At 49.1% G+C, this 71,123-nt stretch overlaps 2 protein-coding genes and 1 non-coding gene across 3 annotated transcripts; all 3 read right to left on the bottom strand.

The window, feature by feature from the left end:
* Positions 1-29,887: 29,887 nt before the first annotated feature.
* On the bottom strand, positions 29,888-35,449 carry LOC118499955 (UL-16 binding protein 5-like). Its single transcript, XM_036022609.1, has 3 exons — positions 35,271-35,449; positions 32,188-32,937; positions 29,888-30,349 (listed from the first exon to the last, which is right to left on the bottom strand). The coding sequence occupies exons 1-3, from the start codon at positions 35,365-35,367 to the stop codon at positions 30,210-30,212; spliced, it is 987 nt and encodes a 328-aa protein (XP_035878502.1). The 5' UTR covers positions 35,368-35,449; the 3' UTR covers positions 29,888-30,209.
* Positions 35,450-47,186: 11,737 nt separating this feature from the next.
* On the bottom strand, positions 47,187-47,325 carry LOC114495746. Its single transcript, XR_003684426.1, has one exon. It is a non-coding gene; the product is annotated as a U4 spliceosomal RNA (small nuclear RNA).
* A 2,680-nt stretch (positions 47,326-50,005) lies between these two features.
* On the bottom strand, positions 50,006-62,939 carry ULBP2 (UL16 binding protein 2). Its single transcript, XM_036022608.1, has 4 exons — positions 62,800-62,939; positions 51,051-51,314; positions 50,564-50,815; positions 50,006-50,058 (listed from the first exon to the last, which is right to left on the bottom strand). The coding sequence occupies exons 1-4, from the start codon at positions 62,867-62,869 to the stop codon at positions 50,006-50,008; spliced, it is 639 nt and encodes a 212-aa protein (XP_035878501.1). The 5' UTR covers positions 62,870-62,939.
* Positions 62,940-71,123: the final 8,184 nt, after the last annotated feature.

The following is a 71,123-nucleotide window of genomic DNA, read 5'->3' as shown; positions in this document are numbered from 1 at the left end:
TAGACACGAAGCAAGAAGGTTTGATTGTACACCCCTCGTGGTTGTAAACTCTCTGTCTGTGGTGCTGCGAATGTCTGCCTACCTCCTGGTGCAGGGAGGGCCCATTTTCACATGGCAGGTTCCTATCCTCCTTTCTGTGGCACCAAGGAGGGTCAGAGTGTCCTTCTTGCACCAGCTGTTCCTTATGTAACTTTAATTGAAAATAATGAATTTGTCCAAGTGCCACTTTTGGGGGTGGCCTGCCTTGTACCCCATCACCACCATGCATTCTGAATAAGCTTCATGAACAAAGAGTCCTTCAGGCCTTCCCTTGAGCACAGTTGGTGGACGTTTTCTGGTTGTTCTGCCTCTTCATCCTCCATGTGTTCTGACATATGTATTTCTCTGAGTCTTTTAGTCCCTCCCTCTACTATCTGCCATGGAGGCTCCTAATATCCTGTTCCATGCAGTGTAGCCCGCCCTTTTCCCAAGACCCATCCTAGTAGCGGGTCACACCCACCCCCAGGATGGTCCTAAATCCTGTGACCTACAGTTGTCCCTCCCCTGCTCCATCATTGGATCCCCTTCCCAGCCCACCCCCACCATCCTCCAGCTTCCTCAGGAGCAGCCACCTTTGTATTCTGCCACCTGCCCATAGGTCACTGGGCGAGGTTGTGACAGTGCTCTGTCACCAAGACCACTTCTCCTGTAGGCAGCCTGGCACATCCCTGTAGTGCTTACAGACTGACTGATGCTGGGTGTTGGCCCGCTGGGCACAGAGAGGACATGTCTGGAGAGGGTGGTTCCCTGACAGGCAGAGGCCTGCTGGTCCTGCTCTAGCAGGGGAGGGGCACCAGCCGTCACCTGGTGATGGGCAGGGACAGGGCAGGGTCAGTTCTTGGTCTGGCAGCCCAGCATTCAGAAGGACGCTCTTGCTGCCATAGGGATGGGGCAGGGGTGCCTTGGGTCCTGTGTTTCCAGCACCAGCTGTCAGCTGAACTTTCCTTTGCAGGTGTGCACTCTCCCTGCTACAAGTTCATCATCACTCCTAAGCCCAGCCCTGGACAATCATGGTGTGAGGTTCAAGGACAGTTGATTAGAGACACATTTTTCAGTTACACCTGTAGCAGCCAGAAGGTTGAACCCATCGGTCCCCTGGGGATGAGGTTGAGTGCCACACAGGCCTGGAATCAACTGGTTGAACATTGGAAGGACCTGGTGGAAGAGCTCCGCAAGGCACTGCTGGACAATCAACAAAATGTTTATGCAGCTTTTCGTAAGTTTGCACGATCCAGGGTAGAAGTAGAGCAGTGTTGTAGAGGTAGGGAACAACTGTGTTTATGTGAATATTGGAAGTTTATCGTACCCAAGAGGCCCAGCAGCCAGGGTGGGACACACAGGAGAGAGCGGGACCTGGAGACAGGAGAGGAGCAGAGGGGTGGGTACCAGGTGGGGACAGAGGAACTGTCAAGACCCGAGGCTGACCTCTTTCCCGTGGGGGGTGGGGACAGATCCTCTCTCCCTGCAGGGCAGCATGATGTGTCAGCAGGAATCCAATGGACGCCCCAGTGCATTCTGGGAGTTTGGCTTCAATGGGCAGATGTGTCTCCACTTTGACTCTAAGGACAGACGCTGGACAGAGTTGAAGCCTGAATGTAGACCCTTAAAGCAGACACTGCACAGCGCCAGAGACCTCCTTCTCGGGATCTCAGCTGGAGACTGTGTGAACTGGGTTAAAGAGGCAGAAGCTCTGTCCATAAAAGGTAAGTGCAGAGGGGATACTTGTGAGTCTCTGGAAATGGCATTGGCACTGTGTGTGTGCCTGCGTGTTGTGTGTGGTTTGAGAAAGTGATCCGGGCACAGTGAGTTTTTCTTTTTGTTAAATAACCGCCACAGGCATGCCCCACGTCTCCCCTTTCTTTCCCCTCTCTCCTGCTCGCCTCCCCCCCACCACCGCACAGAGCCGTGGACACTCACTGTGGGTTTCCCGCGGACCCGGCCTTGCGAGCCTCATTCTCTCTTCGTCCTGTTCCTGGTGCTGTGCCCTCCTCTCGCATCACTTCTCTCTTCGTCTCTCCTGCTCTGTTTCTGCAAGTCCTTCATCCGCCTCAGATGTCAGCTTCTGTGAGGACTGCTCTACCGCCTTCCTCACGTGTCACCTCCTGGTCTGTCACAGCAGGAGGGACTGGGTATGCTGTGACCCTGCTTCCCCCATTAGCTGCAGGAGCCCAAGGGGACGGGGCCCATCTCCTCTCTTTGTTCCAACCCCAGGACCTGCCACAGTGGCTGCCACAGTAGAGGGGTGGAACCTGTCTGCATTGTAGGGTGACCTGGGGCAGCAGGGCTGAGGGGACATCTCCCCATAAATGGGGTCTGGACAAGGCTGACACTCTGGTGTTTCCCTTGCAGCTGCACCAAGCACAGCTGCAGCCTCAACCTCACCACCCACAGTTTCAGCCACACCAAGCACGGTCCCAGCCGCAGCTCCGTCCAAGGCCACAACCAATAGACCTATCAACTCAATCATCCCTGTGATCCTCACCTGCCTGATCATACTTTGGCTGAGTTCTGTTACAGTAACAGGTATGGGTGGCAGAACTCAGTGGAAACTGAGGGGCAGATGGCCTGCAGTGGGGACAGGGAGGGTGAATTCACACCATGCCCTTCTCTGAACCTTCCCCTGCTGGGAATGAGACCAGGATAATACGACTTAATACCCCTTGACAGCAGTCACATGGACAAGCTCAGCCCCCAGATCTGCTGTCTCCTCAGTGTGGGTGCCAGAGGGACAGGCAGGGGCCCACACCAAGGCCTAAGGCCCGCTGGTGCTGCAGGGTTTAGTGTTCAGTCCTGACTCAGAGTCTCTGTTGGGAGAGAGCGTTTGGGCCCAGGGTGGGTGGTGTGGGGACAGCAGGCACACAGGGCAGGCAGTGCTCACATTCAGGTGAGAGCAGCATGGTGGCTGCATGGGATGTGTCCAGGGGACAGGGACTGTCCAGTGGATTACGCGGAGGGGACCTGGGTCTAATCCCAGGAAGAGGGTGGAAGGACTTGCAGACACCAATCAAAAGCCTGGGGTCAGGACCGTGCTCCCAGAGAAACAGGCTGCAGAAGTTCCAGTAAGGAGTTGGGCCAACAGTAAGGACTCTGAGGAGACATATAGTAAGGTTAGAGGAGGCCACTTCTCCCTGCACCCCTGGGACTCCTGGCCGAACCCTGGTGTGATCCGCCAGCACCCTCCAGAGCCCAGACCCTGAGCCCCTGAGGGGCCCTGCCCTGAGCAGAGGTAACAGGGGAGACAGGTAGAAGTGACCATGAATGGATGGGGCAGGGCTGGGGCCATCATACTGAGAGCTACCTGTGCTGCTAGGTAGGAGGCTGGGAGAGAAGGGAAAGGAGGGATGTGTGTCTGCGACCCTCCCCAAGGCTGGGGAGTGAGGGAACAGGCCCTCCTGTCCAGCAGAGCTGCCACCAGTCAGTCCTTTAAGCCCTGCCATCCCAGGGAGCATCAGGACCCGAGTGAAGGGGGCAGACTCATTGATCACTCACTGTCGTCTCCAGCCCAGATGGTCTGTAGCAGGGCCTGGCGCTGGCTCTGTGACGTGCAAAAGGTGGGCAGAGGTTGGTGCAGGCTGCTGGCCCCAGGGCAGGGGTGGCAGGTTCAGGGGAATTCATGACCCTAGTGAGGGCAGGGCTCGGGATGGGGAGTGACTGGGGTGCTGTAGCCCCAGGAGAATGGCCCCAGGTTTTCTCAGCCACTGGGACCAACACTGGCTCTTTTCTGCAGGCTGATGGTGCTACCCAGAAGCCCCAGACAGTGCGGTCTACCTGTGCAATCCAGGATGAAGCTTTTCAAAACTCCCAGGTCCAGTGAGCACCATCAGATCTCTTGTCCATTGCATTCGCTACTGTCCTTTTAGGTCCTGGTTTTGGGGGGAGGGTTGTTTGTTTTGTTTGTTTATTTGTTTTGCCTTATATTGTATTCACCATATGGATATACCAGAACTCTTTACTCAAAATATGTTACTGCTCACTTGTGTATTTTCTAATTTTTGCTATTTACAAATAAACTGAAATTAACCTTTGAGTATATGTCCTTTAATGGGTATCATTTTCAATTTTCTTCAGTGAATATATAGGCATGGAAGGTCAGGCCTTATTCATCCTTTCTCAAACATAGTATGCCAGTTTCTTTTGGTGCTAAGAGGTGTGATTCCTACATCTAAAACTGAAAAGCTTCAATAAATGAATCACATCAAAGAGAACATTTTCCATCTTCTCCTTTGTTTGTGGGAGATCAGGTGCATCGCTGCCTGACAACTTTCTTCATGCAAATGACATTGCCTGAAAGCACTGAACTCAGGGCTTCTCTCCGTGTCCTTCGAAACAATCATGCCTTTCAACAAATAACAAAATCTGCCCTGGCTCTTGTGGCTCAGTGGGCTGAGCACTGGCCTGAGGACCCAAGGGTCGCTGCTTCAATTCCCAGTTAGGGTTGCAGGCCAGGTTCCCTGTGGGGCGTTGCACAAGAGGCAACCACACACTGATGTTTCTCTCCCTCTCTTTCCCTCTCCCTTCCCTGCTGTTGAAAAATAAATAAATATAATCTTTTAAAAAACATCATATTTATGAGTGTTTTTCCATCAGTACCTTAGATCCTTATAATTATATTTATATAAGCACCTCTATATTATTAACAACTTACTTCCTTCGCACTTTTGTTATAGAACCCAGAAGAGAATTCATAGCATTTTGCTGGTCCTCCATGTTGTGGAACAAATGTTACAAATGATTCTGCTGCATTTCTGGTGGAAACAGAGAATTTAAGTGTCACCCGTTTTTCTCCGTCCACCTGGCTTTTTGACAGCTAACAAATCATTATTTCTTTGTTTTCGTTTTCATTTATTTTTCAATTACAGTTTGCATTCAATATTCTGTGCTAGCGCAGGTGCCCAGCACAGGGTTAGACAGCCGTATACTCTACAGAGTGGTCCTCTTGCTATTTCCAGCACCCGCCCCCGGCCCCGTGCGTGGTTACTGCATTATTATTGACGTATTCCCTCTGTTGTAGCTGACACCCCTGTGGCTGATGTGGAGTTCCCAGTCCCTTCACCGTTCTCCCCCAGCTCTCCAACCTCCCTCCACTCTGGCACCCGTTGGTCTGTTCTCTGTATCTGTGAGTCTGTTTTCATTTTGTTTGTTCATTTATTTTGCTCTTAGATGCAACATGTAATTGAAATAATACAGTTTTTGTCTTTCTCTGTTTGACTGATTTCAATTAGCATAATACCCTGTAGGTGCATGCTTGCTGTCGGAAATGGCAAGGTTTCATCCTTGTAATGACCAAGTCGTATTCCATTTTATATACGTAACACCATTTTTAACGCACCCATCTACTGCTGGGCACTTGGGCTGCTTCCAAATCTTGGCTGTTGGAAGTAACCCTGCAGTGAACAGAGGGGTGTATAGGATCTTTCAAATTACTGTTGTGGCTTCCTCACATATACAGCCAGAGGTGGAATCACTGATTCATAAGACAGTTTCATTTTTCCTTTTTTTGAGGGGCATACACAGTGTTCTGCACGTGGCTGTACCAGCCTGCCCTCCCACCAACAGCGCACAAGTGTTCCTATTTCTCCACATGCTCTCTGACACTTGTCGTTTGTTGATTGATTGATGATAGCCAGTCTGGCAGGTGTGAGGTGGTACCTCGTTACGGTTTTAATTTACATTTCTGTGATGATCAGTGACATTGAGCATCTTTTCACAAGTCTTTTGGTCATGTGTCCTCTTTAGAGAAGTGTCTATTTAGGACCTCTGTCCAGTGTTTAACTGGGTGGTTTTGGTGTTTTTGGGGGGAGGGCGGTGGGGGTTGGTGTTAAGTTGTATGAGTTGTTCATAGACTTTGGGTACTAAACCCTTTTTGTATGTGTGTCTCGGGAACACTTCCTTCCATTCAGTAGGTCGTCTTTCACTTTGTTGAGTGTTTCCTTTATTGCACAAGAACCTCTTAGTTTTAGGTAGTCCCATTTATTCACCCTTCACTTGTTTTCCTTGCCCGTAGAGATATGTCAGGAAAAATATTGTTAAGAGATTGTATTGCCAACGTTTCCTCTTAAGAGTATTATGGTTTTGAGTCTTACATTTAAGTCTTTAATTCATTTTGATTTTATTCTTATGTGTGGTGTAGGAAGGGGATCTAATTTTATTTTTTGGCATGTACCTTCTCAATTTTCCTAACACCGTTTGTTGAGCAAACTGTCTTTACCCCCACTGTGTTTGTCCGATGTCAATGGACCCCACAGGCACGGGTCTATTTCTAGGCTCTCTGTTCTGTTTCATTGATCTACGTGTCTGTTTTTACGTCAGTTCCAGGCTGGTCTGATGACTATGGACTTGTAGTGCAGTTTGATATCAGGTAGCAGGATACCCCCAACTTTCTTCTTTCTCAAGATTGCTGTGGATATTCAGGGTTGTTTGTGGTCCTTAGAAATCTGGAACTAGAACTATTTGTTCTAGTTCTCGGAAAAATGTTTAATATGTCTTTTGAAAAATTCCTATGATATCTTCATGGGAATTGTGTTGAATGTATAAATTGCCATGGGTAGTATGGACATTTTAACCATGTTAATTCTTCCTGCCCGTGAACATGCTATATGCCTCCATAGATTGTATCTTCTTCAATTTCATTCTTTAGTGTCTTATAATTTGCCAACTACAAGTCTTTTACCATCACAGTTAGATTTATTCCTTGCTATTTTTAATGCAATTGTAAATGGGATTGTTTTCTGAGTTTCTATTTCGAATAGCTCACTATTGGCGTATAAATATACAACCAATTTCCACATATTTATTTTGTATCCTGATCTTTTATTGAATCCACTTATCAGTTTTAGTAGTTTTTTGATGGAATCTTTAGGGTTCCTTCTATTTAGTATGATACCATCTGCAAATAATGACAGTTTTACTTCTTCCTTTCCCATGTGGATGACTTTTATTTCTTACTCTTGTCTGATTGCTGTGGCTAGGACATCCAATATTATGAAGAATAAGAGTAGTGCAAGTAGACATCCCTGTCTTGTACCTGATCTTAGGGAAAACGCTTTTTCTTTTGCCTCATTCAGTTTGATTTTGGATGTGGGTTTGTCAAAAGTGGTTTCTATTGTGTTCAGGCATTTTCCCACTCTTTACTTTGCTGAGAGTTTTTATCATAGATGGGTGTTGGATTTTGTTAAATGTTTTTCTGTATCTATTGATATGATCATAGGATTTTTATTCTTCATTTTGTTTGTATGGCATATCATGTTAATTGATTTTTGAATATTGAATCATACTTGCATTGTGGGAATATATCCCACTTAATCACGGTATATGATCATTTTGATGTATCTCTAAATTGGTTTGCTAATATTTTGCTAGGGATTTTGCATTTATATTTATCAGAAATATTCACCTATAATTTTATTTCTTTGTAATATATTTCTTTGGTTTTCAAATCAGGATAATTTTGGCCTCATCAAATGAGTTAGGGAGTCTTCTTCCTCTTGAATTTTTAAAATAGTATAAGAAGGATAGGTGTTTGTTTTTCTGTGAATGTTTGCTAAAATTCACCAGTGAAGTCATTCATTTCAGGACTTTTGTTTGTTGGTACTTTTTTATTACTGCTTAGAGTTTGTTAGTTGTAATTGGCCTGTTCAGATTTTCTGTTTCTTCTTGCTTCAGTCTTAGAAAATTGTAAGTTTCTAGGAATTGATCCACTTTTTGCAGACTTTCTAATTTGTTGGCACATAGTTGTTCATAATGTTTTCTTTCAATCTTGTATTTCTGTGATGTCAGGTTTTACTTCTTCTTTATTTCATTTTTGGAGACAGCAGGAGGTTCTCCCTTTTTTTCCTGATGAGTCTTGTTGAAGGTTTATTAATTGCTTTGAACTGTTTGAAAAACCACTCTTGGTTTTACTCATCTTTTGACTTGTTTCTTTACACTCTGTTTTGTTTTTGCTCTGATCTTTATTATCTTCTTCCTTCTACTCACTATGGGCTTTGTTGTTTTTTTTCCTAGTTCGGTTAGGTGTCAGGTAAGATTATGTATTTGGGATTTTTCCTGTTTCTTCAGACAGGCCTGTCTGTATTGCTATGAATTTACCTCTTGAGATTGCTTTTGTTGCATCCCATAGATTTTTGGTTGTTGTGTTTCATTTTCATTTGTCTCAAAATATCTTTTCTTCTGGATCTTATTGTTAACCCATTCATTGTTTAATAACACATTATTTAGTCTTCATGTGTTCATGTGTTTTCAGTTTCTTTTTTGTAATTGATTTCTAATTTATCCCCTTGTGGCAGGAGAAGATGCGTGGTATGATTTCAATCTTCTTCCATGTGTACACAAAAAGAAGCTATATTCAGCTTCTTTGGGGTAAAATGCTCTGAAAATGTCGATTATATTCATCTGGTCTATTGTGTCATTATTGATTTTCTGCCTGGAAGATATATTCATTGATGTCAATGCAATGTCAAAGTCCCCTATTATGACTGTACTACAGTTGTTCTAACCTTTTACATCCATCAATATTTGCTTTATACATTTAGGTACTCCTAAATTGGGTGCATAAACATTTACAAGGTTTAAATGCTCTGACTGGCTTGATCCCTTTATCATTCTGTAATGGCATGCTTTTTCTCTTACTATAGCCTTTGTGTTAAAGTCTATTTTGTCTGGGATAAGCATTGTTACTCCAGCTTCTTTCTGCGTTAACATGAACTGTCTGCTTTCTCCCTTTACTTCCCGTCTGTGTGTGAGTCGTTCGATCTGAAGTGGGTCCCTTGTGGACAGCACATATGTGGGTCTTGTTTCCTTTCAAGGATCACTCTTAAGGCATGCCGTGCCAGTCTCAGACATCATCCGGATACTTTGGATACAAACAGATATTCTGGAAATTAAGTAGTGAGAATCGTTCTGATGTTGCCTATTCCCCCAACTCCAACTGTGACTTTTCCTGAGATCCTGCCCAACTCACCTCCTTCAGTGAGAAATAAGTTTTCACAACAGAAACATCTCCACTCCTCAGAGTTGTTTCATTTCCCCACGGATCAGCACTCTGAGTTTATAGTGAACAGCTACAAATAAGTAGTAATTCTAATTCTCTTAAATTTAGGCTATTGCATTGAGCCATTCTCAGGTGATGAATGAGCCTGTGAAAAGATTGAACATGACCCATTGTTAAGATGACACGAACAGCCCTGGCTGGCATAGCTCAGTGGATTGAGCGCAAGCTGTGAACCAAAGTGTCGCAGGTTCAATTCCCAGTCAGGGTACATGCCTGGTTTGCAGGCCATGGCCCCCAGCAACCGCACATTGATGTTTCTCTCTCCCTCTTTCTCCCTCCCTCCCCTGCCTAAAAAATAAATAAATAAAATCTTAAAAAAAACCAAACTCATCTTCCTTTAAAAAAATGACACGAATCATGGGAGACCCTGACACACATTGACAAAATTTCAGTACCTCCGTAAGTGGTGGAGGGGATGTGGGACACCAGGCATTCTCTTACATTGTTAGTAGAAGGACACTTGGATCACGCCTTTCACATAAACGAGGTCGTTCCACAAGGCATCCAACCATGTAATATGAACAACAGAGACATGTATGAAAAAGATATAAGACACAAGAAACATTGTACATAGGACAATGACATTTCAGTCCCCATCTAATGAGGCACCTTGGGACCTCACGCAGGTCTCCCAAATGCCATAGCTATGGCCCGTCATGTTTTCCTGATACTCATAAATGGTCTGGAATCTCTTCCCTTTCGAAGGTAAGATTTTAGTTTTGGGAAAAGCCAGAAATTGCAGGGCAATAACCCTGGGCTGTGGAGGGGGCTGAGTCACCCGGGCGGTTTGGTGTTTGCCAAAAACTGCATAAAACATGAGGCATGAGCAAGGGTGTTGTCGTTAAGAAGCTTCCAATCACCAGTTGCCTGTAACTACAGCCGCTGAGTCATCCACATAGTTTCTGTGGAAGTTATGTTCTGTTCCTACGTACTAGAGGCCAAATAGTCTGGACTGTCTAAACAACCAAATTCAAATGAAGTATTTTAAACCATATATACATTCCGGGACTACTGGTTGACATACCATAACATTAGCCACATATATCTAAGCCTCTCCACATACATTTAAAAATTACACAGATCGACGAAAGGACCAAATCAAAAACCATAATCGCTATCTTCATCATATGAAGGAAACGAAAAATACCTGAGTCCATCATTTCCTTGGAGTTTAAAGGAAGCAATCGGAACGACTGTTGAAACTTGGACGGGGTCTGAGGACCGGACGGCAGTGGCGAGCTGATGGGAAATCCAGTTTGGAGACGGCAGGGTGGGGACGCTGCACAGTGCCCTGGTTTGTCTGTCGGCGACACCCTCTGACATTGCACAGGGAGTCCGGGGACCTCGAGCAAAACGGGAACGTGGGTGTGACGGGTTCCTGTTGTGCGGCTCAGGAAGAGAAGTTCTCTGCACAGTATCACAGCTTCTGTATAGTGTATGCTTTTTTAATGTTTTTTTCTAGTTATTAAAATGGGAACTTAAGAACACATGCATTTCAGACTTTCCTGTAAGAGGGTAACTGGCTCTAACAAGCACAATGCACATCCCGCTGCTCCTTCAGAAGCAGGTCCTCCCCCCATGGACCCCTCTCACCCGTCTCTGCTCCAGCCGTGGTCAGCTTCTGCCTCCGCCACCTCATCAGCTCGGTCACCCAGGCCCTCTGGAGCCGCAAGCAGCCCAGGCCTGGAATGGGAGGTGTGTGGGTTCCCCATGACAGACCTGACCCTCACGGTAAGGCAGGAGCTTCCGGGGTGACCAGGTCAGAGAAAAGGGCTTAGCAGCCGTCCTTAGGCAGAGCGGCCCTCTATGTCCTGTGTGTGTGTGTGTGTGTGTGTGTGTACGCTCCCAGTAGCTTTTCTGCTAGCACTCAGGGCTGACAGAGAAGTTTCCCGCATGCCCTTCTCCGTCTTAGTTCACCTCTTGAAATCTCTTACCCGAGAGACTCCAGTCACACCTCTGGCTGGCCTGCTGTTTCTCACCCCTGCGCCCCTGGTTCTCTGCTCTGGCGCATGTTCTTCCAGTGGGGGTTCTGGTCAACCCGGCCAGAGCCTGTGGGCCGTGGAAGCCGGTACACATACCACCTCCTGTTAAGTCTTCCTTCTCTTCCTGCTCTAATTACAGTTCTGCAGAGAAACAGACAGCTCGGTGTGTAGTTATAGATGACAGATAGAGGGGCAGCTGGGTGAGTGGGTAGATAGACAGACAGACACACAGTTCTATTATAAAGCGTTTGCTCACGAGACTGCGGAGGCTGTCAACTCTAGAACCTGCCGTGTGGGCCGGCGTGCTGGAGCCCTACAGAGCTGCAGGTGCCCAGGATGTGTGAAGGCCGCTGCTGAAGACCCCCTCTTCTTGGAGGGGGTGGTGGTCAGTCTTACTGTTCTTCTCTGGCCGATTTGACAGGGCCTACCAACACGATGGGGGGCAACCTCCTTTCCTCAACGTTCCCCAACTTACTACACATCCTCAGGCTAAGCTCACCATCTCCTCTCCCCTCCCCTGGGTCCAACACCCCAGTCCTCAGCCAGAATGTCACACCTGCTGAGAGGGGCTTGTGGATGGGTGTGCCGCACACTTCATGCGGTCACGGGAAATACAATGTGTCCTTTGTCACTTTTGTAAAACAGCCTAACAGTCTAACACAAGCTAGTGCTCAATCACTCTGTGATAAACTGAATTACCTTGTGGGGCAGGGGATGAGGGAGGGTTCCCATCCTGTGTGGGCCTCACTATAGACTCCACCATCCACGGCAACTGCCCCTGACTCCATGGCTGCAACGCCACCTCCACTCAGCCCATCACTAGGGTCACTCTGGCCACCCCCAACAGGGAACCCCTACTGCAGCTTTGACTTAGTCCTTATGGGGACAGTGGGAGATGTGGGCAGAAATGAGAGGGGTGTTGAAGCCCAGGGGCTCCTGGCTGAGGGCAGGTCTTAGACTGGTGCGAGGACTGCAGGGCCCCGAGTCCCACCCTGTTCCCACCCAGTGAGCCTGTTCTCCACTGAATGAGCATTACAGACCAAGACTTCCTACTGTGCGTGTTCTCCATGCGAAGGCAATGAGCTCCCAGGGACAGTAAGTGCCCTCTGTCCTACGGCTGTGGGCACGTGGGGGAAACCTGTGCCAGGGGACGAGGCCTGGCTCTACCCAAGCCCAGAGACGTGGGGTAGTAGCAAAGACTATAAATTAACCGACATAAAGCAGGGGAATCAGACTCATTTTCACTGGGGGCCACATCAGCCTGGCGGTTGCCTTCAAAGGGCTGACTGTAATTTTAAGACTGTATAAATGTAACTGCTCCTTAACTGTTAAGGAGTTGAAATTACATTCGGCCCGTGAAGGCAACCTTGAGGCTGATGTGGCCCCGGGTGAAAACGAGTTTGACGCTCCTGGTGTGAAGGGTATGAAACACTGTGGAGCAATGTGCTAGAGTGTCTGAAAGAGGACCCTGTGTGGGGTGCACACTCAGGGGCTGGGCAGGACTCAGGCTCGGTTGGGGACGGATCTTGGTGGGTCCAAGTGTTGTGTGTGTGGGGAGACACTCCATGCAGAGTACTATGGGGCAGGAATTTGGGGTTGATCTTTGGGAGGAGGCAACCAGGAAGGGCCTAGTAGGCTCACCCACAAGGCTAGGTTAAGGGGTCAGTGACTGGCAGAACGGAGAAAGGCAAAAGGGTGACATTAGAGACCTGGCAGGAAGGCCAGGTGGGAGGACGGTGGGCCTCCCTGGACACCTGCGCATCCTTGGCTCACCCTGAACACAAGCGCCTAGTCCCAGCCTCACAGCAGTCCCCCCTGGAGCTGGTGGAATTAGCTCCTGGGCTGATTTTAGTGGCTGGGGCTACAGGGCACACGTTCAGAAACAGGAATCAGGTATCTGGATGACATTCTGGCTGATGTACCTGGGCCAGTCGCTTCACCTTTCCACGTCTCCACTTCACAGTTGTCACCCAGGAAACGCTGCCCGAGGGAATGAAAAGAGGTTACAGGGGCGATGGAGCACCCACCCTGAGCCTGCACAGGCTCAGCACAGCCTCAGCACAGCCTCAACACAGGCTGAGCCCTCAAGGCGGCCCTCCTGCTGGTGCTGCCTCGCCAGGCTCGTGGGCGGGGTCTCTCCTCAGGGGGGAGAGGGCCACTCACCGCAGACCTTGGCACCGCCCCTGTCACTGGGGGAGGGGGGAGGGGTCTCTGAATGTGTGGAAATAAAACCAGAGACGGGGACCCTCTGGAGAGAAGCCGGGAGTTAGTTTCTCAGACTCAAGAGGCCATGGTTTTGCTCTGGGTTCGGAGGATTAACCCCCGAGCAGCCCCGGTCCTTCAGGGCTGGCTGGTGCTCCGGGAACGAGGGAGTGGATCAGGAAGGAGTCAGGATGAAAAGGCAAAGCTAAAACCTCCATTGCAGATTAGGAAGCGTCAAGTGCCCTGTGACACATTACAGAGGCCTCCAGGGGGCGCTGCAGGTCCTTCGCAATGCTTGTCTCCGGTTACCAACGTGGAAAAAGCAATTCTGAATCCGTCCCCCACCAAAGTTACTCTAAAGAGGAGTTCCTTAGGTTAACAAAGGTGCTTGGGCTCCACTGCCATAGAAACGGCGAGAAAACGCGTCGTTGATGACAGGACAGCTAAAGAATGACTTCAGCCACTTTCGTTAAGAAGGAAGTGCTTTTAGAGCAAAATCATAAGTCTTTTTAAAAGAGAAGGGATGGCTGTGGAATCGGGAAAGGAGACGAAAAGGACAGGTGGCCAGGAGAACGGGGTGGGGGAAGAGGGGCACGAGGGGAGGGGTCTGAGATTTTCGGGAACACGGCCCCAAGCAGCACGTGGGGGCAGCGGTGGGGAGGCGCATCCCCTGAGGCTCACGCACAAGGACCACTCTCCAGATTCCGTCCCTCCTCGGCTGCAGGGACGTGACTCCGCGCCCCAGCTCCCTCGGTGACATCGGGCTCCACGATTCCCCTCCCGGTTCGTTCCCGCCTCAGCAGTGTCTCAGGAGCTGGTTGTCCCCTTCCAGGCAAAGCTAGGGACTAGGGACAAAAAAGGGCCACTGGGCCTAAAACGTGAAGCTGGGCCAGTGGGTGCGGGAGAGGGGTGGAGAGGGAGGGTTTGTGGCAGGGAATTCTGGGAAAACCCCATCCCCACCCTACAGTCCCCAGTCTGCCCTGGGGAAGTGGGACCTCAACCCCTGGTCTTGACTTGGACCCTGGATGTTCACAGAAGGTCACGACCCTAGACAACCGCATACCCCAAATCTGCTCACAGGACATTCCAACCACACTTTCCAACATCCCCACTGATTTCAACCCCTGACCTTCCCAGGAGCTTTGCCAGAGGATCCCACCCTGCAGCCCCAGGAGCTGACTTCAGCAGGCTCAGCCCAGCCACTCCCCTGCAGAGCTCTCTCCTCCCCCAGCTCAGCACCCTGGCTCGCTGTCCATGTCACCCAGTCCCACCAGCCCCAGTGCCTCCAAGGCCTTGCCACCTAGAAAGGGCCTGGACCCCTTCCCCCAGCTGCACCTCACCCCCTGCCTGAGACCAGCCCCATTAAAGTCTCTGCACCTGGGCCACAGAGGCTCAAGTACTAGGGACAGAAAGCAGTTTGGCCCTCAAGAAGTTGGCCCTCGGAGTGGTGGTCAATAGCGAACCTATCAGTCGACTATGGTCCCAACCATGTGTTCTACCTACTAGGGGACAGCAGTATATACGTCACAGATTTAGGCACGGTCTGCAACACTTTTTGTGGGCAAATAGGAAGTATTTTCATCTTTACGGAACTCTGTATGGCATTGCGTCAGCCCCGCACGTCCTCTGCTGAGCAGCACGAGCAGCCGAGGGAGCCAGCAGATGATCCTGGGGCGGGTCTGGACACTGTCCCATCGTGCCAGACCTGCGTTCAAGGTTACAGGGCGTCCCAACGGGAGTGCCGTGTGCCTTAGCCAGTGCTCTCCTGGGGAGCACCTGCGGTGTGTTCAGGAACCAGAAACCTGCCCTATTTTGCCTGCAGATTCTGGACAGAGTGACAGTGAGAGGGAGCGGGTCCCACAGGTAGGGGCCCTGCCCCCTCCTCTCTGTGGACTGGAGTCCTTGCTCCCACGAGGCCGTGAGAGAGACTGAGTGAAGGCACAGGAGTGAGTAGAGTCCTGGGGCTGCAGCACTTCTGGTGTCAAGGTCAGGCCCCTGCTCCTGCATCTCATTTGTTATCTATGACCCTGCTCATTTCAGTGCCAGAAAATCACTTCTGTCTTTTGGCCACTGGGACTCTGTGGCCCAAGGCCTCATGTGTTGACAAGCCCTGCTCTGGGTGGGCAGCTGTCATACACCACAGCCAGAGGCCTCTTCTCCATGAGGCCCCGGAACATATTAAGTGTGTGTTTTCCTGCTTTGGTGGCGTGGGCCTTGCTTCTGACCCTATGGCTCTGTGTGTGATTGTCCACTTAGGATGCCATGAAGCCCACGTAGCACCTTCTCCTGCAACAGATGCCTCCAGTGCCATAGTCCATGGGGCACAGGGCCCTGGTGGTGGTTGCAGCCACAATCATGCAGCCGTGTGTCATGTATGGCTGCCTTGGTGCCTGCGTAGTTGCAGGATTCGTAGGGTCTGCAAAGCCTGAGTATTTTACTGCATGTCCTCTCTGGAACGTCTTCAGACCCGGCTGTCATTGCGTGAGGGTAGGGCAGGGATCAGGCACCTGCATCCTCAGGGAGGCTGATGGTTGGGATTAATCTGTGACCTTTCATGCCAAATCCAATACTGTGTTAGCATTCTCCTTGGGAAAAAGGGAGAAAAAAAGGGAAGGAAATACTTGGTCTCCTCTACCATGGTAAGCCCTCACCCCATAGGTAGTTCACCAACAAAGATTTCCCACACTTAGTACACATCCTGGCAATGTGAAATGATCCCTCTGGGGTCTGTGGACCCAGAGACACTCCTAGGACCAGGTACAGGGACACGTGACTATTCATTACCTGCCCCGCCCCCTCGCACCACTTCAATAACAGACCAGCCCCGATGGCGCTTCAGACCCCAGGGATGATGTGATCACACACTAGGCCCAACCTGCCGAGGAAGTGCTGGGTTTTCTGTTCCCGGTAGGGTGGTCAATTCCTGTTCCCAAACTCCAAAGACCCATCCTAGTAGCAGATTAGAACTGCTGCTCAGGGTCATGCTGAATTCTGTGACCATAACTGTTACCTTGTGCTTCTCCACCACTGGGTTCTCTCTTCACCCTGCCACAGTCAGACAGGTTCCCCAGCAGTGGACCCCACACACTCTGCCTTGTTCTTTTAGCACCCAGGCGAGTCTCTGACAGTCCCCTGGCATCCAGGCCCTGTCCTCCCCTGGCTGGTCAGGCACATCCCTGCCCTGGTTACGGGCTGATTGATGCTGGGAACTGGCCTGGGGGGCAGAGGGGACATGTGAGGGGTGTGTGGATTCTTCTGTGAGTTTCTGCCAGGCAGAGGCCTCCTGGTCCTCCTCCAGCTCTAGCCCTCACTGGTGATGGGAGGACGGGGCAGGCTCAGGTCCTGGTCTGGCAGCCCAGCCCTCAGAGGGATGCCCCTGCTGTCACAGAGGCCCCCATGATGCCCCCATGGATGCCCCCATGTCACAGAGATGGGGGCGGGGTCTTGGGTCCTCCCCTCCCAACCCCAGCTGTCACCCGCATTTTCCTTTGCAGATGTTCCCTCTCTTGCTGCCACTTCACCTTCACTCCTGAGCCCAGTCCAGGGCAGCCATGGTGTGAGGGTCAAGGTCAGGTCAATGGGAACACAGTTTTTTTATTTATGACTGTGTTAGCGAGAAGTCAAACTCTCTAGAAGAGCAACGCAAAGGTCTGAGACAGGTATGCAGAACCTCTGAGAAACCTGGTGGAAGAGCTCGAAAAGAGGCTGCTAAATGTTAAACTAGAGACTTTCACAACCTTGTGAATTTGAAAGACTCAGGGCAGAAGTAGAACAGTTGTCTCAGTGTAGGGAGGCATGTGTTTATGTGATTACTGGACATTGATTCCACCCAGGGGGCCCAGCAGCCAGGGTAGGACACAGAGGGCACAGCAGGAGCAGGAGAGAGCAGGGGAGCAGAGGGCTGGGGACCGGGCGGGGGTCAGGATGTGTCAACCGGAGGCTGACCTGTCGCCCGTGCTGTGTCAGCAGGAACCCAGTGGATCTACCAGGCAGGAGAGTCCAAGCTTTTGGTGTCTCTAGGCCACAGTGGAAGAAGAAGAGTTATTTTGGGCCACACATTAAATACACAAACATAAGGAAAATGGAAAAATTCATAATGGTTTAAGTACATTTACAATTTTGTGTTGGTCCACATTCATAGCCATCCTGGACCACATTCGGCCCGTGGGCCTGTGTGTTGGACACCGCTGTCCCAGAGGATAGTGAAACGTTGGCCTCAATGGACAGATACCGAAGACTATTAAAGTGACGTGGGACAATAATGGCAGAGCTGTGACTGAGTTCCTCACAACGACCAAACGGAGACCGTAATGGCTGGCTGGAGCAAGTACCCGTGCCCCGGGAGAGAATGCTGGGGATGACACGTAACAGAGAAAAGCAGCAGATCTCCGGAAATGAGATGGACTGCCCTACAGTGTGTGGTGGGTGTGTCAGTGTGTGTGTATCTGTGTGAGTGTGAGGCCGATCCATCCGTTGTGAGTTCTTCATGGGAGGACAGCAGCCATCCTTTCTGACCCTGCCCACCTCCTGACATCACTTCCTCACTGCGCAGACCTTCGGCCCACTCACCATGCGCTTCCTGCTGGACCTGAGTGTGGGAGCATGATTGTTTCCAGATATTTTCTTTTTTCTCTCTCTCTCTTTTTTATGATGTTAAGTGTCTGGCCTGGTAGTGGAGGGGCCTGCCTTAGCGGTGACATGCTTCCCTCCTTTCACTTCATCTGCCCTCTGCAGGCAACCCGCCATGGGCCCTGCCTAATTCCCGAAATGTGGGTGGCAGCTGCCCTGCTCCCTCAACATAGAAACCAAAGAGTCTCGACTTCTCAGACACAACCCACAAGGAAGGATGTTTTCTTCTTACCGTTCCCTTCTCCAAGAACCATTTTCTTTCCTGTCTCACTGGGTCCATCTCTGAAAATCCATCAGTACAACCTCAAATGTCAGCTCCTGAGAGGACTTCTCCACCGCCACCTTCATGTGTCACCTCTCCTCCTGTCATAGCAGGATGGATCGGTGATATTGTAACCTTCCTTCCCCCATTAGAAGTATGAGATCCTAACCAAAGAGGCAAAAGACCTCTCTTTAGAAAACTACATAACACTCAGGAAAGAAATCAAGGAAGACACAAACAAATGGAAACATATACCATGTTCATGGATTGGAAGAATTAATATCATCAAAACGTCCATACTACCCAAAGCAATTTACACATTCAATGCAATTCCTATTAAAGTACCAATGGTGTATTTCACAGACATAGAACAAACACTTCAAAAATTTATATGGAATCATAAATGACCCCGAATAGCTGCTGCAATTTTGAGAAAGAAGAGTAAAGTAGGAGGGGTCACAATACCCGACACTAAACTATACTACAAGGCCGCTGTAATCAAAACAGCCTGGTACTGGCATAAAAACAGGCACATGGACCAATGGAACAGAACCGAGAGCCCAGAAATAAACCCAAGTCTCTATGGTCAATTAATATTTGACAAAGGAGGCAGCAACATAAAATGAAGTAAAAATAGCCTCTTCAACAAATGGTATTGGGAGAACTAGACAGCCACATGCAAAAAAAAATTAAACCTGAGCACCAACTTACACCTTATACAAAAATAAATTCAAGGTGGATAAAAGACTTAAATATAAAACATGACACCATTAAAGTCCTAGAGGAGAATGTAGGTAGGAAAATCTCAGATATTTCACGCAGAAACTTTTTTACTGACATGTCCCCTAGAGCAAGGGACATAAAGGAAAGAATAAACTAATGGGACCTCATCAAAATTAAAAGCTTCTGCACAGCTAAAGAAGACAGTATCAAAATTAAAAGAGAACCAACTGTATGGGAAAGCATATTTGCCAATGATACCTCAGACAAGGGTCTAATCTCCAAAATATATAAAGAACTTACACGACTGCACTCTAAGAAGACAAGGAATCCAATTAAAAAGTGGGCAAAGGACTTGAACAGACACTTCTCCAAGGAGGACATACAGAAAATCCAAAGATACATGAAACGATGTTCAATATCGCTAGCTATCAGAGAGATGCAAATTAAAACCACAATGAAATACCACTTCACACCAGTCAGAATGGCCATCATAAACAAAGCAACAAACAACAAGTGTTGGAGAGGTTGTGGGGAAAAGGGGTCCCTAGTGCACTGTTGGTGGGATTGCAGACTGGTACAACCACTGTGGAAAACAGTATGGAACTTCCTCAGAAAACTGAAAATGGATCTGCCTTTTGACCCTGCGATTCCACTGCTGGGACTATATCCTAAGAACCCTGAAACACCAATTCAAAAGAACCTATGCATCCCAATGTTCATAGCAGCACAATTTACAATAACTAGGTGCTGGAAGCAACCTAGATGCCCATCAGTAAATGAGTGGATCAAAAAACTATGGTGCATTTACACAATGGAACTCTATGCAGCAGAAAGAAAGAAGGAGCTCCTACCCTTTGCAACAGCATGGATACAACTGGAAAGCATTATGCTAAGTGAAATAAGCCAGGCAGTGAAAGATAAACACCATATGATCTCACCTTTAACAGGAACCTAAACGACAAAACAAAGAAACAAGCAAAATATAACCAAAGACACTGAAATAGAGGACAGGCTGACAGTGACCACAGGGGAGAGAAGAGGGAATTTCAGGGGACAATGGGAAGGGTTTACAGGAACAAATTTAAAGGACACATGGACAAAACTAAGGGGAGAGTGGTAATGGGAGGGAAGAGGGCAGGGGTGGGTGGGTGGGCTGGATTGGGAGTAAAAGGGAGAAAACTGTATTTGAACAATGATTAAAATAAAATTTTTTTAAAAAGGAAAAAAGAAGTATGAGATTGTTCAGGACAGCATCCAGCCCCTCTCTCCGTTCCGCCCCAGGGCCCATCACGAAGTACAGGGGTCGCTCCTGTCTGCATCACAGGATCACCGGGGGCAGCAGGGGCTGAGGAGGTGTCTGAGATCAGGGTCTGGACAAAGGCTTTCACTCTTGTGATTCCCTTTCAGCACCACCAACTGCAGTCCCAGGCACGGGTCAATCCAAGGCCAAGTCCATCATACCCAGTTCCTGGATCCCCTGTAATAGCCTAACTGGCTCAGTCTCACTGGTCCCCCTAGGCAGGGTGCTGTGGAGTAATGGGCACTGTGGGCAGGCCTGAGAGGGAAGCGAGGGGCCCATAGCCGGAGTGAGGACAGGAACGGTGAGTTCCCTGAGAATGCTGCCTCATTGCCTGACCACCTCAGCCTGGAGATGAGCTCAGGCGAGTAAGACGGTATTCGTCAGGGTTCCCCTAAGAACCAGCATCAGTAAGAGATACAGAGCCAGAGTACAGACAGAGATGGTGCTAGGGACAGATGGACACAGAGACACAGATACAGATACAGATACACATACACATACACATACAACAGATATAGATACAGACAGAGATAGAGACAGAGGCAGAGATAGGGATAAATACAGAGATAAACAGTTATAGAAAAACACTGTGAGGAACTAACAGTGCATCAGACACCCACCTGTGAACACAGGTACCTGGGTGGGTGCTGTGGCTCTAGCACCATGTGCTGAGGGACCCAGGAGGAGTCTCACTGACATGTGACTCTGATAATGGGGACACAGACCACTGCTCAGGGTGAGGAACCTCCCAGGGCCCCTCCCTGCAGCGGGAGAAGAAAACCCTGGACAGTGCTGAGCTGTGCACACACCCACGGAGGAGAGGATTTACAGAATCCACCTTCCCTGAGAGGGATTCCAGCATGCCAGTGAGGAACAAATGTGCCACTTTTGTCGCAGGCAAAGAAGACGTGAGGACTTTTCCAGAGCTTACCTGTCCCCTATCCCCCCAAAAATAACACACACACACACACACACACACACTGCTAAACTGCTATTCTTTCAGGGGGTTATGGAGGAGGTAGTGAGTGTCCTGGCTACCTCAGCTGTGCAGAATGCAGCTGGACAAAACTTTCTCTCCAGCACACCCAGGAGTCCTAGGGCTGTGCCTCCATGACCGAGGGCAGGAGGACATGGGGAAAAGTGGATGAATATGCAGCTCCAGGTGAGTGCACTTCAGTCCCAGCGGGAAGGACCACACCCAAAGACTTCCCTAGCAGGTCTGGGAGCACCCCCAATGCCTCAGTGCTGAAGCCACACACACACACACACACACACACACACACACACACACAGCACCTCTGGCCCCTGGGAGAATTTCCGTGTGTGCTGTGGGAGAGCCCCAGCAGACAGGAAGTGCACTCCAAAAACAGGTCCTGATTCCTGAGCAAGGGAGAAACCACGAACTTGAGATATATCACCACCTTCTGGAAAGCAAAATAGAAATTCCCATTGGCCAGCCTGGTGAATTCTAAACACAGGAAACAATATAAAAGTTTAACAATTGTTCCATGAGAGACAGCAAGAAGAGCAGAGCCCGTGTACCCACACAGAGACAGAGACAGACTCCGATAATAACCTCCCCTTCCAACAGAGCACCCCGACTGAAGGTATCTAGCCAAGACTTCAGGAGGTGTGTAACGCTTCATACACAAATGCAGTGACTCAAAGCTGCAAGGTACATGACAAAGCAAGGATACACGCCATTGCAAAAGGAAAATAATAATTCCCCCTACTCCAAGCTGAAAGGCACAGAAATTTGTGATCTAACTAATAAATAATTCAAACTGCTGTATGAAAAAAACACAGGGAGCTACAAAAGATTTTCAGAAATCTTGAAAAAATATGTGCTCAAAATGAGGGTTTTACCAAAGAGATAGAAATTGTAATAAAGAACAAAATAGAGATTCTGGAGCTACAGACTCAATGAATGGGTGGGAAGTGCAGGAGAGCACACCTGCACCAGAGCAGAGCGGATGGGAGAGAGAGGAAGTGAGACAGGGGACAGGAAATGCAGAATAACTCAGAGGGGAACAAAGAAAGAAAGAAGAAAAAAAATGGAGAAAGTGTACATGACCTGGGGAGAGAACTGGACATTCAAATACACGAAGCTAATAAATCACCCTGTTATCTCAGTGCAAAATAAAAAAACCTTCTCTAAGACATTAAAAGAAAACTGTCAAAATTCAAGAATACAAATAGAATTCTAGAAGCAGTATGTAAAAAAATTATCACCTACAAAGGAGCCCTCACTAGGCTATTAGCGATTTTCTCAGCAGAAACCCTAAAGGCCAGGGTACAACAAAATGGCTTTTTCTAATCATTGAAAGAAAAAAGTTGTCAACTGAGAAATCTCAATCTGACAAAGTTACCCTTCAGATACGGAGGAGAAATAAAGACTTTCCCAGAGAAACAGAAACTGAAGGAGTTCATCACCGGACCTGTATTGTCAGCAATGCTGGAAGGAGCTCTTCCATCTGAAAGAAAAAGACACTGCAGACCGACATGCAAACACACAAAGTGCACAGGACAGCAGGGAAGTCCATGCACAGTGAGACTTAGACAGCTCTGCATCTGTGATCAGATGGGGTGTTAGCCACTTAACTATAGCATAAAATGCAGAGAAAAGAGTATTAAAATAATTATAGCTGCAATAATGTATTAACACAATCTAAAATGAGGTCACTGAGGACATCAAAAACAGAAACTGAGACAGTAAAAGTGAGAAGATTTGTAGATGAAGTCAACTCACTATCCACTTGGAATGGACCGTGTTGCCAATGAAATGTTCACTGCAGCCTCTCGGCGACCACAGAGTGGGACCTAGGGCAGGGCTCACAGACGAAGGAGGGAGAGCAGAGATCCCAGCCCAGAACACCCGATGCACAAGGGCAGGCTGGCACAGAGGGAAAGGAACAGTAGGAAACAATAAGAGCATTAGTAAGTGGTCCCTATCAATGAATCTTAATGTAAGTGGATTGAAACCACAAAATAATAGGCACAGAGTTGCTGTCATCTCTAGACCTAACATCCCATCCAGACTGAGGAAGACCCGAAAACTTCTAGGGCACGAGGTCCAAGACCACGGCTTCAGGGGCTGGAGCTGCAGGGACCAGGGATACATGGGCAAGCACCAGAAGCATCCGGGAGGCCCAGCTGGTGCTGGTAACAGACATCACCACAGGCGTTTTCCCCAGAACAGTTTGTAAATCATACCCTCCAAAGCAATATTGAACATTGGTATGCTTCTCCCTATCTAACCCCTCCAGAGTTTGGCAACTCTAACTGAGTAAGTCTTATTTTTGTGGCAGTATGTTTGTTTGCATAAACCCAGTAAGAAACTCTTCTCTTTCTAGTAGCACCAGTTTGCAAATGTGGTTCTATTACCCAGGTCTGTGTCTGGAATGTCAGGATCTAAAGAGTCATGCCTGGACTCTGGATATCACCAGAAGCCTTAGGAATTGAGTGGCTTTCGGAGCCAATTGGACCCCTTGGAGAAACGGCCTGGTGACTTGATTTATCACATGGCTCATGGCAGTCTTTCTGGGTAAGGAGCAAAGGAACATCTTCCTGAAAGATGGCAAGGAACAAATCTCAAGACATCTTGGAGACCTCAAAAACTTGAGGAACCCACTCAAATTGATAGACATTTCAGGCAAAGCCAGATGGCAACTGTGTGGATTGGCTTCTGTGTTCTGAAGGGCTGACCTAAGCTCACTCTGAAGGTTCCCTGTAAAATTCCAGCAGAGCAAATTTGAAACAACCCATGTAATCAGTGACTATTCTTGTTGTGTTTGTGCAAATAATCAGGCCAAATTGACACCGGACTCACTGCAGTGTCTTTGATAAAGTGAGTGTGATTGTAGTGGGAGAAATTGTGTTTCAATGGAAACCCCAATGTCCAACTGTCACCCACAACCTGATTGAATCTGAGTTTCCCTAGTTTCCTTCCGAGCTAACCTTTCATTGTTCTCTTTCATCCTTTGACTTGGAGTCATCGAGAGCTTCTGATGCTGTGTCAGCCGCACAGAATGACCTGCTACTCTGCCTCTCCCTCTTCTGGGATTTTCAGTTCAATCTGGTCTTGTTTTTCCTTCCTAGGACCTACAGCAGCCTTTTTTCTATTCCTTTTTTTTTATTTTAATCATTCTTCAAGTACAGTTTTCTCCCCTTTTTTTCTATTCTTGTTTTTAGGCCGTGTCTCCTCAAATATCCCGTATCCTTCACTCCACAGAGCATCCCGGCTCTGAAGGATTGTCTCCACAAATGGCCTCCAGCCACAGCTCTTGCTTTCTGGGCTGTCCAGCTCCGCCTTCTTCTCCTTAATGACCCACACCTGGACCCACAGGCAGGGACAGCCCTGCACTCCCAGCCTTCCTGAAGCAGTTACAGAAGAAGAGACCTTCGTCCCTACTCCCCAAAACCAGAACCAGGCCAGGTCACTAAAAATACATTTATTTTAAAACAGGAGCAGGGGATGAAAGGACAAAACCAGCCCCATTTGCTATCATGGCACCATTTGCCTAGCTGGCCTGTGACCTTATTAAACACGATTGACACTTTACTCTTCTGAGTCTGTCCCAAGACTGGAAATTACTGGGAAGCAAGAACAGAACTGACTGCCTGCTACAGCCACAGGCAGAAGATAATATCAGAACAAACTGCAGCCCCCCGCCCGCCCCCGCCACAGCCAACAGCTCAGGGGCAGCACAAAAGCAACCCTCACCCTTTTTTAATCCCACTGTAATCCAAAAAAAGTTCAGAGCCTTCACCCTTCCATGCTGGTGTGTATCTCTGCACACCATGCCCCTCTCCTTTCTTGGAGAGTGAATACAAATTTTATTTTCTACAAAAAAATAAAGAAAAAGAACAAATGTCACCCGGGCCATGTGGGGGACGTGGTGTGAGGCATCAGCACAGAAAGAGGACCCAGAGCTTCTGCCCCGCTGCCTTCCCTGATGGAGCGCGGCCCTCGGTGCATGAGCAGACTCGGGGAAATGCTGCCAGAAACAAGCCTGGAGCTGCTCCTGTCACTCACGTGTGTGCTCGGGCTTCTAGAGGGTTCTAGGGGAAGGGAATGGCAACCGTGCTGGCTTTTCCAGCCCCAGGATCTCTTCAGTGGGTTTGGAGCTGGACTCAGAACTGAGCCGTGGGGAGCAGCTCCTGGGAGAGGCTGGGGGAGATGCTTCCAGGAACACCCCCACCCCCACCCCGAGTGTGTGTGGGCAGGTGAGGGGAGGAAGTAGGACTAAACTCTCCCAGCCCAGGCCTGGTCTCTGGGTTCAGGGGAAGGAATTGCTTAGAGTCTCTGGGCAAAGCTTCTGAGGAGCAAAACCCAGCTTAGACCCATGAGGCTCTGGAGGGTCCCACCTAGGAGGCCTGAGTGACCCCACCTGCCCCCAGTGGCACCAGCACACAGCTCCCGCACACAGAGCAGCTCATCCTCACGCCCCCCAGCAGCATTCCCCACCCGCACCTCACCCACACTGTCCCCCCTTTCCCTCTGGCAGCTCCACAGCCACTGACTCACAGGTCTTCCCCCAGCACACGTGTCCCCTCACGTCACACTGTCACCCCCACTCTCGTCTCCATGCACTCTGCCCAGCCATACAGGGAAGTTCCAATGTCTCCACTGTCCTCCCTGACACTGTCCCCTCCTGTCGTTCTCATGGTCACACCACCCAGCGGGAGTGCAGCGGTGCCTCTGCGGCTCTGACGTCCGTGTCCCTGAGGGCTCATGACAGGAGCACCTTCCCGTCGCCTACGGCCCCCTGCCGTCTGCTGTGCAGAAGTGTGCATTTTCAGTTGGGTTGTGTCTCACTATATTATTAAGTATAATGATAAGGATAATAAGAAGTATTATATATCCTGGTTACCCATCCAGAAAGAAAATGTTTTCTTTCTGCAAGTTGTCTTTTCCCTTTCTTGTTGGTGTTCTTTGAAAACACAAACATTTTAAATTTTGAAGAAGTCAAATTAACCTATTTCTTCTTTTGTCATGCTCTTGATATACTGAAGAAGGTTTTACCAAACAGGGTCATAAAGATTTACTCCTATGCTGTAATTCTTTCATAGTTTTATGTCCTATATGTATATACACGTGTGATCCACGTTGAGTTAATTTCTGAGTACGGTGTGAAGGATGGCAGAATATGCCATCCCCAAACAGGTTGCGTTCACATACTGACAATTTTGAGCTGTCGTCACAGGAAAAACAGGAGCAGCTGCGTGAGGCTTTCTCTGAACTCCCTGTACCCACCGAACAAAGGTCCTCCAGGAAATTCAGCTGGGATCTGTCCCCTCCCAGAAGTTCCTTCATCCAGGAGGGACCGACTCACTCATCACAGGAGAGGACGAGAAGCCAGCCTCACAGCCAGACAGACTTGGTCACACCCTCTCTTGGCTCAAAGCTGGTGTTCTAAGGGCCCACTCATCTTCCCTAAAACTCATTCCTCTGCCTGAAGAGTCCTACACCCCCTTCCCTGTTAAGATGATACTTCATCCTGAATTCCAAGCTGTCCCAGGAGTTACTCATTTTCCCAGACTATGCCCCATCTGTACGGGAGGCAAACAGGTAAATAAGCATCTGTTTTTGTTTCTCATGTTAACCTGTCTTTTATCACAGGGGCCTCAGCCAAGAGAACAGAAGGCCAGAGGGAAAAACAGATTTCCCCCCCTTACAGGTGTAGGAGAGTGTAGAACTTCACTCTTTGGCCTGTGCTCTCGATGACTTCTGAGTCAGTTCCTATGGATTCCTTTCTCTCTTGAGTATGGGCCCCATCCTTCCTTTTCAGCTGTCCAGAAATCTTTTGTTGCTGCTTGACCCTTGTGACCCTTGGGAACTGCCTTTGGCCCCTCAGCAGCAGGCCCAACCCAGAGGGAAGCTGCCTGAGGGCCCAACCCCCAGGGGTCCATGGAGGCCCGGCCTCCTGGAGTTCCTCACCACTGACACCTAGATCCAAACTGTCTTCTGCCTTCCTCCTGCTCCCCAGCGCCCTTGGCCACTGCGAATGCAGCCTAGTCTCAGGCTGCTTGGGTGGGGCAGTTAGGTCCTCCTCAGCCACCTTGCACCAGGGGTTAAGCCAGACCCCTGTGCCTGCAGCTCTGTGGACGGGATCCCCCTCCTTGTGACAGCTCCTCTGCACCCACCACACCACTGCCCCCCCCAGGTCCCGGTGTATTCATTCCTTGTGTTTCTGATGCTACCATACCACCCAACTGGGCCCTTTCTGGGCAGGGGCTCTTGTCTGACCCAGTCACACTTGCCAGTCGCGCTTGGACACTATTACCTGCTAGTTTACTTTGCACTTCAGGGCCCACTCTTACAATAGAGACAGACAGATCCTTGCTATTTGTTTAGGCAGCTAGAGGCTAAAGTCATATCTTACATCACTGCTCCTCCCTGAATCACAGGCAGAGTAAATTATTTCTCTCATCAGAAGGAATCTTAATTGGGGGCCCACACACAACCCCAGGAATGCAGCTCCAACCCCAAAGCTGCCGACTTTCCTCAACTGCTCCACTTCAACCGCTGACATCTGCCTGGTTCCACCTGGACAGAACACTGTGAGGACGATGACAACAGTGGAATAAAGAAATGAATGGTGTTTTTTTTACTTCCAGCCATGATGGAGACATAGGTAGATACACTATGCATCCTCCCACAATGAAAAGAAGAACAACAAATTCAAAAACAAAAAGCAACCAGAACTGCCAGAAAATTGAAGAGCATGGAAGTCTGACAACTAAGGAGTTAAAGAAGGAACATTCATGTAGACAGGTAGGAGCAGCAGACACAGGCAGCTGGATGGAGAGGACTCGAGGTAAGGTGGCAGCTGGTGGACTGGAGGCAGTGGCAGCTGGTGGAATGGGCAGTCCCACACTTGCGTGAGGATAAACCGGAGGAACAAAAAAAGGGAGAGAGACAGAACACGCAATCCAGGGTCCCAGCACAGGGAAATAAGGCCTCAGAATCTCTGACTGAAAAAACCTGTAGGGGTTGCAGTGGCAGGAGAAACTCCCAGCCTCACAGGAGAGCTCATTGGAGAGACCCACAGGGTCGTAGAACGTACACAAGCCCACCCACCTGGGAATCAGCACCACAAGGGCCCAATTTGCTTGTGAGTAGTGGGGGAAGTGACTGCAAACCAGCAGAGAGCAGAACAGCAGCACTGTTCCCTCTCAGACCCCTCCACCACATGCAGCATCACAACGCAGTGAGGTAGTCGCCCTGCCCTGGTGAACACCTAAGGCTCCACCCCTCACTATGTAACAGGTGTGCCGAGACAAAAGAAATATGGCCCAAATGAAAGAACATATCAAAACCCCAGAAAAAGTACAACTAAGCCACGAAGAGACAGGCAACCTATCAGATGCACAGTTCAAAACACTGGTAATGAGGATGCTCAAAGAATTGGTTGAATATGGTCGAAAGATAGAGGAAAGGGTGAAGGCTATGAAAGGTGAATTAAAGGAAAATGCACACGGAACCAACAGTGATGGGAAGGAAACTGGGACTCAAATCAATGATTTGGAGAAGGAAGAAATAAACATTCAACCAGAACAGAATGAAGAAACAAGAATTCAAAAAATGAGGAAAAGCTTAGGAACCTCTGGGACAACTTTAAACGTTCCAACATCCAATTCATAGGCGTATGAGAAGGGGAAGAGGAAGAGCAAGAAATGGAAAACTTACTAGAAAAAATAATGAAGAACTTCCCCAATCTGGCAAAGGAAATAGACTTCCAGGAAGTCCAAGAAGCTCAGAGAGCCCCAAAGAAGCATACACCAATGCACACCATAATTACATTACCCAAGATTAAAGATAAGGAGAGAATCTTACAAGCAGCAAGAGAAATGGAGACAGGAGTGCCTGTAAGACTATCAGCTGATTTGTCAAAAGAAACCTTGCAGGCAAAGAAGTATTCAAAGCCGTGAAAGGCAAGGACCTACATCCAGCAAAGCTATCATTTAGAAGGGAAGGGCAGATAAAGTGCTTCCCAGAAAAGGTCAAGTTTAAGGAGTTCATCATCACCCAGCCCTTATTATATGAAATGTTAAAGGGACTTATCTGAGAAAAAGGAAATGATCAAAACTATGAACAGTAAAATGACAACAAACTCACAATTATCAACAACTGAACCTAAACAAAAACAAAAACTAAGCAAACACCTAGAACAGGAACAGAATCACAGGGGGAGGGGAGAGAGTGGGGGAAAATGTACAGGGAATGAAAAGCATAAGTGGTAGGTACGAAATAGCAGGGGGAGGTTAAGAATAATATAGGAAATGGAGGAGCCAAAGAACCTGTATGTACGACCCATGGACATGAACTAAGGAGTCGGGGGAATGTGGGTGGAATGTGGTGCAGGGTAGAGGGGAATAAAGGGGGAAAATGAGACAACTATAATAGCATAATCAATAAAGTGTACTTTTTTAAAAAATGAATGTTTAGTGGTTGAGCAGAAAGACATGTTTGTTGTATTTATGCTCTAATTTAACATTGAATAATCCTGAGTAGATAACTATGAATTTGCCAAGACATTAACAAAAATTGAAGCCTATACTTTAAAATAAAATTTACACTTTTTTTGTTGAACTATAATATTCTAACAGTAAAGTATACAAATCTTAAATGGTCAATTTGATGTATTTTGTAAAAGAAAATCTACCTGCATAATCACCTGTTGTACCAACTCATAGGTCACACCCAATGTGTCCACTCTTTTGAGCTCTGTTTTCAGTGGTCAGTCTTCTCTGTGTTTGAAACTGATACAGTGAACCCACCATAGAGTACACGTTCCCTTGTGTATGACATTTTCTCTCCACATCTTATCTCTGAGTCATATGGGTTTTGTGTAGCAGTTTATTACTTATTTATTTTTATATAGTGTTCCATTTGTAAACATACCACACTTCATCCATTCTATTATCCCAGACACCATATGGCATGATAACATGTTAATAAGCAAATTAATTCTATGTCACTTCCATGGAGCAGAGGATGTGACTGTGGCATCCGCTGTACCATCACCATCTTCTGATGCCTCTAACGATCACAGTTCCTGGAGGCCTTCCGTTGAGCACCCGGGGATGACGGAAAGGCAGCCGACGAGAAGGGACACATGTGGAACTAGACCACACTCGCAGGAGCTTTGGAGCAGCATCTTCTGCCATCAGAAAACACACACATGACAGTCAGACCCAAGTCAGGCTAAGGACAGCTGGGGCAAGGGCTCAAGGGGCAAATGAACTGCCCTGCTCCCTCCACTGAAGCCCTGATTCTACAACACCGATGAGGAGCCCTGTGCAGAGAGGGGCCTGCATCCTGATCCTCTAGCACTGGGGAGGGATGCAGACAAACATCTTCCCCTCCCCCTCCTGCTCTCCTCGCCCTGGTCCCAGCACACCACTCTGAGTCCCACTGTCTCTGCCCTGCCCCATGCATTCCTGTTTCAGTCAGCTGACAGCATCCCACTCCACCAGCAGCTCAGCTCCACCCACCTCCCCAGTCACCTCTGCTCAGGGCAGGGCCCCTCAGGGGCTCAGGATCTGGGGTCTGGAGGAGACTGGCTGCCAGGTGATCACACCAGGGCTCAGCCAGGAGTCCCAGTGGTCCACAAAGAAGTGGCCCCTTCAAACCTCAACCTGAACAGTCCCTACTGTTCAACCACTGCCTTACCTGGTGTCCTGAAACCCCTTTCTCTGGGAACACAGTCCCGAACTCCACCCTTCTGAGCTGTGTCTGCAAGCCCTTCCACCCTCTTCCTGGGATTAGACCCAGGCCCCCTCCTTTAGCCCCCTGGACAGTCCCCGGCCCCTGGACACATCCCATGCAGCCACCATGCTGCTCTCACCTGAATGTGAGCACTGCCCTGCCCTGTGTGCCTGCTGTCCCCACACCACCCACCCTGGGCCCAAACGCTCTCTCCCAACAGAGACTCTGAGTCAGGACTGAATCAGTAAATATTTGCATCATCAGTGGCCTTAGGCCTTGGTGTGGGCCCCTGCCTGTCCTTCTGACACCAAGAGTGAGGAGGCAGCAGATCTCGGGGCTGAGCTTGTCCAAGTGACTGCTGTCAAGTGGTACTTATTCTTATTCTCCTGGTCTCATTCCCAGGAGGGGAAGGTTCAGGGAGGGGCAGAGGAAGGAGTAGGAATTCACCTTCCCTGTCCTCATTGCAGGCCATCTGCCCTCACTTCCCAGTCAGTTCTGCCCTCTGTACCTGTTACTGTAAGGACCCAGCCTAGGATGCCAAGTGGGATTAATACAAAAATTGGAGTGAGGATCCAGACCATGTGTTGTGCGTGATGGTCATGGACTTGGTTGGGGATGGGACTGGGGCTTTAGCTGGGGCCGTGGCTGGTGCAGCTGAGATAGAAACACCAGAGTGTGAGCCTCGTCTAGACCCCATTTATGAGGAGAAGCCCCTTGCTGCCCTAGGTGACCCTATGATGTAGACAGGTTCCACCCATCTATACATGGCAGCCACTGTGGCAGGTCCTGGGGTTGGAACAAAGAGAGGAGATGGGACCTGTCCCCTTGGCCTCCTGCAGCTAATGGGGGAAGCAGGGTCACAGCATACCCAGTCCCTCCTGCTGTGACAGGAGAGGAGGTGACACATGAGGAAGGCAGTAGACAGTCCTCACACAAGCTGACATCTGAGGTGGGATGAAGGACTTGCAGAAACAGAGCAGGGGAGACGAAGAGAGAGAAGTGATGCGAGAGGAGGGCACAGCGCCAGGAACAGGACGAAGAGAGAACGAGGCCCGCAAGGCCGGGGTCCACGGGGAAACCCACAGTGAGTGTCCACGGCTCTGTGCGGTGGAGGGGAGGGGGGAGGACATGAGCAGGAGAGGGGAAAGGGGGACGTGGGACATGCCTGCAGCTGTTATTTAAAGAAAACAACCCACTGTGGCCGGATCACTTTCTCAAACCACACACAACACACAGAAACACAGACACAGTGTCAATGCCATTCCAAGTTTGTCCCGTCTGCACAGTTACCTTTTGTGTCCAGAACTGTGCTCTGATGAAGCAACTTCGCACAATCTCCACGTGAGATCCCAACAAGGAGATTGGTCAGATCTCTGTCACTGTCCAGTGTCTCCTTTAATGATCTACATCCAGGATGCAACTCTGTCCAGCGTCTGTTCTTCACCTCAAAGTGGAGACATCTCTGCCCATTGACCCCAAACTCCCAGAATGCACTGGGGCGTCCATTGGATTCCTGCTGACACTTCATGCTGCCCTGCAGGGAGAGAGGATCTGTCCCCACGCCCATGGGAAAGAGGTCAGCCTCAGGTCTTGACAGTTCCTCTGTTCCCACCTGGTACCCAGCCCTCTGCTCCCCTCCTGTCTGCTGGTCCTGAACTGTCTTCTGTGTCCTACCCTGGCTGCTGGGCCTCTTGGGTAGGATAAAATTCCAATATTGACATAAACACAACTGTCCCCTACCCCTACAACACTGTTCTACTTCTCCCCTGGATCGTGCAAACTTACGATAGTTTCTGTAAATATTTTGTTGATTGTCCAGCAGTGCCTTGCGGAGCTCTTCCACCAGGTCCTTCCAATGTTCAACCCATTGATCCCAGGCCTCTGTGGCACTCAGCATCACCCCCAGGGGACCGATGGGTTTGGCCTTCAGACTTCTACAGGTATATTTTAAAAATAGGATCTCATTGATCTTGCCTCGAACCACACACCATGATGGTCCACTGGCAGAGACACTGAATATAGAGCAAATAGAGGGCGCATCTGTGAAGGAGAAAATGCAGGGGAAAGTTGGGGTTGAAAGAAAAGTGACCATGAGCATCTGCCCCATCTCTGTGCCAACAAGTGACTCCCCCTGACACCTGGGCTGGCAGACCGAGCACTGACCCTGGCAGGCGCCTCTCTGCACCAGGTGAGGGCGAGCTCCCCTCCCTTGCTTGAGGGAAACCAGGAGGCCTCTGCCTGGCAGAAGCCACACCAGAAACCACACATCTCCAGACATGTCCCCTCTGCCCGCCAGGCCAGTACCCATCATCACTCAGCCCACAACCAATCCAGGGATATGACAGGCAGCCTTGGAGGAAAAATCTAGAAGCCAGACGATTGTGAGGAACTAGCCAGGGCCCTGCAGGGACATGTAGGGGGTGGTCCTGACAAAGCTGGGTGACAGTGGGGTGGGGGACATGGACAGATCCCAACATTGGAGAAGGGAGAGTGCACCACTAGGGATCATGGTTTAGCACAGCCCTGGGCAATGGTGCCCACCTGCTGCTGGGATGGGTCCTGCAAGGTTGGCAGAAGGCGTGGCTACCGTGCCTGGAGCAGAACGGCCAGAACTTCCGAGGCAGGTAGTACAGGAAGGGGGCAGATGGCTCAGAGGAATGAATATCGCAGGGGGAGATATAATATGAAAAGGCAGAAAAGAATCAATCAACCTTGCTCCATGGGAAAGCCAGAAGCTAACTCTCGTTTATTGAGCCTTGGAGGGGAGCATGGATGAGAAGAGCGCCAGAATTCTCAGAAAGATCAATGATGACTTTTGCCGAAGGTCAGGAGTGGTGGTAAGGGTCCCTGTTCCCCAAAATGTCTGCCAGCAGTAATGGGGGTGGCAAATGTCGAGATAACAAATCACAGGTACAGGTGCTCTGGGTCACTAGCAAAGGAGGCAAGATGGTCAAATGATTGGGAAGGTCAGAAATGGAGACATGACTCAACCACGGAGCAGTGGCTAAGACTCAGAGCACAGGGTGATCTGTGATGCAAAATGCATGGACAGCCAGCCTGGATACTTACAGATGGGTTTGAATAATTACAACAAACAGAGACAAGACATAAGGATGGATGAGGAGGAGGCTGAAATGGCCTCCCAACAAAAGAACCAATCCTTCCGCCAGTTTCCAGAGCTGAGCCACTTCTCAGACCCTGGACTCATTACTAGACAGAGAGGCAGGGCTGCAATGAGAGGGGCCCTCCCAGCACCTCAGGGAGTGCCAGTGCGAACTCCTTCCCAAAGACCCACAGGCCCTGCACCGGGGTGGGTGTGCACTGGGAGGAGGGGCTTCTCACACATTCCCATTTGCTCTGGTCGTGGGTGGGCATAATTTACTGGGTCTACAGTGAGGCACGGGGGTGGGGAATAAACAGACACCTGCCCCGGGTCCTGCCCACGGAGGGGTTGCTGGTCCACAGACCCACACAGTGACCATTTCACATTTCCCAGGTTTGCAACAGGAATGAAAAGTCTTTGTGGCTGTGGAACTATTTGGGGACCGGATGCTCCCATAGTAGAGAAATTTAAGTACAATATCCTCAATCTGTCTCTCCCTTCCTGTAAACAGAATGTCAAAACAGTATTTTATCCTGGATAAAGTGAAACGGACGAGCACCAGCATCAAACCCTCAAGAACAAAACTAGATGAGCTGGGCAGGGGGCGGACTCCGCAGGAAAGTGGCGGGAGGGACCTGGGCTGCAGGCAGACCGGCCGGGCCGCGGAGGTCCAGGCTCAGGGCAGCGACTCGCCAAGGGAGGCGGCTGGCGAAGCGGCCGGGCTGCAGGTGTGCGCACCTGCCGGCAGAGCCCACGGGGAAGTTCAGGGGGCAGGGCAGGGGGGCAGGAAGGAGGGGTTTTGCCCGGGAAAGTCCTGAGAGCACAGTATCTCGGCGTGCCCTTGTCTGGGGGTCGCGACACTGAGGAAGCGCCACAGGCAGGGGCTCCCAGGCCCCAGGAGAACGACCGGAACCGGGGCAGGAGAGCGGCCTGGGGACGATCCGTGTCCTTCAGCGGCCTTCCTTGCTGCGCCCCCTTCCCTCCTCCATCCTCCCCCGGAGAACGCGCCCCACCTCACCGCCCCCTCGCCCCCTCCTTCCCGCCCTCTTCCAGCCTGAAGGACACTACCTGGCCCGCCGGCCACCCGAAATGAGTCCTCGCACGGGACTAAGGAGGCGGGGCGTCACCACTGTCCTGAAGGTTCTGGAACTGCCCTGGGTCCTTCGTCTCGTCCACGAACTTAGTGCCCCCCCCCCCGGCCCCATTACTCCCCCCTCCCTTGCCCCCCTTCCGCCCCTGAACCACCCAGGGGTTTACATCCCAAACTCACTCTTCAGATTGCCAACAGAATCCTCTGCCCCGGGACAGCCCGGCAGCAGCATCAGGACCAGCAGGGCGAGACCGAACTGTGACCCGGTGGGCTCCATGGCGCGCAGGGTCCGAGCGCCAGGCTGCTGCAGCTTCGGGGAGAGACGCCTGCACCGAGCGCCCGGGACAGTGTCCGCGAGATGTCGTCCCCCTCCCTCCGCCTTTTCCAGAGTGCGGGTCGTTTACGTGCTGGGAGCGAGGGGGACAGTAGACCACCCAAGTGAAGAAGTGTTGCCCGAGGAAGGAGGAGAGAGTGGAGGGAGAGTGGGAGGTCCGGGAGCACCTGCTGGGAAACTTACAGAGGCCCTGGCCCCGCCCGCCCCCGCGGGCAGCCGCACCCGCTCCGGTTTGACAGGCGGTAGCACCACTCACAGGTGCGCTGGCGCCCGCGCTCCCCAGCTCCAGGCCCCGAAACACACACTCTCTCTCTCCTTCTCTCAAACTCACACACACACATCTATCACACTCACACACACACACACACACACACACTCCCAGCTCACTTTCTTCCCCCATTCACCTGCACCAGCCCAGGTGAGAAGAAAGGCAGATGCCTCCTTAACTAACCCTACAAGCCCTGTTGACACCCCAGAGAACCAACCCTCACCCCACACACTCCCAACACACCATCTCCCGCCCCAGCACTCCTCCTCCGCACCCCCACAAGTCCACAGCTGGAAAAATAGGAACAAGCGCCCCCTGGCACCCCCGCTGTGGTCAGAACAGGGGGTGCTCCCGCAGCGTCTCCACCCACAGGCACCAACAAACAGCCACAGGCCCCTACCCTGCTCACAAGACTTTAGCTCACAAACCCTCCATCATCCCCAGGGCTCCCCACCCTTGAACTAACCAGCGCCCCCTGCGGCAGCTCCCTGAACCTGCAGCCCCAGGCACTGGTTTCAGCACCTCTGACCCCAGGGACTGACTGCTCCTCACCCAGCTCACCCAGGGTTAGGAAAGTATGACCTGGGAAGGCTGGGAAGGAAGAGCCCTCTCTCTTTCCCCTGTGGTCCCAAACCCACACCTTCCACCTGCTGAGGAGGCAGCAGCATATAATGGTCATAGATTCAGGCAGGAGGCTGCAACCTGTTTCTAGAGAAAGGACAGATAGTAATGTTATTTATGATCATCGCAGGGCACGTCCTGTCTGTCTCTGCCTGCACCACACACCTCCACATTTACGGTGCCATAGCAGCCAAGACAACTTACAAACGGATGGGGAACCAGATATGGTCACTGCACTGTCAATGCTTTGCTGCCCCAATACTAGGCGTATATATGGTGTCACAGATATGGGTGACCTGTCCAACCTGTGCACTGTTCATTGAAGACCCAGAACTGTTTGCTGCCCTGTGTCCTCTGGATGGAGTGACTGTGAGAGGGCCTGAGTCCTGCAGCAACAGGCCACTGCTCCCCTGTGCTCTGCAGACTGAATTCCTGGTCCCAGGCGGCCCTTGAGACACTGCAGGAAGTCACAGGTGTAACCTGAGGGCAATGCTGTTGCTACATTTCTGGTGTCAAGATCAGGGACACCTGTCTCTGCATCTTTTATGTCCCTGTGACTCTGATCATTTCAAAGCCCAAAGAATCCGATGACTCTTATCACAGCTGGGCCTGTCTGACCTAATGACACTGCTGACAGACAACTCCCAGAGTCCATAGCCAGAGCCGTTGTCCCTACCAGACCCCAGTGCTGCACCGGGAGCCTCTTTTAATGGTGGGCATTTCCCTGCTGCAAGTGACATGGCCTTACCTCTGTGCACTGGGGGACTGTGCTGTGACTCTCCAGTAGGAATGCCATGAAGTCCCCATAGCACCTTGTCCTACCACAGATACCTCTAGTGCCATTGGTCTGCTGGGTCCTATGGCCCAACCACATCGGGTAGTGTCTGTCACAGCTTTCATGCCTCAACATCAGAACTGAGTCGTTGCAACAGACTCTGGTCTGCAAAGCCTGAAATAGTTCATAGATGCCCACCTATACACAGTCTTCACAGCAGGCTGTCAATTAAATGGAGCTAGGAAGGGAAACATGCCGCCTTCCTTAGAAGTTTTAAGGTTGGTACTTTGTTGTTTCATTGAGAACTACATACTGTTTAAACAATGCATTTGGAGCAATGAGGGGAAAATGTAAGAAGGTGATCATTGAACTTGCCTGCTGTGTAGCCCTCAGGCCACAAGTAATTCACTAACAAAAAGACTTTCTATTCCTGTCACAAATCTGGGGAATGTGAAATGACTACAATGTGGATTGCTGAACCCAATGACGCCTCCGTGTGCAGGACCTGGGACAGGAGTCCATTTATTAAGTGACCTTACCCTCATGCATCACATAATTTTTTAAATATATTTCATTGATTATGCTATTATGGTTCCATATTTTTCTGCCTTCTATACCCCTCTGCCCTGCACCCCACTCCCACCAACATTCCCCCACCTTAGTTCATGTCCATGGGTCATACCTATGAATTCTTTGGCTTCTCTATTTCCCATATTATTCTTAACCTCCCCTTGTCTATTTTCTACCTACTAATTATGCTTCTTATTCCCTGTACCTTTCTACTCCTTATCCCTCCCCCTAATATCCCTCCATCTCATCTCCATTTCTGTGGTTCTGTTCCTCTTCTAGTTGTCTGCTAGTTTGTTTTAGTTTTTTTAAGTTCAGTTGTTGATAGTTGTGACTTTGTTGTCATTTTACTGTTCATAGTTGTCATTTTCTTCTTTGTCTTAGATAAGTCCCTTTAACATTTCATATAATAATGGTTTGGTGATGATGAATTCTTTTAACTTGGCCTTATCCTGGAAGCACTTTATCTGACCTTCCATTCTAAATGAAGGCTTTGCTGCATAGAGTAATCTTGGATGTAGGTCCTTGCCTTTCATGGCTTCGAATACTTCTTTCTAGACCCTTCTTGCTTATAAGATTTCTCTTTTTTTTAATGAAGCCAGCTGATCAGCAAATTTTTAAATTTCTTTTTTAAAAAGATTTTATTTATTTATTTTTAGAGAGGGAAGAAGGGAGTAAGAGAGAGAGAGAGAGAAACATCAATGTGCAGTTGCTGGGGGCCGTGGCCTACAACCCAGGCATGTACCCTGACTGGGAATCCAACCTGCGACACTTTGGTTCACAGCCCGCACTCAATCCACTGAGCTACGCCAGCCAGGGCCATTAAAAGTAATCTTGAGAACATAGTGAAGAGAGTGAGGATCTGTGAAAGAAAAACGCTGGTGAGGACTGGGGTTGGAAGAAAAGAACCCAAGACACGCCCTCCCCCCTCTCTGTGACAGCGAGGCAATCCCCCTGCTGGCTGGGCTGGCGGAGCAAGGGCCCACCCTGCCTGGCCTCTCCCTTCACCAGGTGAAGGCGGGGCCCCTCCCTTTGCTTGAGGAGGAGCAGGAGGCCTCTGCCTGGCAGGAAACCACCCCTCCCCAGATAGGTCCTGTCTGTGTCCACGAGGCCAACACCCAGCATCGGTCAGTCCATAAGCAGTGCAGGGATGTGCCCGGTGGATATGGGAGAAAGCCCAGATGCCAGAGGATTGTCAGGAGCTAGCCAGGGCCCTGCAGGGACATGTAGGGGGCTGCTCCTGACGAAGGTGGGTGACAGTGGGGTGGGGATGTGGACAGGTCCCAACGATGGAGAAAGGAAAGTGCACCACTGGGGGGCTGTGATTCAGCACAGCCCTGGGCGATGGTGCCCACCTGCCGCTGGGACGGGTCTTGTGAGCTTGGAAAAGGGCGTGGCTACCGTGCTTGGAGCAGAACGGCCAGAACTTCTGGGCAGGTAGCGGAGGAAGGGGTCCGATGCCTCACAGAAGTGAATATCGCAGGGGGAGGTATAGTGTGAAAAGGCAGGAAGGAGTCCAATCAACCTTGCTCCACGGGAAAGTCAGAAGCTACTCTTGTTTTTCAAGCCTATGAGGAGACAGGGCTGGATGAGAAGAGCGCCAGAAACCTGAAAGATGACTTTTGCTGAAGGTCAGGATGGTGGTAGGAGTCGGTGTGCCCCAAAATGTCCGCCAGCAGTCACGGGGGTGGCAAACGCCGGCATAACAGACCGCAGGTACAGGTGCTCAGTGTTAGAAGCAAAGGAGGTAAGACGGTCGGAGGGTTAGGAAGGCTGGAAATGCAGACAGGGCAGCGTCGCCACCCAGCGGGAATGTGGTCGCACTGCATGGCACACCATCCGGGTCTGCGAGCTTAATGCCCCCCATTCTCTCCACCTTCCCTCCCACCCCCTCCCCAATCACCCCATTGAAGCTTCACTTACACCCGGAACTCACCGCCGTGAGCCCAGAGACAGAGCGGCGCCCGGGGGCGTCCGGCTGTACCCCCAGGACAGGAGGAGAAGACTGACCTTACAGCCGGCGGACCCCACGCAGAGCAGTAGTACCAGCGCGACGCGGCTCTGGTGGGAGGCGTGGCCGCCTGGAAAAAAATGTAAAGGAGCGCCCCTTCCCCTGCCTTTCTGGGGTTGGTTATCACTGCTGTTACACGGAGCGAGGTGCAAAGGAACTACTAGAGCGAAGGGCCCTGCCAGCGGATGAGCCGGTGCAGGGGAAGAAAAGCAGAAAAGAACCAGCACGCAGGTGCGTGTGCGTGCGCGCTGACCCACCGGGCCCGCCCCTCCGCCCCGCGCCGGGTCCCCGCAGCTCCGCCGGGCGCGCCCTACTGCACGCAGACAGGCTCACACACGCTCTCGCTCGCTCGAGGCACTTTCTCTCCCACCCTCACCCACCCCGGGGCAGGGGAGGGGAGAGAGAAGCTGGCTTCACGCCCACCTCTCCTCCCCAGGGCCCTCCCCGCCCCTCTTCGACCAGCAAATAAGCAGGGTCCACGCGGGAAGTCGGTCCACGGCTGGACAGAACCTACAACACCAGCCTCCCGCCCCCGCCCCCCCACACATAGACACACACACTAACAACCCATTTTCTACGTGCGAGTTGATTTTCCCCAGATCACAGGGCACTTGACGCTTCCTAATCTGCAATGGAGGTTTTAGCTTTGCCTTTTCATCCTGACTCCTTCCTGATCCACTCCCTCGTTCCCGGAGCACCAGCCAGCCCTGAAGGACCGGGGCTGCTCGGGGGTTAATCATCCGAACCCAGAGCAAAACCATGGCCTCTTGAGTCGGAGAAACTAACTCCCGGCTTCTCTCCAGAGGGTCCCCGTCTCTGGTTTTATTTCCACACATTCAGAGACCCCTCCCCGCTCCGCCAGTGACAGGGGCGATGCCAAGGTCTGCGGTGAGTGGCCGTCTCCCCCTTGAGGAGAGACCCCAGCCCTCGAGCCTGGGGAGGCAGCACCAGCAGGAGAGCCGCCCTGAGGGCTCAGTCTGTGCAGGCTCAGGGTGGGTGCATGATCGCCCCTGTAACCTCTTTTCATTCCCTCGGGCAGTGTTTCCTGGGTGACAACTGTGAAGTGGAGGCTTGGAAAGGTGAAGCGATTGGCACAGGTACATCAGCCAGAATGTCATCCAGATAGATAGGGGATTCCTGTTTCTGGACGTGTGCCCTGTAGCCCCAGCCACTAAAATCAGCCCAGGAGCTAATTCCACCAGCTCCTGGGAGGCTGCTGTGAGGCTGGGACTAGGGGCTTGTGTGCAGGGTGAGCCAAGTCTGTGCAGGTGTCCAGGGAGGCCCACCGTCCTCCCACCTGGCCTTTCTGCCAGGTCTCTAATGTCACCCTTTTGTCCTCCTCTGTTCTCCCAGTCACTGACTCCTTAGCCCAGCCTCTCAGGTTGAGCCCACCAGGCCCTTCCTGGTTGCCTCCTCCCAGGGGTTAAACCCAGATTCCTGCCCTGGAGCCCACGGAGTCTCTCCCACACACAGATCCCCTGGACTCAGCTAGTACTAACCCCAGTAAAGCCTGGTCCTGCCCATCCCTGTGTGTCTCTAGTCTCCCGACCACACAACACAGGCCCCTCCTGCAAAATGAATCTAGGGATTCTGTCTAGGACCTTGTACATCTTTTACCTGTTGGCTCACAGTTTGTTACTATCCCGTGTCCCTCAGCTTAAACAGAGATGGGGCGGGTATGGGCCTCCTCCACTTGCCCACAGCCTTAGGATAATGGGGACTTATTCTCACGCACAGAATGTGTGGAATAGGAAGTCGTGGTCTATGTTGCTTCTGTAACGGAGAGAAGGCTGGGTGGTGGGAGGCAGGGTCAACTCAGGGGGTCTATGGTCCTCACACCAGCTAAGACCTCCCCTCAGGCGGGAGCTGCTGGACTTCCTCCCCCCTCCCATTTCTGCTCACATCTCCCACTGTCCCCATAAGGACCAAGTCAAAGCTGCACTAGGGACTCCCTGTTGGGGGTGGCCACAGTGACCCTAGTGATGGGCTGAGTGGAGGTGGCATTGCAGCCATGGAGTCAGGGGTGGTTGCCGTGGATAGTGGTGACTATAGTGAGGCCCACACAGGAGGGGAGCCCTCCCTCAGCCCCTGCCCCCCAAGGTAATTCAGTTTATCACAGAATGATTGAGCCTTAGCTTGTGTTGGGCAATTAGGCTGTTTTACAAAAGTGACAAAGGACACATTGCATTTCCTGTGACCACATGAAGTGTGCGGCACACCCATCCACGAGCCCCTCTCAGCAGGTGTGACATTCTGGCTGAGGACTGGGGTGGTGGGACCAGGGGAGGGGAGAGGAGATGGTGAGCTTAGCCTGAGGATGTATAGAAAGTTGGGGAACGTTGAGTAAAGGAGGTTGCCCCCCGTCGTGTTGGTAGGCCCTGTCAAATCGGCCAAAGAAGAACAGTAAGACTGACCACTGCCCCCTCCAAGAAGAGGGGGTCTCCAGCAGCGGCCTTCACACGTCCTGGGCACCTGCAGCTCTGCAGGGCTCCAGCACGCCGGCCTGCACAGCAGGTTCTAGAGTTGACAGCCTCCACAGTCACGTGAGCAAATACTTTACAATAAATTCATTTATCTGTCCACCCATCTGTTCACATCATCATGGACTGTGAGCAGAAAGCATAGGATCACGATGTTGAGGAGCAGAGGACAGGCCAGTAGTTTGTTTTAGGGTGTTGCAGAAGAGATTTCAAGAGGTGAAACGGGAGACTGAGGATTATACACGCGCACACACCTGACTTGCAGGGTTGCTCTGTCTCAGAGGAGCTGCTAAGCCCTTTTCTCTGACTTGGTTACATGAAGGCTCCTGCCTCACAGTGAGGGGCAGGATCTATAACGATGAATCTGTGCATCTCCCATTCCAGAGCTGGGCTGCTTGCGTCTCAGGAAGGCCTGGGCTGACCATGCCCACCAGTTGGAGGAGGGAGGAGCTGACCAAGGCTGGAGCACAGAAGGGAGAGAGGGGAACAAGGGGCGAGGTACCGCCTTTGAAGGAGCAGCGGGATCTATGTTGTATCTGTGGACCTCGTTACCTTCTGACATCAAATCCTGAACACCACGTTTTCCTGCCATTCCAGTCTGCAGTAACTATGAAACCTCCCGAAAGAAGCACGCACTAATACACACACTGTGATACTGTGCAGAGCTTCTCTTCCTGAGCCCATGACAGGGACCTGTCACTCTGATGTCCTCATTTTCCACAACATCCTCTGACTCCATACAGATTAGCGTATATCTCCCACCAACCAGGACACTGTCCGCTGTCACCTCCATGCAGTCTCCAAGCTAGATTCCTCACCTCAGACCCCATCCAAGTTTCAACAGTTCTGATAATTAGCTCTAGAATTTAAGGAAATGATGGGTTCAGGTATTTTTCATTTCCTTGATATAGTAAAGATGTAAATTATGGATTTTGTCCTTTTTGTTGATCTATTATATTTAAGGGTATGTGGAGGGATTTAGATTTATGCAGCTAATGTTATTGTATATCAGCCAGTAGTTTTCAAGTGTCTATAAGGAAGGTTTAAAAGTATTTCATTAGGCATTTTGGTTGTTTCACTTTTGATAGTTCAAATTATTCTGCCTCAAGTGGGGAGAAACAGAAATCTTTAAACAACACTGAAAAAATGAAAAAATGTACCCTACTACAGTAGGCTGTCTTACAGTTCATTTTCTGCTGTGACACAAAGCACTAGAATCAACAACCACGTACCTGCACGCTTTCTGGTCCACATGGGCCAGCCTGGAGCTACATAAAGAACTTCGGTGCCGCAGGATGAACCCTCGAGCACTGTCGGGATGTGGTGACATCTGTGTGAAAGGGATGACTCAGGCATCCCCCTGCTAATAGTGTAAAAGGACGCCTGGTGTGCCACTCCCTGTCCACCACTTACAGAGACTGAAATTTTGTCAACATCATGGTGTGTCAGGGTCTCCCATTGTTCATGGTATCTGGACAACTTGGGTCAAGTTCAATCTTCTCACAGGCTCATTCACCACCTGTGAATAGGTTAACGCAATAGCCCAAATTTATGAGACTTAGATTTGTCCTTATTTATTTGTAGGAGTTCATTACACATTCTGAATACTGATCCTTTGTCCATGGGGAAATACAACTTTGAGAAGCAAAGACATTTCTTGTTTTTATGTTAATTATATCTAAATTTTATTTTTTATTTTTTAAATGTTATTTTAATCATTGTTCAAATACAGTTTCCTCCCTTTTACTCCCAATCCACCACCCCTCCCAACCCTCCCCACTTCCCTCCCATTACCACCCTCCCCCTAGTTTTTGACCATGTGTCCTTCAAGTTTGTTCCCGTGAACCATTCCCAGTGTTCCCTGAAATTCCCTCTTCTCTCCCCTGTGGTCACTGTCAGCCTGTCCTCTATTTCAGTGTCTTTGGTTATATTTTGCTTGTTTCTTTGTTTTGTTGTTTAGGTCCCTGTTAAAGGTGAGATCATATGGTATTTGTCTTTCACTGCCTGGCTTGTTTCGCTTAGCATAATGTTTTCCAGCTCCATCCACGCTGTTGCGAAGGGTAGGAGCTCCTTCTTTCTTTCTGCTGCATAGAATTCCATTGTGTAAATGTACCATAGTTTTTTGATCCATTCATTTACTGATGAGCATCTTGGTTGAGAAGCAAAGACATTTCTGATGCGAAGACTTACTTCTCACTGGAGGAGGTGAGACAGGGAGAGGGAGCACAGGCAAGTCATTGTGGAGGGTGAGGGAGGGGTGAAATCAGAAGGATTATCACTGCTCAAGTCCCAGAATATTTGTTTGCATCCAGAGCATCAGAATGATGTTAGAGGCCAATGCAAGACACCTGTGAACCCACGAGTGGCTCTTAATTTCTGTTTCCACAGAAATCTATCAAAACCACTAGTAACAGTTACCTTACAATGTGGAAGAACAGTGAAATGCTACGAATTCTCTACTGGGTTATAAAATTCCAACCTCAAAAAATAGAAAATGGAACTGCCTTATGACCCAATAATTCCACCTCTAGGAACATATTCGAAGAACTCTGAAACACTGACTGAAGGGAATATATGTGGCCCTAAGTTCGCGGCAGTGTCATTTATAATAGTCAAGATCTGGAAGCGGCCCAAGTGCCCATCAGTAGATGAGTGCATAAAAACACGGTGGTACATCTACGCAACGGAATACTACTTGGCCATTAAAAAAAAGAAGGAATTCTTACCTTTGTCAACATTGTGGATGGACCTGGAGAGTATTATGCTAAGTGAAATAAGTTAGTGAGAGAAAGACAAATATCATGTTTTCAGTTACTGCGGAATCTAACGGACAAAATAAGCTAACAAACCAAATATAAACAGACTCATAAATACAGAGACAGACTGACAGTTGTCAGAGGGGAAAGGCTTTTGGGGGCAGGGGGAAAAGGAGAAGGGACTGAGCAAAAAAAAAAAAAAAAAACCCTCATAGACAGAAATTCCCCCTCCCCACCCCCCACCCCACCCAGCTATTCTCAGGGACATTTCAGATCTTTCTCATTGGCATGTGTTGTTTTTGGCTCTAATAATATAAAAAATTCTTTAAAAATAATATAAGATTCAAAAGTAATTTTTAAAATAATATAAGTGTGTTTACTTAAATATCATCAGTGTAATAAGGTACTAGTGGAAACAGTTGTTAATATGACTTTGTTATTTCTAAGATTTTTAATATACTTTATTGATTATGCTACTACAGTTGCCCCATTTTTTCTCCCCTTCACTCCCCTCCACCCTGCACCTCCGCCTCCCACCAGCATTCCCCCACTTTAGTCCAGGTTCATGGGTCATACGTAAAAGTTCTTTGGTTTCTCCATTTCATGGGGCTTTTCCCATTTCATGGGAAATGGAGAAGCCAAAGAACTCATTAACCTCCCCCTATTTTGTAACTACCATTTAAGCTTCTTATTCCCTGTACCATTTCCCCCATTCTCCCCCTCCTCCTCCCCACTGATAGCCCTCCATGTGATCTCCATTTCTGTGATTCTGTTCCTGTTCTAGTTGTTTGCTTAGTTTTTTTGTTGTTGGGGTTTTTTTTAAGGTTCAGTTGTTGATAGTTGTGGGTTTGTTGTCATTTTACTGTTCATAGTTTTGATCTTCTTTTTCCTAGATAAATCCCTTTAGCATTTCATTTGATAAGGGCTTGGTGATAATGAACTTCTTTAATTTGACCTTATCTGGGAAGCACTTTATCTGCCCTCCCATTCTAAATGATAGCTTTGCTGCACAAAGTAATCTTGGATGTAGGTCCTTGCCTTTCATGAATTTGAATACTTCTTTCCAGACCCTTCTTGCCTGTAGGGTTTCTTTTGAGAAATCAGCTGATAGTCTTTTGGGAACTCCTTTGTATGTAACTATCTCCTTTTCTCTTGCTGCTTTTAAGATCTCTACTTATCTTTGATTTTGGGTAACTCAATTATGATGTGTCTTGGTGTGTTCCTCCTTGGGTCCAACTTTTTTGGGATCCTCTGAGCTTCCTGGATTTCCTAAAGCTGTATTTCCTTTGCCAGATTGAAGAAGTTTTCCTTCATTATTTGTTCAAATCAGTTTTCAACTCCTTGCTCTTCTTCTTCTCCTTCTGGCACCCCTATGATTCAGATGTTGGAACATTTAAAGGTGTCCCGAAGGTTCCTAAGACCCTCTTCATTATTTTGAGTTCTTGTTTCTTCATTCTGTTCTGGTTGAATGTTTATTTCTTCCTTCTGGTCCAAATCGTTGATAGGAATCCCAGTTTCCTTCCCGTCACTGTTGGTTCCCTGTACATTTTCCTTTATTTGACTTTTCATAGCCTTCACTTCTTCCTCTATTTTGCGAACAAACTCAACCATTTCTGCAAGCATCCTGATAGGTTGGCTATCTCTTCATCTGATAGGTTGGCTATCTCTTCATTGCTTAGTTCTATTTTTGGAGCTTTGATCTGTTTTCATTAGAGCCATATTTTTTTTAATCTCAGCGCTAAGTGGTGGATCCTTGGATATTTGCCAGGGCAGGGCAACCCATGTGGCTGTGTTGTGGTGCTGTGTGTCAGGGAGAGGTCTGAGAGGGAACAATGCTGCTTGCTTGGCTCTTGGCCAACTTTCAGTCACTTCCCCTGCTACCCACAAACAAATTGGGCCCTTCTGGTGCTGATTCCTGGGTAGGTGGATTTGTGTATGTTCTAGGACCCTGTGGGTCTTTTCAACAAACTCTCCTGTGAGACTGGGAGTTTCTCCTGCCACTGCAATCCCCATAGGTTTTCACACTCAGAGGTTTTGAGGCTTTATTTCCCCACACTGGAACCCTGGGCTGTGCTGTCTGTCTCACTTCCCAGTTGTTCCTCCCAGTTTATCCCGCACACAAATGTGGGACCACCCAGTCCTCCAACCACCCCGAATGCCTATCTCCACCCCTCCTACCAGTCTGGATGAATGTTTCTTCTTTAACTCCTTGGTTGTCAGACTTCCATACAGTTCTATTTTCTAGAAGTTCTGGTTATTTTTTTGTTTTTAAATTTGTTGTTGTCCTTCTTTTGGTTGTGCAAGGAAGCAAAGTGTATCTGCCTATACCTCCATCTTGGCCAGAGAGATTCTGTTATTTTCATTAGCAATAATCACGCCTTGGATAAACCTCACTGGCTACGATATTGCCACTGGGTAAAGATTTTGGTATTTCAAAATGCATGGTTGTTTTTGAGGACACCGAAATAAGCCCTGAGTTCTGTACCTTTTGGCAATATCATTGGCATGAACAAAGTTACATGCAGAGATGTATTCGATCTTCCACAAAGGAGAAGACGGAAAATGTTCTCCTTGTTGAGTTTTTTTTTTTTTAACCCTTACACAAGAACTCTTTTTCATTGCTTTTAGACAAAGAAGGGGGAGACAGAGAGAGTGAGAGAGAAACACCCATGTAACAGAGAAACATTACTGGGCTGCCACTCCTAGGCTCCCTGACCGGGGATTGAACTCACAGCCCAAGCCGAGCCCTGACTAGAGCTGAATGCTCATCCTTTCAGTGTACAGGACGATGCTCCAAGCAGCTGAGCCAAACAGGCCATGGCTTTTTTGTTGAGATTTCTTACTGAAGCTATTGAAGTTTAAATGCTGGAATTCCATCTCTTAGCACCAGAGAAAGTAGCACAATGTGGTTTTTTTTTTAGGCATCAAAGAAGATAATGAACAAATAAAGGACACGAGACAGGATTTTTTATCTCATTTTGATCATAGGTAGTTTCTAGACATGGAAGTTTTGGCCCCTGGTGGTGTAAAAGTTAACCTCAGGTCTTCCAAAGGCAGCCAGCCAAGAGGGAGAGTCACTGAGGTAGACCACACTATCGGGGGCTTCTGGGTGACACGGACTCCAGCTCATAGGGTCCACCACATTGTGGATGAGGCACAAGAAATTCACACAATCTACCGAGTCCTGTGGAGGAAAAGGGACAGCATGGCTTTTCTCTCAAGAGGAGAAAAAGCCTCAACCCTTGCGGTGACCAGCCTTTATTTCTTTTCTCGGTACATTACATGATGGTCCTCATTTACTATGCACAGGTTTGCTTTAGGTGGTTACCTTTTACAGAAAACAAAGGAGATGATGCGGCTAATCACATCACAGGAAAAGGATAGTTGCAAATGCAAAGGGGAAAGTGGTTGAACTGGTTACACTCCATACTTGGTAGGTTTAGCATGGATTTTGGATTTTAGGAAGTTACAGTAAGCACTTGCTGTCTCAATTCAGAGTGAGGGAGTTTCAGCAAAACAAGTCTCAAAGTGGCCTAGGTACATTGCAGACCTTATTCCCCACGGGAGAACCTATCCGTGGGCGAGGGTCCAGTGCATCTCAGAGTGGAAGCTGAGCCAGCGCCACACAGAATGGTCTCCTATATCTGGGTAGCATCGTCAGCCTGCAGAAAAGAGCCAGTGTTGGTTCCCCTGCCTGAGAAAACCTGGGGCCATTCTCCTGGGGCTACAGCACCCCAGTCACTCCCCATCCCGAGCCCTGCCCTCACTAGGGTCATGAATTCCCCTGAACCTGCCACCCCTGCCCTGGGGCCAGCAGCCTGCACCGGCCTCTGCCCACCTTTTGCATGTCACAGCGTCGGCGCCAGGCCCTGCTACAGACCATCTGGGCGGGAGACGACAGTGAGTGATGAATCAGTCTGCCCCCTTCACTCGGGTCCTGATTCTCCCTGGGATGGCAGGGCCTAAAGGACTGACTGGTGGCAGCTCTGCTGGACAGGAGGGCCTGTTCCCTCACTCCCTTGGGGAGGGTCACAGACAACCATCCCTCCTTTCCCTTCTCTCCCAGCCTCCTTACCTAGCAGCACAGGTAGCTCTCAGTATGATGGCCCCAGCCCTGCCCCATCCATTCATGGTCAGTTCTACCTGTCTCCCCTGTTACCTCTGATCAGGGCAGGGCCCCTCAGGGGCTCAGGATTGGGCTCTGGAGGGTGCTGGCTGATCACACCAGCGTTCAGCCAGGAATCCCAGGGGTGCAAGGAGAAGTGGCCTCCTCTAACCTTACTATATGTCTCCTCAGAGTCCTTACTGTTGGCCCAACTCCTTACTGGCACTTCTGCAGCCTGTTTCTCTGGGAGCACGGTTCTGAACCCCAGGCTTTCGATTTGTGTCTGTAAGTCCTTCCACCCTCTTCCTGGGATTAGACCCAGGTCCCCTCCGCATAGTCCCCTGGACACATCCCATGCAGCCACCATGCTGCTCTCACCTGAATGTGAGCACTGCCCTGCCCTGTGTGCCTGCTGTCCCCACACCACCCGCCCTGGGCCCAAACGCTCTCTCCCAACAGAGACTCTGAGTCAGGACTGAACACTAAACCCCTGCAGCACCAGCGGGCCTTAGGCCTTGGTGTGGGCCCCTGCCTGTCCCTCTGGCACCCACAGTGAGGAGACACCAGATCTGGGGGCTGAGCTTGTCCATGTGACTGCAGTCAAGGGGTTTTAACTCGTATTATCCTAGTCTCATTCCCAGGAGGGAAAGGTTCAGGGAGGGGCATGGTGTGAATTCACCCTCCCTGTCTTCACTGCAGGCCATCTGCCCCTCACGTCCCACTCAGTTCTGGCACCTGTACCTGTTACTGTAACAGAACACAGCAAATATGGTCAGGCAAGCGAGGATCACAGGGATGATTGAGGTGACAGGTCTGTTGGTCATGGCCTTGGACAGAGCTGCACCTGGAGCCTCGGTTGGTGTGGCTGAAATTGTGGGTGGCGTGGCTGGACCTGGGGCCGTGTCTGGTGCAGCTGCAAGGGAAACAGCAGAGTGTCAGCCTTGTCCAGACCCCATTTATGAGGAGACGCCCCCTCAGCCCTGATGACCCAGGTGACCCTACGATGCAGACAGGTTCCACCCCTCTACTGTGGCAGCCACTGTGGCAGGTCCTGGGGTTGGAACAAACAGAGGAGATGGGTCCTGTCCCCTTGGGCTCCTGCAGCTAATGGGGGAAGCAGGGTCACAACATACCCAGTCCCTCCTGCTGTGACAGACCAGGAGGTGACACGTGAGGAAGGCGGTAGAGCAGTCCTCACAGAAGCTGACATCTGAGGTGGATGAAGGATTTGCAGAAACAGTGCAGGGGAGACGGAGAGAGAAGTGATGCGAGAGGAGGGCACAGCGCCAGGAACAGGACGAAGACAGAAGGAGGCCCGCCCGGCCGGGTCCCAGGGAAACCCACAGTGAGTGTCCACGGCTCTGTGAGGTGGCGGGGCAGGGCGAGCAGGAGAAGGGAAAGAAAGAGGAGACGTGGGACATGCCTGTGGCTGTTATTTAACGAAAAGAAAAACCCACTGTGGCCGGATCACTTTCTCAAACCACACACAACACGCAGGCACACACACAGTGCCAATGCCATTTCCAGAGACCTACAAGTATCCCCTCTGCACTTACCTTTTATGCCCAGAGCTTCTGCCTCTTTAACCCAGTTCACACAGTCTCCAGCTGAGATCCCGAAAAGGAGGTATCTGGCGCTGTGCAGTGTCTGCTTTAAGGGTCTACATTCAGGCTTCAACTCTGTCCAGCGTCTGTCCTTAGAGTCAAAGTGGAGACACATCTGCCCATTGAAGCCAAACTCCCAGAATGCACTGGGGCGTCCATTGGATTTCTGCTGACACTTCATGCTGCCCTGCAGGGAGAGAGGATCTGTCCCCAACCCCCATGGGAAAGAGGTCAGCCTCGGGTCGTGACAGTTCCTCTGTCCCCACCTGGTACCCAGCCCTCTGCTCCCCTCCTGTCTCCAGGTCCCGCTCTCTCCTGTGTGTCCCACCCTGCCTGCTGGGCCTCTTGGGTACGATAAACTTCCAATATTCACATAAACACAGTTGTCCCCTACCCCTGCAACACTGCTCTACTTCTACCCTGGATCGTGCAAACTTACGATAGTTTCTGGAAATATTTTGTTGATTGTCCAGCAGTGCCTTGCGGAGCTCTTCCACCAGGTCCTTCCAATGTTCAACCAGTTGATTCCAGGCCTGTGTGGCACTCAACCTCATCCCCAGGGGACCGATGGGTTCAACCTTCTGGCTGCTACAGGTGTAACTGAAAAATGTGTCTCTAATCAACTGTCCTTGAACCTCACACCATGATTGTCCAGGGCTGGGCTTAGGAGTGATGATGAACTTGTAGCAGGGAGAGGGCACACCTGCAAAGGAAAATTCAGCTGACAGCTGGTGCTGGAAACACAGGACCCAAGGCACCCCTGCCCCATCCCTATGGCAGCAAGAGCCTCCCTCTGAATGCTGGGCTGCCAGACCGAGAACTGACCCTGCCCAGTCCCTGCCATCAGCAGGTGAAGGCTGGTGCCCCTCCCCTGCTGGAGCAGGACCAGCAGGCCTCTGCCTGTCAGGGAACCACCGTCTCCAGACATGTGCTCTCTGTGCCCAGCGGGCCAACACCCAGCATCAGTCAGTCCGTAAGCACTACAGGGATGTGCCAGGCTGCCTACAGGAGAAGTGGTTTTGGTGACAGAGGGCTGTCACAACCTAGCCCAGTGACCTATGGGCAGGTGGCAGAATACAAAGGCAGCTGCTCCTGAGGAAGCTGGAGGATGGTGGGAGTGGGCTGGGCAGGGGATCCAATGATGGAGAAGGGGAGGACAACTGTAGGTCACAGGATTTAGGACCATCCTGGGGGTGGGTGTGACCCACTACTAGGTTGGGTCTTGGGAAAAGGGCGGGCTACACTGCATGGAATGGGATATTAGGAGGCTCCATGGCAGATAGTAGAGGGAGGGACTAAAAGACTCAGAGAAATACATATGTCAGAACGGGTGGAGGATGAAGAGGCAGAACAACCAGAAAATGTGCACCAACTGTGCTCAAGGGAAGGCCTGAAGGACTCTTTGTTCATGAAGCTTATTCAGAATGCATGGTGGTGACGGGGTACAAGGCAGGCCACCCCCAAAAGTGGCATTTGGACATATTGATTACTTTGAACTAAAGTTATATAAGAAACAACTGGTGCAAGAAGGACACTCTGACCCTCCTTGGTCCCACAGAAAGGAGGATAGGAACCTGTCATGTGAAAATGGGCCCTCCCTGCACCAGGAGGTAGGCAGACATTCGCAGCACCACAGACAGAGAGTTTACAACCACGAGGGGTGTACAATCAAACCTTCTTGCTTCGTGTCTAATTCGCTCTTCCAAGCCCAGATGGCTTTCCCAATTCTCTACCAATTTATTGTTCCTTGTTTGAAATGTATAAAGTCTGCCTACTTAGGGCACTTCAAAGGCTCTATATTTCTATAACTTCTCATACTATCTTATTAAAATGTGCTTTTCACCTATTAATCTGTCTGCTATTAATTTAGCTATTGAAGCAGTCAGAAGAACCCAGAAGGCGAGAGATAACATTTTCCATCCCCAGTAGTGAGAAGGGCAACAGCATCACCAAGAATCTCAGTGCTGACTATCTCTGATGGCAAGGATGAGGAAGTGGAGACGATATTGCAGAAATGGGCTCCCAGTGCTAATGGAGATGAAACATCCCGACGAAATACATGTGAGGCATAGGCGCTCAACTGCAACGAGCAGGCAGGCTGCTAGTACTGAAATGGCAGAAAGGTAGGGATGCCAGCCATGGGCCTGGCCCACAGAAACCTGTCCCTTTGGCTCATAGAATGTAGTCATCCTAGGGGAAAATGAAGGACACTGAACCCAGAGGGTGCTGGACTTCAATAAAAAACCCGAACTAACCGAAAACACAAGAAGGATGATTAGGAGGCTAAAAGTAGTGAGCCAAGAAGAGGCCGGATCCTTGGCCGAGTGTTAAGAGCTGAGCCACTTCTCAACTTCTCTGACCTGGACCCCATCCCTAGAAGAAGAGGCCTGGTTCCAACCAGGAAGGACCTGCAAGTTGACAGAAAGTGCAATGACTCCTTCCAGCCTTCCCCAAAGCACCATATGGCCCTTAACTCAAGTAAGTGCACACTGGAAAACAGGAGCTACCAGACACTCATATTGGACTCACTATGTGAGTGGATGTCATCCCAGAGATCAGGTATATCACCGGGGCACTGTGACTACAGTGGTGCATGGGGCGGGGGCCCAGGTAATGAACAGACACGTGTACACTGGGGTCATTTGGTTCAGCAACCAACACTGTGGTCATAGCACATTGCCTGGACATATCGCAGAACAGAAAACCATTGTGTTAGGGAATTACTTGTAGGATGAGGGCCTCACAGTAGGAACATTCTAGTACAAACTTGTGAAACTGGAGGAAAGAAATGATTCCTCCAAATAGATTGTTAAAAAGGTTATCTTACCCTAGAGGAAATGACAGAGAATAGTACAAATCATAAGATGTCTCTAACATTGCAGGGGTGTGATCATTTCCTACCTCTATTTAAATGCCAGCCTTATCCAAAGACTTTATATAGAGGGGTGTCTACTGGAATTTCAGGCTTTGTAAAACATAGATCTCAGCTCTGCGGTTGTAGCGTGAAAGCAGGGACAGGCCGTACGTGAATACACACGTGTGGCTGGACCTTGTTCTAGGGCCATAAGTAGACCAATGGCACTAGAGGTATCTGTGGTAGGACACGTTACTACTGGGGGACTTCGTGGCATCCCTACTGAAGAGTCACAGCACAGTCCCCCAGTGCACAGAGGTAAGGCCATGTCATTTGCAGCAGGGAAATCCTCACCATTTAAGGAGGCTGGGGGTTGGGCGCTGGGGTCTGGTAGGGAAGAGGCCTGTGGCTATGGACTCTGGGAGTTGCTCATCATCAGTGTCATTAGGTCACATAAGCCCAAGGTCATAAGACAGAAGGGATGCTTGAGGCACTGAAATGAGCAGGGTCACTGGGAACCAATGAGATGCGGAAGCAGGTGATGTTGGTCTTGACACCACAAGTGTTGCACCAGAATGACCCTGAGCTCTCACACCTATGGCTTCATGCAGTCTCTCTCACAGTCCCCTTGACCAAGGGACCCAGTCTGCAGAGAGGAGGGGAGCAGAGGTGCCTAACTGTGGGGCCCACGTCCTCTCACATCCCTCCACCCAGAAGCCACAGACAAAACAGGGCACATTTCTGGATCTTCAACACTCACTGGAGGAACCCTGGGAGAAGATTTCCTAAGGGACAGGGCACCCAGACCTGGGACACCTACATGTGGTGTCAGCAAATGATGTCAGTATCCAAATCTGCTCCTCACTCATGTGCAGGTCGTCTGTGGCTGCTTTTCCATCACAAACGAGGAGGTGTCTGGCCCATATAGACACACATAGAGAGTGACCTACAAGGTGATAACATTCACCATCTGCTCTTTGTAGAAAAAGTTCATAGGACGGTAGATCCAAGATGGCAGTGAAGCGGGTGGAGGTTACATTCACCTCCTCCCAGGACCAAAGTGGTATTACAACTAAAATAAAGGAAAACCAACCTGAATCAACAACTGAAGACTTGCTAGACAGAAGTCTTATAACCAGCAATTTACAGAAGAAGGCACATAAAGCCTGGAAAAAAGACGGGAGGTGTGAAAAGAACTGGCCCAACACCCATGTGGCGTTGCTGAGAACCAGAGGGCTGTCTCAGCTGCAAAGGTGCCCCGGGAGGAGTGTCTCATCCTGGGCTCCCCGGCCCAGAGCTCCAGAGCTGGGAAGAGGAGCCCACATAGCACCCCGTGGTGAAAATCAGCAGGAATTGTGTCTGCCAGGGAGAGACTCCACTCTGCTAGATACCCAGGAGTCCCCCTAAAAGTCCGATGCACAAAATCCCGTTCTCAGCAACTCATCCTTGATGCTGGGGGAGAGAGGGCAGCTGGCATGGACTACAGTCATGTGAGAGGAAACTGGGTTGTGTGGCTGTGGGGGTGGGGGAGAGCTGAAGGGACAGCAGCCATGGTCCCTGTGCTGGGTCTGTCCCCCACACTACAGGGGCTATGTCTCTTGAGTGGAGCCCTCCTCTCCCTATGCCATCAGCCTAAGACAATGCAAGAGCGCTGCCTTCCTGACTCTGTTGCCCAGTGCCAGGGAGCTCACGCTCTACTGAGCTCATGCCCTGTGAAGCAGTCAGCCTCCTTGGCCTGGGGTGGAGATGCCGGGCTGACTCAGGCCCAGAAGAGGCAGCCACACACTGTGGATGGCTTTGTAGTTACACACAGGTTGCCCAGGGCCAGTCACAGGCAGCGTCTGACAGTGACTGTACTGTAGTCTGTCCCGAGAGGCCCCAGGGCAAGACACCCAGGAATGAGCCTCAGGCGACATCAGAGCAGGATCCAATTAGCTGCACAAGCAGCACATCAAAGGGAGATCTTGCAGGCACCATGCCCTGCTGAAGCCAATTCCACTTTGTGTGGTCAGCACCTGCACAGCAGATCATACTCTGTGGTTAGGGCCGACGCTCACAGGCAGCCAGCCTGAGGGTCGACTCCTTGCATGGAAGGGCCCACAGCATTCAACACTCAGTCAGCAGGAGGACTCACAATACATACTCAAGGGGCATTCCTGAAACACCCGTGGTCAAGGAGACTGCGCCACTGGGCCCCACAGGACACCAACTGCATAAGGCCACCCCCCAAGCATGGAACACAGAGCAGATCTGCATATCACACAGAAACAAAAAGAGGGGCTGCTGAAATGGGGAGACAAAAACAAGTCCCCCACAACAGGAGAAATCTCTGGAGAAGAACTAAATGAGAGGGAGGCTAGCAATCTAGCAGATAAAGGCTCAAAAAATGGTTATCAGGATGCTCAAGGAGCTTAGGGGAGGAATGGGTGAACTCAGTGAGAACTTGATCGAAGAGTTCGTGAGCATGAAAAAGACTATAGAAACTATAACAGATCTTCATAAATGTTGGATATTAACCCTTTATCAGATGTATTGCTGAATACTTTCTCCCATACTGTGAGTTGTCTTTTTATTTTGCTCATCATTTCCTTTGCTGTACAAAAACTTTTTAGTTTGATGTAATTTCATTTGTTTAATTTTTCTTTACTTTTCCTTCCCTGGGGAGACATATCTGATAAAATATTTATACGGGCAGTGTCTGACATTTTGCTGCCTATGTTTTCTTCTATGATTTTATGGTTTGGGGTCTAACATTTAAGTCTTTGATCCACTTTGAATTTACTCTTGTGTGTGGTGTAAAAAGGTGGTCTAGTTTCATTTTTCTGCATGTATATGTCCCGTTTTCCCAACACCATTTATTGAATAAATTAATTTTAGCCCATTGTATATGCTTGCTTCCTTTGTCAAATATTAATCGACTCTAAATGTGTGGGATTATTTTTGGGCTCTCCATTCTGTTCCATTGATCTATATGTTTGTTTTTAGGCAAGAATCATGCTGTTTTGATTACTATGGACTTATACCAGAATTCATTACTACCAAACTACATTACAAGAAATGTTAAAGGGTCTTCTTTAAGACGAGAAGAAAGTAAAATATAGGAACATAGTTATAAAGAATAAAATGGCAATAAATATGTACCAATCAACAATCACTTTAAATTTAAATGGCTTAAATGCTCCAGTCAAAAAATACATACGGTAGCTGAATGGATAAGAAAACAAGACCCATATACATGCTGTCTATTGGAGACATACCTCAGGATGAAAGACATAATTTACTAAGAGTAACAGGATGGGAAAGGAGGGTTCTTTTGAAGTTTGGGGCTCACTTATCTGGACAAATAGATGCAGCCTAACCACCTCTGACTCCATGGGTGCAATGCCACTCCCAAAGGTGCAACACTCTGATGACTTCAGCCACCCCTATGGGGAAACCCTACTCACACCCTTGTCACTCTGAGAGGGAGGTGAGAGTCCCAGTGGCCCCTGACTGTTGGGAAGTCTTAGCTCATGGAGACTGGGAGAACCCATGAAGCCCCACTCTGTCCTCATTTTTGAGCCCTTTCCTCTTTAAAGGAGAGAAATAGACAAAGACCCCCTACTCCACACGTTCAAATGTCTGGGTCCTGTGTCCTTGTCTGAACCCGAGCCACCTCTCAAATCTGCAGCCTGTTACTAGAAATAGAGGCCCAGGTCAATGAGGACGAAGAGCAACTGCAAAGCCTCCTGCTGTCCATTCCCAAAGAGCCACAAGGCCACTGACTCGGGTGGGTGTGCACTGGAAGCAGAGACTACCGGGACATTCATGTTGGTGTGTCGTGGTTCTGTTCTCTTTGTTTCTCAGACATTTTTGACTTCTCTTTTGAATTCTTTACCCTGTGGTTATTAGGAATCCGTTAATTTTTCACATTGCATAGATTTTGCAGCTCTTTTTCTGCTGCTCATTTCTAGTTTTATACCATTGTCATTGGAAGAGACAGTTAGTATGGCTTCAATCTTCCTAAATTTGCTAAGCCTTGTTCTGTGTCCTATTGCATTGTCTACCCTGGGCGAGGCCGAGTATTATGCTTCTGTTGGATGGCATGGTCCACAAACACCTGTTACGTCCATTAGATCTAATGTATGGTTCACGTTCATCGAATCCTTGTAGGTTTTCTGTCTGGATGATCTAGCCATTGCTGAAAATGAGGTCCTTTTTTCCGTGTTTTTCTTGAAAGATATTATATGTTTACACTGGCAGGGGAAGGAAGGGAGAAAAAGAGGGAGAGAAACTCGGATGTATGAGAGAAACATGGATATGGACTGAAAAAAAAATAGCTGGACTAGCAATACTTATACCTGACAAAACAGACGTTACAAAAACGGTTACAGTAAGAGACAAAGGAAGACTCTACATAATAATAGAGGCAACAATGTAACAAGAGAATATAACTCCTGTAAATATTTATGCACCCAACACAGAAGTACCTAAATGTATACAGCAAATCCTGATGGACATAAAGGGAGAGGCAGACAATGATGCAGTCATAGTAGGGGATTTTACCACCCCACTGATATCAATGGGGAGGTCTTTTAGTTAGAAAATCGACAAGAAAACAGCAGCCTTACATGATAGAACAGATTAGATGAATTTAATTGATATTTCAGAGTATTTCACCCAAAAGCAGAATATACATTGTTTTCAAGTGAGGATCAAATATTTTCTAGGAAAGACCACATATTAAAGCAAACAGCAAGTCTCAATAAATTGAAGAGGACTGAAATTATATTATGCATCCTCTCTCAACACAATGGTATGGAACTAGAAATCAGTCACAAGAAAAAACCGAAAAACATACAAATACATGGAGTCTAAATAACATGTTGCTAAACAATGAATGCATTAACTATGAGATCAAGGAAGAAGTCAAAGATACCTCAAGACAAATGGAAATGAGAACACAACAACCCCAGATCTGTGGGACACAGGGAAGGCAGTCTAGAGGGAAATTCATGGCACTACAGGCCTACCTCAAGAAACAAGAAAAATCTCACATAAACAATCTAACCTTACATGTAAATCAGCTGGGAAAAGAACAACAAACAAAGCCCAACATGAACAGAAGAAAGGAAATAAAAAAGATCTGAGCAGAAATAAGTGAAATGGACTGAAAAAACACAAAAGATCAACAAAAGCAAGATAAGATAAATAAGATTGATACACCTTTAACCAGACTCATCAGGAAAAATGAGAGGACCCAAATAAATAAAAGCAGAAATACAAGAGGGAAAGTGACAACTGACATCACAGAAATAGAAGGATTATAAGAAAGTACTGTGAACAACTATATGTCACTAAATTGGACAGCCTGGAAGAAGTGGATAAATTCCTAGAAAGATACAATCTCTCAAAACTGAATCAAGATGAAATAGAAAATCTGAACAAATTGAATATCAGTAATGAAACTGAAGTAGTAAAAAAAGACCCCAAAACTTCCAAGAAACAAAAGCCCTGGACCTGATGGCTTCACAGGAAAATTTTTACCAAATTTTCAAATAAGGACTAACACCGACCATTCTCAAACTACTCCAAAAAAATTCAAGAAGAGGGAATACCCCCAAGTTCATTTTATGATGCCAGCATATTGCTAATTCCAAAACTAGATAAAAACACTATAAAGAAAGAAAATTATAGGCTAATGTCCATGGTAAACATAGATACAAGATCCCTCAATCAAATATTAGCAAATTGAATCCAGTAAAACATTAAAAACATCATATACCACGACCAATTGAGTTTTATTCCTCTTTGCAAGGTTAGTACAATATTCAGAGTCATTAATGTGATACATCACATCAACAAAATGAAGAATAAAAATTAAACAATTATATCAATCTATGTAGAGAAAATCATTTGACAAAGTCCAGCACCCCTTTATGATAAAAAGAAATCCTTGGCAAAGCAGGAATAGAGAACACATCTCGATGTAATAAAAGCAACTATGACAAACCCATAGCTAACCTCATACTCAATGAGGAAAAACTAACAGTATTTCCCTGAAGCTGAAGAACAAGACAAGAAAATCTACTTTTACAGCTCTCATTCAACACGGTACTGGAACTCCTAGCCATAGCAATCAGACAAGAATAAAACCCGAAGGGCATCCAAGTTGAAAAGGAAGAAGCACAACTGCCATTATTTACAGATGACCTAACAGTGTGTATAGAGAACCCTAAAAAGGCTATCAAAATCACTAGAACTGATAAATAAATTCAGTGAAGTTGCAGAATACAAAATAAATATTCAAAAATTGGCTGCATTCCTATACACCAATAATGAACTATCAGAAAGGGAAAGTAAGAAAACATTCTCATTGGTAATTGCATAAAAATTACCTAGGAATAAATGTAACCAAGGAGGTAAAAATACCTGTACTCAGAAAATTTAAGACACTAAAGAAAACACTGAAGATGATGCAAATAGGTGGAAGCATCCACATATCCCGTGCTCATCAATCGGAAGAATTAACATTGTTAAAATGTCCACACTGACCAAAGAAATATGTAGATACAATGCAATTGCTATTCATGTATTCGAGGTGTTTTCCACAGAACTAGAATAACTCAAAACTTGTATTGAACCATAATAGAACCCGAATAGCCACAGCAATCCTGACAAGAAAGAAGTTGGAGAAATCACACTACCTCAGATAAAACTGTATTACAAGGCCATAGTAATCAAAACATCATGGTATTGGCATGAAAACAAGAGTATGAATGGAACAGAACAGAGAGCATGGATATAGACCCGTGCCTATACGATCAATTAATATTTGACAGAAAAGGTAAGAACATACAGTGGGGTAAAGAGAGACAACTCAATAAATGGCAATGGGAAAGTTAGACAAACACATGCAAAAAATTAAACTAGGCCACCTTCTTACACCATATACAAGAATTAACTGAAAATGGATTAAAGACTTAAATGGCAGACTCAAAACCATAAAACTCCACAAGGGAACAATAAAACATAGGCAGTAAAATCTCAAACATTTCTCTTAGTAACAGTTTTTCTTGATATATCTCCCTGGGCATGGGAAACAGAAGAAAAAAAAGAAACTACTGAAACCACATCAGAATGAAAGGTTTTTGCATGATCAAAGGCAATCATCATCAAAACGAAAAAAAAAAAAACCCACTTCATGGGAGGATATATTTGCTGATGATATATTTGTATATGACAAGAGGTTAATATCCAACCCTGGAAAGAAACTCATGCAACTCACACCAAAAAAATAAATAATCCCATTAAAAAATAAACAAAGGCCCTGTAAAGACACTACTCCAAAGAGGACATACAGTTGGCCAATATGAAAAGATGCTTAACATCATTAATCCGAGGAATGGAAATGAAAGCCACCCCACACCTGTCAGAACGGCAATCATCAATAAATCAACAAGCCCGTGCTGGCGAGGATGTGGAGAGAGGGGACCCTCCCTCATGCACTGTTACTGGGGATGCAGACTGGTTCAGCCGCTGCAGAAAACAGTATGGAGGAGCCTCGAAAAACTAAAGATGGAACTGCCTGATGACCCAGTGATCCCACCTGTGGGTGTGTGTCCAGGGAAAGCCGAAACACTAATTTGAAAGAATGTGTGCACCCCTACGTTTATCTCAGGATTATTTACAACAGCCATGATACAAAACCACCCTGAGAGCTCACCGACAGATGAGTGGGTAAAAAAGGTGTGGTACACACATTTACACAATGAAATATTAGTGGGCCATAGAAAAGGACCCCAAATCTTGCCATTTGCCGCAGCATGGATGGACCCGGAAGGTATTATGTTAAGTGAAATAAGTCAGTCGGAGAAAGAAGAACACCATATGATTTCACTCATGTGTGGAAGCTAAAGAACAACAGAAATACACAAACAGAAACAGACTCAGAGATACAGAGAACAGACTGATGCTCGCCGGATGGGAGGGGGCTGGGGGACAGGGTGAACAGGGGAAGGGATTGAGAAGCACAGATTGAAGTTACAGAAGAGTCATGGGGATGAATGTGCAAGACGGAAAATGTAGTCAATAAGATTGTAAGAACTCTGTATGGGTCCAGGTGGGTACTTGAAACATCGGGGGGACATTCTGTAAAGTATATGACTGTCTCACCACTGTGCTGTAACCTACAGAAAATAATACTGAATGTAAACCTCAATTAAATAAACTAAACAACAACAACATCCACAATGACCATGAATAACAGTATAACTCAGAACAGAGTGAACATTTTCAAATCTAAAGGAAAAGAAAAAATGTGAGTCGACTCCTGCCTGTACGCGAGTGTACGACCTCAACATGCCGTTGCCTCCACAGTGGGCGGGAAAAGTGGGTTTGGGGGCAAAGAGCAGCAGAAGCGTCCTTCCCAGGGGCATGCTTCGCCAAAATTTAAAAAAAAAATCTTTCTCTCCCTCCAGCTCTAGGTTTGTGGGTTAGGTCAGAGGGTTTTGCCGGGGGGTGGGGTGTCCTCAGACAAGAGAAATTAAGGTGCCGCTGGCGAACGGAGTCGGGTCGCTTCAAACTTGGAAGATGTTGGGGACAGGAGTGTTCTGAGGATGCAAAACTGTGTGTAACAAGTGTTCTGTGGGGAGGAAGCAGTGACTCACTAGAGGAACTGCTTGTGGTACCATGATGCTGGCAGGGCTCCGAGCAGAAGGGTAAGCCACGCCCAGGAGGTGCTCCTGTCGGTCTAGCGGGAGACTACACTGAGACTAGACTGAGTCTCAGTCTAGACTGAGGAGCACGGCCGGAGCGCGGCAACCGCGGACGAGGGGGCGGAGAACGGACGAGCGGACGAGGGGAGCTCGGGGCACTAAGAGGGTTTCCCGCTGGGGTAGTTGGTTGTCCAGCTGAGTGGGGACACGCAGCCGCCCTGGGGTCCCTACCCTCAGGGACGTCCGCTGTCCCGTTCACAGCCGTTTGCGGGGGGCTGGGGAGCCCACTTCCGAAGCCCCAGTTAGGGCGGCGGGGCAGGTGGGAGTTCGGGGAGCGCTTTCCAGGCGCGTGGGGCGGGGGATCGAGCGGGGCTTCCTCAGGAACTCCCGCGGCGCGCTCCTCTCCCTCTTCTCTGCCCTTCCCCCTCCCCGTCCATTCACTCAGTGGACTCTGGGAATTACAGCCCCTCCCGCCTGGAAAGGGGCAACTAGTAAACAGACACCGTGAAGGAGAAAGACGCCCGGGGAGATGGTGGCCGAGGGGTCCGCACCCCACCCGGCGGGACGGTTCACCCCTGGGTCCGCGCCTTAGTGTCACGCCCCCCCCACGCGCCTGCCCGGTACCATTCCGTACTCACAGCGGGGCGCAGCCGGGTCCGGTAGCAGAAGCAAGAGCAAGACAGGGATTTTCTCTACTGTCCACACCATCGCCCACCCCTGCTGTGGAGCCGACTAGGTCCTTAAGGTGGTATCGCTGAGTCTCTGGCCACTGGACCGCCTCTGTAAGGTGCAGGATGTCACCAGTGTATTTGAAGACTTTAGCCAAATGCGGTAACCACAGAGGGCGGGTCCTGCACAGAGCGGGCCTGTACTTGTGCAGCTGCGGTTCGGTCTGGACCTTGATTTGCTGCCTTGGGTTGGGCGGAGCAACCTTCTGACAACGGGTTGGACCAGGAGGTGAGAGGCGGAGACAGAGCTAATAAAAGGTTCGCACGAGGGACCTCTCATAATTCTTGGCAGAAGGCGCTGCGTGGAGGTGTGGCAGCAACCCAGCGCATTGGCGAGAGAGCTGGGGTTGCTCTTCTTACCGCTTTTGGCCACAGTTCATCTTTTTAGTTTTTGATATTTTTAATTTTAATTTTATTTAATTTTTTTTTTTACAGAGAGGAAGGGTGTGAGTGACATGATTTGTTGTTCCACTATTTATGCCTCCATTGGCTCATTCTTTTCTTTCTTTAAAGATTTTATTTATTTTTAGACAGAGAGGAAGGCAGGGAGAAAGGGAGAGAAGGCAGGGAGAAAGGGAGGAAGGGAGGGAGAAAGGGAAGAAGGCAGAGAGAGAGGGAGTGGTTGCCTCTCCTGAACCCTGCAGTGGGAACCCGGCCACAACACAGACACGTGCCCTGAGTGGGAATCAAACCAGCGACCCTTCGGTTCACAGGGAGGTGTTCAATCCACCGATCCACACCAGCCAGGGCATCCACTGGCTCATTCTTGTATGTGCCCTGACCAGGGATCCAGTCCCACCTTGGGAGAGTCGCTGAAGTGCTAATGAACTTAGCCTCAGCCACGATTTTATTGTCTTTCTTTTATGGGAGATGGGGCAGATGTAGTGACAAGGAAACTTTATTCAGTGGGAGGAAAAAACCCACCTCAGTGTCACAGCGAGGCTTTCATCCCTCCGTTGAGGCTCCTTTCCACTGGGGCTGGGGCTGTAACTCCTGTGATACTGTGTTGGCCAAAACGTCGGTTTAGTTTTTTCGGTAAAATAAAGGCACATTTTTCATTTTCACCAATAACTTGATTGATTTGGGTACACTCAGTGTGTTGACTATCCTCTGCTACTCACTTGCAGTGGGTAGAGGTCAGGGGTGCTGCTAAACGTCTTTCAATGCATAAAACAGCCCATAGCAAAGACTCATTTGGCCAAAATGCCAACAGCACAAGAAACTTGTTAGTGAATTACTTAGGGGGTGAGGGCTACCTTGGAAGAGAAGTCCAAGTATTCCCTTCTCATATTTTCCACCCCTTTTCCCAAGGAGAATGCCAACACACTATTGGGTCCTGCATGAAGGGTCACAGATTAATCCCAACCATAAGCCTCCCTGAGGATGCAGGTGCCTGACCCTACCCTACCCTCACGCAATGACAGCCGGGTCTGAAGGCTTTCTGCAAAGCACGTCTATTAAAATACTCAGGCTTTGCAGGTCCTAAGTCTCCTGCAACTACTCAGGCGGCTGTAGCTGGAAGGCAGCCGTACATGACACATGACTGCATGAGTGTGGCTGGACCCGCCACAATGGCCCTGTGCCCCGTGGACTATGGCACTGGAGGCATCTGTGGTAGGAAGAGATGCTACGTGGGCTTCATGGCATCCTAAGTGGACAGTCACACACAGAGCCACAGGGTCAGAAGCAAGGCCATGCCACCAAAAGCAGGAAAATACACAGCTAATATATTCTGGGGCCTCATGGAGAAGAGGCCTCTGGCTGTGGTGTATGAGAGCTGCCCATCCTGAGCTGGGCTCGTCAACACATGAGTCCTTAGGCCACAGAGCCCCAGCAGTCAAAACAGAAGTGATTTTCTGGCATGGAAATGAGGTCACAGGGAACAAATGAGATGCAGGAGCAGGGGCCTGACCTTGACACCAGAAGTGCTGCAGCAGCAGGACTCTGCTCACAACTGAGCCTTCACATGGTCTCTCTCATGTCCACATTGGAGCAAGGAGTCCAGTCTACAGAGAGGAGGGGGCAGGGGCCCCTACCTGTGGGACCCGCTCCCTCTCACTGTCACTCTGTCCAGAATCTGCAGGCAAAAGGGCACGTTTCTGGTTCCTGAACACACCGCAGGTGCTCCCTAGGTGAGGACTGGCTAAGGCACACGGCACTCTCCTTGGGACGCCTTGTTACCTTGAACGCAGGGCCTGCACACTGGGACAGTGTCCAGACCCGCCCTGATCATCTGCTCGCTCCCTCGGCTGCTCGTGCTGCTCAGCAGAGGACGTGCGGGGCTGACACACGACATACGCAGTTCCATAAAGATGAAAATACTTCCTATTTGCCCACAAAAAGTGTTGCAGACCCTGCCTAAATCTGTGACGTACATACTGCTGTCCCCCTAGTAGGTAGAACACATGGTTGGGACCATAGTTGACTGACTGGCTCGCTATTGACCACCAGTCTGAGGGCCACCTTCAGCAAACTGCTTTCTGTCCCTAGTACTTGAGCCTCTGTGGCCCAGGTGCAGAGACTTTAATGGGGCTGGTCTCAGGCAGGGGAAGGAGATACAACTGGCGGGGAGGGGGATGATACAACTTGCCACCTTTTTAGGTGGCAAGGCCTTGGTGGCACTGGGGTTCTTGAGCCAGCGTGGTACGCTGGGGGAGGACAGAGCTCTGCAGGGGAGTGGCTGGGCTGAGCCTGGTGAAGTCAGCTCCTGGGGCTGCAGGGTGGGATCCTCTGGCAAAGCTCCTGGGAAGGTCAGGGGTCGAGATCAGCGGGGATATTGGAAAGTGTGGTTGGAAAGTCCTGTGAGTGAATTTGGGGCATGCAGTTGTCTGGGGTCACAACCCTCCATGAACATCTTGGGTCCACACCCCTGCCCAGGGCTGGATAAGTCTGACACTGTGTTTTAGATTAAATGTATGCTCACCATTCTTAGAAAATCAAAATATTGGTGGGTAAGGCTGTGGAGTTGGCATTTTCCCCCTGGCTACTGAGAAAAATAAGTAAAATACTGGGAGACTATATTTACAACTTATGTATCTCATTAAATATAAAGGAAAATGCTCACATTAAGAGAAAAATAACCTATGGAAAAATGGGCCAAAGACATGAAGTAATATGAAAAATAAAAATTCAACCTCAACTGTAGTCAGTGTAACATACATTCAAACAAGAATGAGATATATTTTGCCATTTTGGGGCCAAAAAGTATATAATATGTAATATTGGTTGGTAAGTGTACAGGCACATGGGTGCTGTTTATGGGAATAGAAAATGGTATAGATTTTAAGTGAACAATTTGATAGTTTACAAAAATGGAAATGTATATACCCTTGAATCTCACAGTTGGATGTACAGATTTATAGAATTATTCATACACATGAACAAAGATATATATATTTATTTTTTTCATTACAGCATGGTTTATAATACCAAAAAGGGTAAAAAGTAAACATTTATGTATAGGGTAAGGTGAGAAAAATTATGGCTTTATAGGCTGCTGTGAATTCATTCATCAGATAGCTTTCTATTAGGGGATCATATAACATTGTCCAAACTAGGCTAATTTTGGTAGTGAAAGAGGGTGGTATTGATAATTACTCCAAGAAAATGAGATAGATCCAGGAATAGGATTGCTGAAGTCAGTGTGCACTGATGGGAATGATATCCTAAACACCACCTGCTAGGTAGAAAAACACTTTACAGAAGTATAATATAGCCCTGGCTGGCGTAGCTCAGTGGATTGAGCTCAGGCTGTGAACCAAAGTATCACAGGTTCGATTCCCAGTCAGGGCACATGCCTGGAATGCAGGCCAGGGCACCCAGGAACCGCACATTGATGTTTCCGTCTCTCTCTCTCTCTTTCTTCCTCCCTTCCCTCTCTAAAAATAAATAAATAAAATCTTAAAAAAAAAAAGACAATCTTCTTGCTGTCTCTGTCACACTGAAGAAAAGTCTCTTTATGCACTGAGCCCTGGACTTCACATCAGGGCTGCCCAGGTCTGGACTGGGACTGGACGGTGGGGTTGATGACAAGAGAGCGAGCACCTGTGGGGGGAAAACAAACAGCAGACAGGCAGCCTGGGGTCTCCCTGCGAAGGGCCTGGCTGCTGAGAGAGGGGTCTCAGCCCAGGTCCCTCCATCTATCTCTGCAGCCTTAGTCCCGCCTCGCCTTTAACTGTCTGAGGTTTAGGGAAACACTCTGGTTCTACCGTGGACCCTGGGTGCACACACTGTTACTAGGAGCATTCATTTGATTTTTTCATTGACATCTACCAACCTGTGACTGCAAAACTACGAGACAGTGTCTGTCCTCCTGGAACTAAAATTCTAGCTAAACAGATAGGAATCAGAACATAAAGGGAGAAAGACCCCATAGGACACACGCCGTTCAGGAAAGGCTTCCTGGAAGACGTGGGGCCCGGCAGGTGAAGGAGAAATGCCCCAGGTGAGCAGAGTATCAGGCACCACGCTTTCAGCTGGGGTCCCCGGTGACCTGGGTGTAGGAGCTAAACCACACTCTTACCACCTCTAAGAGCACCTGGACGGGCAGGCCCCCACTTGCCTGACTCCTGCATGAAGCCTGATTCGTGTCCTTCCCCTCCCAGCCAGGCCTCTGGATCCCAGCACACCCACCATCCAGAGTCTTCCCCCACTCCTCCCGGCAGCAGCAGCAGCAGCAGCAGCAGCAGCAGCAGCAGAGGCAAGAGAAAACTTGCCATGCCAGACGCCAGCGACATCCCCGCCTCCCTGCTCAGTCAGAGCCCGCGCTTGGGGGCAGCTGACAGACCCACTGAGATCTGGTGAAGCAAGCTGTGCCAAGTTTTCTAAATATTCACAATATAATTACTCACTAAAGAAAAAGGAAGCAAACTACAAACCAAAATCCACTTTGAATAACCTCTCTCTACGCTCCTCAAAACCCCTGTGGTGAGCAGGAGTTTTAGAAATTGTGTGACATCTCTTCTCCACCTTCCACCAACTTCCTTCCCCCTTTCGTCTGGGCTTCTTTTTTTTTTAATATTTTTATTTATTTATTTATTTTAGAGAGGGAAGGGAGGGAGAGAGAGAGAGAGAGAGAGAAACATCAATGTGCGGTTGCTGGGGGTCATGGCCTGCAACCCAGGAATATACCCTGGCTGGGAATCAAACCTGGGACTCTTTGGTTCCCAGCCCGCGCTCAATCCACTGAGCTACAGCAGCCAGGGCCAGAAAGACTTTTTTGACCATGTCCCTGGCTAATTTCAGCCCCTCTAGCCTGGAAAGGGGCAACCAGGTGTGCCGACGCCGCAGAGGCGGAAAGGCGCCCGCGGAGATGGGGGCCGAGGGGCCCGCATGGTGCCCCACCAGGGGGGAAGGTTCCCTGACCCCACCGTGGCAGTGGGCAGCCCTCCGGTCCCCGCCGCTCTGGTTGTGGCCTTAATGCGGGGCCCTCTCCTCAGGTTCCATCCCCGAAGTCCCAGCGGGGCGTAGTGGTCCCGAAGCAAGAGCAGGAAGAGGGGGACGACCCCCAGTCTCCGCACCAAACGAACAAGTCATGGGACACAGGGCATGGTGACTGCAGTGGACAACACCGCACTGCACACTGAGGGTGGTCGGGAGAGTAGGCCCGACAGTTCTCATCACAACAGCAAAGCAACAGACAAAATAGTGCCCATGCTCGGGGGACCGATGACTGCTGGACTCGCTGTGGCGATCCCTCCTCACTACATACAAACACGGGATGGTCAGGTTGGGCATTCGAAACTAGCATAATGGTGTATGTCGATGGTGTCTCAGTAAAAATAGGAAAGGAAAAAATGGAGTTGTCTTCTCGTGCAGGTGTGAAGGCTGAGCCCGTGAGGCCGAGGTGTGGGCAGAGCCAGGCCGCTCCCTCCTTCTGCTGCCCCCGGCCGTCCTCGGCTCACAGCCGCTCAGGCCAACGCCTGCCCCTGAGGGTCCCGGAACCCTCTGCCCCCGGGTGCCCGTGTCTTCACGCGCCTTCTCCCTGTCTGCAGCGGTGCCCCCTCTAGTGGACACCAGGCACACTGAACTGTCTTCCCCCCAGTGGCCTCACTGTAACTCCATCGCATCTGCAAAGCCCTGGTTTCTAAAGGGGGCCACGGCACAGGCACCGGGAGTGAGGGCGGCAGCACACCTTTGGGGACACAACCCGACCCTCGGCAGAACACGTGTCATCTGTCAGTTCCACCTCCCCCCAACGTTTCCTTCCTGAAAATCTTCTTCTGCGGCATGTCATGGACACCTAACATTACATCAGTTCTTATGTACATGATTTTATATCTGTGTGTATCCTTAACTATAGACACCCTGTCCACTACATCTCCAAGACATTCATTTTATAATTAGAAGTTTGTACTATTGATTACAAGAAAAAATTATTTTGTTAAACATTTTTATTTTTCAATTACAGTGACATACCCTGTATTCGTTTGACATGTGCAATGTAGCGGCCAGACCTTTATGTCCAGTAAGCAGCAGTCCCCTGGCATTCTCTGTGTCACTGAATGCAGCTCTGCATGTGTTCAGTGGCTTTAATGAAACTTGTTCTTTATTCTTGCACGTTTAGATTTGCTTTTTGTTATTTTAAACATCACTATACATCTTATGCTTTAAAAAAACAAACGGTACAGGAAGCAATGCAGCACATGACCCCCCCCCCCCACCATGGTGTGGGGTGGGAAGGGGCGGAGGGTGGGGGATGAAGCTAGTTGCCTGGCATTATATGGATGTAATCACTGGTTGAGTGGTACAGTTTGTAGTATTAATCTCTGGCATGCTGCTCCCTGAAAAACCCAGGCTATCGAACCACTTTCCACATAGTTTCTACCTAGTTTTCTACCAACTTGACTGTGAACTCTGCAACAACATACAGTGTATACAGGGAATACCCTGCTTGCCTATGTAAATGTAACCAAGCATCTCAGCACACACCGGCACATACACAGAGTAGGTGCATTTTATGGGTTAAATCTGGCTTTTGCACCTTCACTTGTGAACTGGCTGACTGATTTGACTAAACATGTGCATTACTGAAGAGCGTCAGCTGTGAAGTGGGTCTGCTTTGCGGTGGGGCTGCTCACCCAGCACCCGGACACAAGGGAAAGTGCTTTCCACCGTGGGGGGCGTTTCCCTGAGTGGGAAAGGTGGTTCCCACAGCGATACTGTGCTCTCCGTGCTTTCTCAGGCCTCTTTCACTTGGCTCTCCGTGTAAGGCACTTTTAGCTAGAACACTTCTTCCATCATTTCCTGCCAAGTAGGTCTAGTGATGGGCTCTGTCCATTTTTGCTTGTCTAGGAAATGATTTCTCCTCCCTGAAGGATGATTTTGTCAGATTGAGTATTCTTGGTTTTGTTTTGTTTTTTGAACACTCTGAAGAAGTCATCTCACTCTGTCCTGGCCCTTAGTGTTTCTGTATTTGTTTGTTTGTTTGTTAGTATAGCTGCTTTTAGAATTCTTTCTTTCTTCTTGAATATTGACCGTTTTATTTTAATGTTTTGGAGAAGGTCTTTTAACACTGAGATAACAGGATGATTTATCAGCTTCCTCTATTTGCATGTCCAGTTCTCACCCCAGGTTTGGGCTGGCTCTGAGCGATTATTTCTGTGAATAAATTTTCTGCCCCCTTCTCTGTCTCTGGACCCTGATTATCTTCATATTTCTCCCTTTGGTAGAATCCCACACATCATGCTGGCTCTCCCCACGTTTCTTTCCTTTGTTTTCTTCTGAGCTCTGTCAAATTTCCTGTCCTCTGTCTCACTCACTCTCTCTTGCATTTGCTCTGCTCTCCTGCTGGATGTCTCCATTGCATTTTTTACCCCATTCATCGTGTTCTTCAACTCCTGAGTCTCTGTTTAGTTCTTTTTTTAAAGTATATTTTATTGATTATGCTATTACAGTTGTCCCATTCCCCCCTTCATTCCCCTCCACCCTGCACACCCTCTCCCACCCACATTCCCCCCCCTTAGTTCATGTCCATGTGTCATAAGTTCGTCAGCTTCCACATTTCCCATACTATTCTTGCCCTCCATTTTCTACCTACCATCTATGCTACTTAATCTGTATACCTTTTCCCCCCTCTCTCCTCCTCCCATTCCCCTGTTGATAACCCTCCATGTGATCTCCATTTCTGTGGTTCTGTTCCTGTTCTAGTTGTTTGCTTAGTTTGTTTTGTTTTTGTTTTAGGTGTGGTTGTTAATCATTGTGAGTTTGCTGTCATTTTACTATACATGTTTTTT

This window comes from Phyllostomus discolor, chromosome 4, assembly GCF_004126475.2.
Source record: "Phyllostomus discolor isolate MPI-MPIP mPhyDis1 chromosome 4, mPhyDis1.pri.v3, whole genome shotgun sequence".
Classification (NCBI taxonomy): Eukaryota; Metazoa; Chordata; class Mammalia; order Chiroptera; family Phyllostomidae; genus Phyllostomus; species Phyllostomus discolor.
This window is presented reverse-complemented; position numbering and strand designations above follow the sequence as displayed.

Bases quoted from the DNA above. Each gene is read 5' to 3' on its own strand.
- ULBP2 (XM_036022608.1), bottom strand. From the start codon at position 62,869: ATGGTGTGGACAGTAGAGAAAATCCCTGTCTTGCTCTTGCTTCTGCTA. The intron at 50,816-51,050 runs GTAAGTTTGCAC...GGTTGGGGACAG, and splicing joins AAATATTTCCAGAAACTATC to ATCCTCTCTCCCTGCAGGGC. The intron at 50,059-50,563 runs GTAAGTGCAGAG...TTCCAACCCCAG, and splicing joins AGAAGCTCTGGGCATAAAAG to GACCTGCCACAGTGGCTGCC.
- LOC118499955 (XM_036022609.1), bottom strand. From the start codon at position 35,367: ATGGAGCCCACCGGGTCACAGTTCGGTCTCGCCCTGCTGGTCCTGATG. The intron at 32,938-35,270 runs GTGAGTTTGGGA...TCTCCTTCACAG, and splicing joins TTCTGTTGGCAATCTGAAGA to ATGCGCCCTCTATTTGCTCT. The intron at 30,350-32,187 runs GTAACTGTGCAG...TTCTGATGGCAG, and splicing joins CACAGTTCTGGACACAAAAG to AAGATGCTGCTCCAAAGCTC.